General features: G+C 38.4%; 1 protein-coding gene across 2 annotated transcripts; it reads left to right on the top strand.

Moving 5' to 3' along the window:
- The first annotated feature begins 29,201 nt into the window (after nucleotides 1-29,201).
- Nucleotides 29,202-69,268, top strand: HSF2 (heat shock transcription factor 2). Of its 2 annotated transcripts, XM_005890111.2 has the most exons (13): nucleotides 29,202-29,386; nucleotides 48,527-48,635; nucleotides 48,800-48,927; nucleotides 49,774-49,898; nucleotides 52,100-52,175; nucleotides 55,559-55,620; nucleotides 56,544-56,631; nucleotides 58,363-58,511; nucleotides 58,937-59,176; nucleotides 59,828-59,933; nucleotides 64,053-64,106; nucleotides 67,500-67,581; nucleotides 68,008-69,268. In XM_005890111.2, exons 1-13 carry the CDS (start codon nucleotides 29,294-29,296, stop codon nucleotides 68,298-68,300), a joined length of 1,605 nt encoding a protein of 534 aa, XP_005890173.1. In that variant the 5' UTR covers nucleotides 29,202-29,293; the 3' UTR covers nucleotides 68,301-69,268. The 2 variants fall into 2 exon arrangements, with proteins under 2 accessions (XP_005890173.1, XP_005890174.1); XM_005890112.3 differs by lacking the exon at nucleotides 64,053-64,106.
- Nucleotides 69,269-72,089: the final 2,821 nt, after the last annotated feature.

Raw genomic sequence — 72,089 nt, 5'->3', positions numbered from 1 at the left:
TGTCCGACTCTGTGCGACCCCATAGACGGCAGCCCACCAGGCTCCCCCGTCCCTGGGATTCTCCAAGCAAGAACACTGGAGTGGGTTGCCATTTCCTTTTCAATGCATGAAAGTGAAAAGTCAAAGTGAAGTCGCTCAGTCATGTCTGACTCTTCAAACCCCATGGTCTGCAGCCTACCAGGCTCCTCCATCCATGGGATTTTCCAGGCAAGAGTACTGGAGTGGGTGCCATTGCCTTCTCCATATTTAATATATAGATATATTTAATTAGTTAAATATATATTATATAATATTTATATAATATTTTATAAAACAAATTATTTAATTATAAATTAAAAATTTATTGTAAATTAAATAATAAATTAAAATTAATTAATGTTATATTACTTTCTATGAGTAAACATTTTAAATATTCAACTGTGTCTTTCTGGCATATATTCAATTTATTTTTTAGGAAAAATTAATATTACTTTTAAACACAATTTTTTAATGAGAAAATGCTCCTTACTCTTACTATGCTATACTGAAAACACTTTATCAAGACTAAAACTCTATGTCTTCATCTCTTCTCACTATATACTCTCTCCCTAATTAGTCTCATTCAAAACTAAAGTCTCAGTTAATAGTTATATGCCACTCACTTCAGATTAATATCTGTAATATAGATCTTGGGCTTCCCTGGTGGTTCAGACAATAAAGAATCTGCCTGCAGTGTGGGACACCCCAGTTCAATCTCTGGGTCAGGAAAATCCCTTGGAGAAGGAAATGTTAACCATTCCAATATTCTTGCCTGGAGATTTCCATGGACAGAGGAGTCTGGCAAGCTACAGTTCACGGGGTCGCAAAGAGTTGGACACGACTGAGCAACTAACACTTTCACCTTTCCTTTCAGTACAGATCTTATATAACACATCTGCTGCTGCTAAGTCACTTCAGTCGTGTCCGACTCTGTGCGACCCCAGAGACAGCAGCCCACCAGGCTCCCCCGTCCCTGGGATTCTCTAGGTAATAACACTTGAGTAGGTTGCCATTTCCTTATCCAATGCGTGAAAGTGAAAAGTAAAAGTGAAGTTGCTCAGTCGTGTCCGACCCTCAGCGATCCCATGGACTGCAGCCTTCCAGGCTCCTCCACCCATGGGATTTTCCAGACAAGAGTACTGGAGTGGGGTGCCATTGCCTTCTCTGATATAATACATCTCATACTCAAAAACCAACTTAGTGATATTCCATTGTATAAATGTACCACATCTTTATCCATTCCACTGTGGATGGCTGCTTCCACGTCCTAGCTATTGAAACTAGTGCTGCAGTGAACACTGAGGTGCATTTGTCTTTTTGAACTATCATGTTCTTTGGATATATGCCTAGGAGTGGATTGTTGGATCACGTTAGCTCTATTTTTAGTTTTGTAGGGAACATCCATCCTGTTCTCCACAGTGACTGTGCAAGAGAGTTCCCTTTTCTCCACCCCCTCCCCAGCAGTTATTGTTTGCACACAGCCAGTAGGGACCTGTTGCATAGCGCAGGGAACTCAGCTCAGGGCTCTGTAGTGACCTAGATGGCAGGGAGTGGGGGAGGGGAGGGGCCACGAGGGAGGAGATATATGTATACATATAGATGATTCACCTTGTTGTACAGCAGAAAGTAACACAACATTGTAAAGCAACTATACCCCAATTAAAAAAAAAAAAAGCCAACTCATCATCTCTCTTTGTATATCTCAAGGACACTTCAACTCAACATGTTCGGAACCGTCATGTTCTCTCCCTGCAAGTCTGATTCTTTCGCAGATCCCATTTATTTAGGCTACGACATCCTGAAACTTGAAAGTCATCCTTTAAAACTGCCTCTTCCCTGCTCTTCAAGTCTACTCCGTTGTCCAGATCACTAAATAACTCTCAACTGTCCATTTCCACTTCTGCAGTCCTAGTTCAAACAACCAACACTTCTGAACTGGTCGACTGTCCTAACATCCAAATTTATCTCCCTTTGTAAATACTTTTGCTTCTTCTAGAATATATTTCCTCCTACTCCATTTTAATCTAATCACCTCATTCTCAGCTATTCTTCAGAATTTAACTCAAATTCACTTTCTCAGGGAACATGCCCTTTAAGATTAGGCCACATCCTGGCTCTTATCTGCCCACTTTGGCATCCTTACCAGCATAGAAAAACTCTGGTTCTGCTTATCATTATATTTTCAGTGCATGGAATAGAGTTAGTAAGCACTCAATAATATTTCTTCAATGAACAAAGAGACAAATGACAAAGGCCACTTTTGTCTTCAGTCCAAAAAAAGAATCAAGATGAAAGATAAGAGTACCTACAATTATCTCTTCTTTTTCCCAAGACTCAGTAAAAATAACACAGAAGTGAAGAGGAACTAAAAAGCCTCTTGATGAAAGTGAAAGTGGAGAGTGAAGAAGTTGGCTTAAAGCTCAACATTCAGAAAACAAAGATCATGGCATCCGGTCCCATCACTTCATGGCAAATAGATGGGGAAACAGTGGAAATAGTGTCAGATTTTATTTTGGGGGGCTCCAAAATCACTGCAGATGGTGACTGCAGCCATGAAATTAAAAGACACTTACTCCTTGGAAGGAAAGTTATGACCAAACTAGATAGCATATTCAAAAGCAGAGACATTACTTTGCCAACAAAGGTTCGTCTAGTCAAGGCTATGGTTTTTCCTGTGGTTATGTATGGATGTGAGAGTTGGACTGTGAAGAAGCCTGAGCACCGAAGAACTGATGCTTTTGAACTGTGGTGTTGGAGAAGACTCTTGAGAGTCCCTTGGACTGCAAGGAGATCCAACCAGTCCATTCTGAAGGAGATCAGCCCTGGGATTTCTTTGGAAGGAATGATGCTAAAGCTGAAACTCCAGTACTTTGGCCACCTCATGTGAAGAGTTGACTTGGAAAAGACTCTGATGCTGGGAGGGATTGGGGGCAGGAGGAAAAGGGGACGACAGAGGATGAGATGGCTGGATGGCATCACTGACTTGATGGACTTGAGTCTGGGTGAACTCCGGGGGTTGGTGATGGACAGGGAGGCCTGGCGTGCTGTGATTCATGGAGTCGCAAAGAGTCCGACATGACTGAGTGACTGATCTGATCTGATACTTAAAAATGATATACATGAACAATGAAAAAGAAGGTCGAAAGCAGTGCACTCAACAAATGATTGCAACAAATTCTGGGGGAGAAGCAAATGGTGATGAGCTAGTGAGTAATAAAGCAAATGAAGATGCTATAAGTATGCACACACAGCGGGCTGCAGTAGAAAGCTAATCTGCCCAGTGGAATCTAGACGACTGAGTACACTGTATCAACTACAGTGGAAAGTAAAAGTGAGGCCTAGCCAAAAAATGAAGCGATTCATTGAAAGTCTTTAGGGAAAACACGTTGTGTCCCCGCACACCCTCCTCTCTCATCAAGAATCTTTCTCAAAGGGTCCAATGACCTAGCATTCACACTCATCCCAAAGGTGGGTAAAAGAGAGAGAGAGAAAGAAAGGAAGAAAAGAATAAAAGAAAGGAGGGAAGAAAGGTAAAGAGAGGGAGGGAGGGAGGAAAAGAGAAACAATGAAAAGGAAGTAAAGAGTAGAGAGGGAGGGTGAGCAGACAAGAAAGGAAGGAGTAAAGTAATCACTCCTCTCCATAAAAATTGAATACAATGCTTGAGAAGAAGTAGGGCAGCTTGTGTGGGAGTTGCAACTCTGTCATTTGAGTCCCAGATTATAACCTGCAGCTCCCCACCCACACACCTTAAAACAAGGCTTGTCAGAGCAGTAACCGCCTTGGACAAAAACTCACTAAGCTGGTATAAATGAACAAGCAAGAACCACCAAATATCTGAAGGAAAAAAACCCTGTACTATGAATGAGAAAGATCAAAATAAGCAAAAAATGATTCTAGGAAAAACAGAGGCAATTCATCAACAAGTGGATTAAAAAAAACACAACTTCTTATTGCATCCTAAGAAACATTCAATAAGATATCATATCTATTGCATTTTTAACAAATAAAAAACAAGGACAGAATGCTATTAAAACTCAAATATCAGAAAGCAAATGTGTTACAATATATGTCAAATTAAAATACAAATGCTAAAACTCTCCCAGTGTAGTAGAACTAAAAGACAAAAAATCAAAAGATGTAAAACAAAACAGATAATTATTCCCAAATGCCCAACATTAGAAAGAAAGAACAGAGATTATAGAAGAGATGTGATAATAATAATAAACACTAACAATCATCCTAGAAGAAATCTCCTACAGCTAAAGTATTTCAGTGGAAGTCTGCAGAAAGAAATACCCCATAATAGGGCTTCCCTGGTGCTTCAAATGGTAAAGACTCTTCCTCCAATGCAGAAGACCTGGATTTGATCATTGGGTTGGGAAAATCCCCTGGAGGAGGGCATGGCAATTCACTTCAGTATTCTTGCCTGAATCCCCATGGACAGAGGAGCCTGTGGGCTACAGTCCATGGGGTCACAAAGAGTCAGACACAACTGAGCGACAAAGCACATAATATGTCTGTCTCAATGACTAAAAGGAAGACATTCAGAGTCATTTCATTTTAAAACCTCAGAACAATAAAAGAAGAGAATATACTTAAAACTCCCAGTGTGGAAATAAAAATAAGTTCCTTAAAAAAGGAACAAAACACAGACTGTCATCGATATTTTCAGCCATACTAGATGATAGAAAACAGTAGGTGAATGTTTAAAATTCTGACGGAACATGATTTTCCACCTAGAAGTTTATGTACAGCTAAATCACCCATGATATGTGAGGGCGGGAACAAGAAACACTTTCAGACGTGTATGCAATCAGAAAGGTTAGCCACCATGGTACTTTCTGATGAAATTCTTTTTAGGATGTACATCAAAATAAAGAAGGGATAAGCCAAGAAAAAGTAAAATGCCAGCAAAAGCAGCTCCTACTCAGAAGAGCAATGACAGTAAACTGCAAGGCAACAGTGGGGGATCAGAACAGCAAGTCATACTAGCTAGGCCCGGGAAATCTCCAAGCAGGAGAATTTGGTGGGGGAATAAAGCCCGCAGTATCATAGAAAACATGATGGGCAGTCTGAACAGAATGTAAAATGTAATAAAGGCAAATGATTCAAGGGAAAAAAACATAATCAACTAGAAACTCTACAAGAAAGAAACAACTGTAAAAGGCAATCTAAACACAAGGCACTTCTTGACTCTTCAGTCAACAATATTTATATTTTACACAATCATTAATAACATTGTCTACTGGCTGGATGGCATCACTGACTCGATGGACGTGAGTCTCAGTGAACTCCTGGGAGTTGGTGATGGACAGGGAGGCCTGGCGTGCTGCGATTCGTGGGGTCGCAAAGAGTCAGACACGACTGATCGACTGATCTGATCTGATCTGACTGACTTTTCTATTTTAGAATCAACTTATGGACAAAGTAGGAAAATACTGTGGTTATAGAGTAGAATGTAAGGGGTGTGAACCTTGAAAAAAAATATAAGTTCAGTATCAAAAAGTGAAGGTGGAAGAGAAAGTAGAAAAACTGAAAGACATCGGGGCTACTGTCCATGTTTACTGAGAGGAGTCAGAAGATACTTGGTATATACCTTGTAGATACTCTATATAGTAAGACAAACAAGAAATCAAGGTAGTAAAAAATCATACTACCTAACAAAACTAAGACCTTCCCAGGTGGCACCAAGGCAGAACCTGCCTGCCAGTGCAGAAGATGTAAGAGATTCAGGTTCAATCCCTGGGTTGGGAAGATCCCCTGGAGGAGGGCATGGCAACCCACTCCAGTATTCTTGCTTAGAGAATTCCATGGACAGAGGAGCCTGGAGGACTACATACAGTCCATAGGGTCGCAAAGAGTCAGACACAACTGAAGTGACTTAGCATGCATGCACACAAACTAAACTAAATACAACACAGTAAATTAGGCTTTTTTGAGAAAAATATATTGAGAAGCAGAGGAATACTGGAAAGCCTGCTAAAAACAAGCTAAATCCTAATGTATCATAGCAAGAAGTCAGTAAAGAATAAGATGGATAAATCTAGCAGATATATAAGCAGATTTTAGACATATTTTAGAGAAGATGTATTAACTTTGTGAGAGCTAAAACAACCGCAATACCTATTTCCTCATCTGTAAAATAAGAACAATAATAGTACATACTATTGTGAGGTGTTTATTGTGAAGATTAAATGAGTTAATACACATAAATCTCTTATCATCCCTTGGTGTCTTCAAGGTATTAGTTCTATAGCCTCCTCAGATACCCAAGTCCCAATCTGTGGATACCCAAGTCCCTTATGTAAAATAATGTGATTTTTGCATATAACCTACCTCATCCTCATGTACACTTTAACTCAACTCTGCTGCTGCTAAGTCACTTCAGTCGTGTCCGACCCTCAGCGACCCCATGGACTGCAGCCCATCAGGCTCCTCTGTCCATGGGATTTTCCAGGCAAGAACACTGGAGTGGGTTGCCATTTCCTTCTCCAGTGCATGCAAGTGAAAAGTGAAAGTGAAGTTGCTCAGTCGTAGCCAACTCTCAGTGACCCCATGGACTGTAGCCTACCAGGCTCCTCCGTCCATGGGATTTTCCAGGCAAGAGTACCAGAGTGGGTTGCTAGTGCCTGCTCCGTAACAGTAGTAAAGATCTCTATAAAGTCAAATCAAATTAAAGGATCAACATGAGTGCAATTAACCCAAATTCTCATCCTTCTATGTATGATCTCCATGTAAAAATGTTTAGGTGCTCTATTCCTCATTGCTATGCACATGGATTGTTTCTTTCTTTCTCCCCTTCATTTCCTTTCATTCCTCCCCACCCCAACCCCTCCACCCCCGCAACCTACCCACCCCTTTTTCTCTTTCATTGTCTTTATTCTGTCTCTACTGGTGGCCCTGCCTCAGTTTTAGGATGTTAATGGCCTGTCTTATGGTGCTTACTTATTCCTCTTGGGATTATTTAATACTCAGTGTATCGGTGACCATGGAAATAGTTATTTCAGAAATTAAAATGTATCCATCTCTATAATATAGTTATTGTAATACCTATTATAAATGCAATTTATTCTATAACTCTGGAATGGTTTCTTGGCATCTCAGAAATGACCACACTTTTAAAATTTAAGAAAATAGCTTTTAAAAAGTGCTTAAATAAATATGAACCACACTTTAAGAGTATTACAAAATTCTGTGAGTCATTGAAATATTCAGAGAAAGCATGTGACTTTAACATCATCTAGACACTTTAAAAAAATACCTACAAATAGAACCACTTGCTATGTATTCATGTTTTACCACTAGTTAATATAAAACTGATACTAACCAAGGGGAGAAAAATCTGATCCTAAGGAACACAACTCTCTGAAACACTATATTCAGAGATGTAGTTTTTTTAAGAATGGGCAATTCTAGTGCTGTGATTGTGGAATTTAGGAAATTAATCATATTAAACACCATTTGGAGCTTTTGAAAATGAGATTCCGCTTTCTTTAATAGACAATTTTTCTTACAAGTAGTTTTTTTATGCTATATGTATATTTTTAACTGAAAAACGAACAGGTGCATTTCCCGGTCTCAGCAGTAACGCATTGTGAACAGCAGAGGGAGCCGAGAGCACAGGCGAGGCTGTGAGGGTCGGTGAGTGTAGTATCTCACCACCACAGCTGAACCACACTGGAACTCTTGACAGGCATGCATAGGCAAAGCTCCTCACTGTGAGGGCGGATAAAGTATACTGACGGAAATAATTGAGAGATTTCTTTATTCTTAAAAATAGTATGAGAAATTCTAACTACTTTTAATGAAGTGCGTTTTGCCAAATATTATTTCTTGGTAAAATATAATTAGGAAAATATTTTGTCAATTTATTTTTTTAAATGTTTTGGAAACATCACTTGCAAATTTCTCACCACCTCAATGACAGTCATCATGTCATCAACCAGTGCAGAGTCTGAAATCCTCATATGAAGTCTTGCAACCCTTGGTGGGAAGTTCAGTTCAGTTCAGTCACTCAGCCAGGTCCGACTCTTTGCAAACCCATAGACTGCAGGACTTGAGGCCTCCCTGTCCATCACCAACTCCTGAAGTTTATTCAAACTCATGACCATTGAGTTGGTGATGCCATCCAACCATCTCATCCTCTGCCTTTCCTTTCTCCTCCTGCCTTCAATTTTTCCCAGCATCAGGGTCTTTTCAAGTGAGTCAGTTCTTCACCTCAGATGACCAAAGTACTGGAGATTCAGCTTCAGCATCAGTCCTTCCAATGAATATTCAGGACTGATTTCCTTCAGAATGGACTGGTTGGATCTCCTTGCAGTCCAAGGGACTCTCAAGAGTCTTCTCCAACACCACAGTTCAAAATCATCAGTTCTTCAGCACTCAACTCTCTTTAGAGTCCAACTCTCACATCCATACACGACCACTGGAAAAACCATAGCTTTGACTAGATGGACCTTTGTTGGCAAAGTAATGTCTCTGCTTTTTAATATGCTGTCTAGGTTGGTCATAATTTTTCTTTCAAGAAGCAAGTGTCTTTTAATTTCATGGCTGCAATCACCATCTGCAGTGATCTCGGAGCCCCAAAAATAAAGTCTGTCACTGTTTCCACTGTTTCCCCATCTATTTGCCATGAACTGATGGGATCAGATGCCATGATCTTAGTTTTCTGAATGTTGAGTTTTAAACCAACATTTTCACTCTTCTCTTTCACTTTCATTAAGAGGCCCTTTAGTTCTTCTTCACTTTCTGCCAGAAGGGTGGTGTCATCTGCATATCTGAGGTTATTGATATTTCTCCCAGCAATCTTGATTCCAGTTTGTGCTTCATCCGGCCCAGAGTTTCTCATGATGTCCTCTGCATATAAGTTAAATAAGCAGGGTGACAATATACAGCCTTGATGTACTCCTTTCCCAATTTGGAACCAATCTGTTGTTCCATGTCCAGTTCTAACTGTTGCTTCCTGACCTGCATACAAATTTCTCAGGAGGCAGGTCAGGCAGTCTGGTATTCCCATCTCTTTCAGAATTTTCCACAGTTTGTTGTGATCCACACAGTCAAAGGCTTTGCCATAGTCAACAAAGCAGAAATAGATTTTTTCTGGAACTCTCTTGCTTTTTCGATGACCCAATAGATGTTGGCAATTTGATCTCTGGTTCCTCTGCCTTTTCTAAAACCACCTTGAACATCTGTAAGCTCATGGTTCACATATTGCTGAAGCCTAGCTTGGAGAATTTTCAGCATTACGTTTCTAGTGTGTGAGATGAGTGCGATTGCGTGGTAGTTTGAGCATTCTTTGGCATTGCCTTTCTTTGGGATTGGAATGAAAATTGACCTTTTCCAGTCCTGTGGCCACTGCTGAGTTTTCCAAATTTGCTGGCATGTTGAGTGTAGCACTTTCAAAGCATCATCTTTCAGGATTTGAAATAGCTCAACTGGAATTCCATCACCTCCACTAGCTTTGCTCCTAGTGATGCTTCCTAAGGCCCACTTGACTTCACATTCCAGGACATCTGGCTCTAGGTGAGTGATCACACCATCATGATTGTCTGGATCGTGAAGATCTTTTTTTGTATAGTTCTTTTATGTATTCTTGCCATCTCTTCTTAATATCTTTTGCTTCTGTTAGGTCCATACCACTTCTGTCCTTTATTGAGCCCATCTTTGCATGAAATGGTCCCTTGGTATCTCTGATTTTCTTGAGGAAATCTCTAGTCTTTCCCATTCTATTGTTTTCCTCTATTTTTTTTGCATTGATCACTGAGGAAGTCTTTCTTATCTCTCCTTGCTATTCTTTGGAACTCTGCATTCAAATGGGTATAGCTTTCCTATTCTCCTTTGCCTTTCACTTCTCTTCTTTTCACAGCTATTTGTCAGGCCTCCTCAGACAACCATTTTGTCTTTTTGCATTTCTTTTTCTTGGGGATGGTCTTGATCCCTGCCTACTATACAATGTCACGAACCTCCATCCATAGTTCATCAGGCACTCTGTCTATTGGATCTAATCCCTTGAATCTATTTCTCACTTCCACTGTATAATCATAAGGGATTTGATTTAGGTCACACCTGAATGGTCTAGTGGTTTTGGCCTACTTTCTTCAATTTAAGTCTGAATTTGGCAATAAGGAGTTCATGCTCCTGGTCTTGTTTTTGCTCTCTGTGTACAGCTTCTCCATCTTTGGCTGCAAAGAATATAATCAATCTGATTTCAGTATTGACCTTCTGGTGATGTCCATGTGTAGAGTCTTCTCTTGTGTTGTTGGAAGAGGGTGTTTGCTATGATCGGTGTGTTCTCTTGGCAAAACTCTATTAGCCTTTGTGGTTTCATTCTGTACTCCAGGCCAAATTTGCCTGTTACTCCAGGTATTTCTTGACTTCCTACTTTTGCATTCCAGTCCCCTATAATGAAAAGGACATCTTTTGGAGGTGTTAGTTCTAGAAGGTCTTATAGGTCTTCATAGAACTGTTCAACTTCAGTTTCTTCAGCATTGCGGGTCGGGGCATAGACTTGGATTACCATGATATTGAATGGTTTGCCTTGGAAACAAACAGAGATCATTCTGTCATTTTTGAGATTGCATCCAAGTACTGCCTTTTGGACTTCTGTTGACTATGAGGGCTACTTCATTTCTTCTAAGGGATTCTTGCCCATAGTAGTAGATATAATGGTCATCTGGGTTAAATTCACCCATTTCAGTCCATTTTAGTTTACTGATCCCTAAAGTGTTGATATTTACTCTTGCCATCTCCTGTTTGACCACTTCCAATTTGCCTTGATTCATGGGACCTACATTCCAGGTTCCTATGCAATATCGCTCTTTACAGCCTCAGACTTTACTTCCATCACCAGTCACATCCACAACTGGGTGTTGTTGTTGCTTTGGCTCCTTCTCTTCATTCTGGAGTTCTTTCTTTCTTTCTTTTTTTTCAGTTGGGCCCCGGTGGGGGATCAGGGTGCAGGGCCTGCCCCTCAGCAGGACCAGGCGCTGGCTGTGCTCCTGTGCTCACTGTCGCGCTGGCCTCTCCAGGCGCTCGACTCCTTTCTCTTCTGGAGTTATTTCTCCACTGATCTCCAGTAGCATATTGGGCACCTACCAACCTGGGGAGTTAATCTTTCAGTGTCCTATCATTTTGCCTTTTCATCCTGTGCATGGGGTTCTCAAGGTAAGAATACTGAAGTGGTTTGCCATTCCCTTCTCCAGTGGACCACATTTTGTCAGAACTCTCCACCATGACCCGTCTGTCTTGGGTGGCCCTACATGTCATGGCTCATAGTTTCACTGAGTTAAACAAGGCTATAGTCATGTGGGCTACTTCCCTGGTGGCTTAGACAGTAAAGCGTCTGTCTACAATGCAGGAGACCTGGGTTTGATCCCTGTGTCGGGAAGATCCCCTGGAGAAGGAAATGGCAATCCACTCCCGTACTATTGCTTGGAAAATCCCATGAACAGAGGAGCCTGGTAGGCTACAGTCCATGGGGTCGCAAAAAGTCGGACACGACTGAGCGACTTCACTTTCCTTTTCCTGTAGTCCATGTGATTAGATTGTTTTCTGTGATTGTGGTTTTCAGTCTGTCTGCCCTCTGATGTCGGAGAAGGCAACGGCACCCCACTCCAGTACTCTTGCCTGCAAAATCCCATGGGACGAGGAGCCTGGTAGGCTGCAGTCCATGGGGTCACTAAGAGTTGGACACGACTGAGCAACTTCACTTTCACTTTTCACTTTCATGAATTGGAGAAAGAAATGGCAACCCACTCCACTGTTCTTGCCTGGAGAATCCCAGGGACGGGGGAGCCTGGTTGGCTGCCGTCTATGCAGTCGCATAGAGTCAGACACAATTGAAGCAACTTCGCAGCAGCAGCAACAGCCCTCTAATGGAGAAGGATAAGAGGCTTATGGAAGCTTCCTAATGGAAGAGACTGACTGAGGGAGAAATAGTCTTGTTCTGATGAGAGGGGCCATGCTCAGTAAATCTTTAATCCAACTTTTTGTTGAAGGGTGGGGCTGTGTTCCTTCCCTGTTATTTGACCTCAGGCCAAACTATGGTGGAGGTAATGAAGACAATGGGGACCTCCTTCGAAAGGTCCCATGCACACACTGCTACATTCAGTGTCCCCAACCCTGCAGCAGGCCACCGCTGACACAGGCCTCTGCCAGAGACTCCTGGCACTCATGGGCAAGTCTCCCTGACCCTTGTGGGGCCATTGCTCCTTTCTCCTGGGTCCTGGTGCGCACAAGGTTCTGTTTGTGCCCTCCAAGAGTCTGTTTCCCCAGTCCTGTGTAAGTTCTGGCAGCTCTACGGTGGGTTAATGGTGACATCCTCCAAGAGGGCTTATGCCATACCCAGGTCTGCTGCACCCAAAGCCCCTGCCCCTGCAGCAGTCCACTGCTGACCTGTACCTCCGCGGGAGATGCTCAAACACAGTTCTGGCTCAGTCTCTGTGGGGTCTCTGGGTCCTGGTGTGCACAAGCTTTGTTTGAGCCCTCTGAGCATCTCTGGCAGGTATGCGGTTTGATTCTAAATGTTATTTGCCCCTCCTACCATCTTGCTGGTAGGAAGTTAAGCCAAATCAAATTATCTAACTCAGGACTTCTATTAAGAAAGACTTGTGAGGGTACAAACTTATTCCCACAATTGAGACATTTTAAAATTCCTGTTCACTTCTCTTTTCTCTATTGTCTCATGTTTTTCTCACATTCTTTTTATGTATTTCTTTTCCTTTGTATTTTACTTTTAATTTTTCTTTCATTTCCACAACTTTTTCTCCAAATGATGCCTACGTGCTCTTTTCTATTTCTATCTTTTCTTCCAGTCACATTTTATTTCAACCTTTGTTTTTTATTGCTCTTTAATTTATTTTTTCATAATTTATTCCTTTTTTCATTCATCATATTCTTCTATCTGTAAGTTTCTTCTTTTATAATTAGTGATTTTTTTTAATAATTAGCAATTGTTCAGATTTTTTCCCTCTTTTCTCTTTTCACGTTTATTTGAAATGCTACCTCTTTTCCACTTTTGTGAAGTGGAAAGAACAAAATCAGCTGCTATAATCACTAATTTACTTATTTTTATAAATGCTTAAGGCATGTCTACAGTACAAAAAATAGGTACCAGGCAACAGGGTTGGGGGTAGCAACAAGGGATGAATGAAGAAAAGAAAAAATAAAAAGACAGTATTCATTTCCTCTGTTGTTTATAATATAGTAAGAAATAGACACAAATAGAGAAAGCAATGGCACCCCACTCCAGTACTCTTGCCTGGAAAATCCCAGAGATGGAGGAGGCTGGTAGGCTGCAGTCCATGGGGTCGCTACAATTCGGACAGGACTGAGCGACTTCACTTTCACTTTTCACTTTCATGCATTGGAGAAGGCAATGGCAACCCACTCCAGAATTCTTGCCTGGAGAATCCCAGGGACAGGGGAGCCTGGTGGGCTGCCGTCTATGGGGTCGCATAGAGTCGGACACGACTGAAGCAACTTAGCAGCAGTAGCAGCAGCAGCAGGGCTTCCCTGGTGTGGTTCAGAGGTTAAATAACTCTCCTTTTCCACTGCTGAGGGCATGGGTTCGATGCTTGGTTGGGGAAGTTCCACATGCCATGATGTGATTAAAAAAAAAAAAATAGACATAAATAAGGCAAAAAACATGCAAATAAATATCAAGGTGGTTTAATATCAGTACTATCAGAAAAATATAATATCTTTCTGTGGGATATTGAGGATTAACATGAAAACTGTTTCTAAAGACACAACCTTTGTGAAGAATTTTGAGGGATGGAGGAATATGGATGAGTGTAAATAGAAAGCAAAGTGAACAATGCTGCTGCTGCTGCTAAGTTGCTTCAGTCTCGTCCGACTCTGTGTGACCCCATAGACGGCAGCCCACCAGGCTCCCCCATCCCTGGGATTCTCCAGGCAAGAACACTGGAGTGGGTTGCCATTTCCTTCTCCAATGCGTGAAAGTGAAAAGTGAAAGTGAAATTGCTCAGTCATGTCTGACTCTTTGCAACCCCATGGCTGTGAACAATATCATGAAGTAAAAGAGGGGAAAATGTAATCGTGTTAAAGTATGGGGTTCAGGTGGAAGAATACCAGGGGAAGTTGTATGTTTTGTCAAACAATGAGGATGCTGCTGCTGCTGCTGCTAAGTCGCTTCAGTCGTGTCCGACTCTGTGTGACCCCATAGATGGCAGCCCACCAGGCTCCCCCATCCCTGGGATGGGCCATCTGCAATACTTACAATAGACTCTGCCTTTCAGTTAACCTCTTCCACTTCTGTAGATTTGGTAGGAAAGACTGAGTATCACAACCACTAATTCTCATCCTTCCTTTGCCTCTTTACCTCTTTGGAAAATGGAATAAATAGTACTTAATTCATAAGGGTTCTTTGAGAATTAAGTGAGTTAATAAAGTGCTGTTCCCAGAGGGTTTCCCTTGTGGCTCAGGGGTAAAGAATACTCCTGCCAATGCAGAAGACTCAGGTACGATCCCTGGGTCAGGAAGATCCCGTGGAGAAGAAAATGGCAACCCACTCCAGTATTCTTGCCTAGAAAATTCCTCTGACTAGAAGAATCTGGTGAGCTACAGTCCATGGGGTCACAAAGAAATCAGACACAACTTAGCAACTAAGCAACAACTGTCCCCAGAACATATTAAGAGCTATAATACTATTTCTTATTGCTGGTGTTTTTGTTATATTAAGGGTTAATTGAGGCCAATTCAAATAGTGCTCTACACTCTTTCCATGAAGTTTTTTCTAATCCCACCCATTCTGACTTTTAATTTCACTGTGCTGCTAGACAGTGATACCTAGTTAATATTTATTCTCTTAATTATGTATTTTCATTTTGTATCTTCATTGGATCACATATTCCTTTTGGCACATCCCACAAAGTATTGTATACTTGCCTGATTTGTCCATGAAACTAATATAATTGAGGACACTTGAGAAACACTGGAAGAAACATCAGCTAAACTGATCAATGGACGTGAGTCTCAGTGAACTCTGGGAGTTGGTGATGGACAGGGAGGCCTGGCATGCTGCGATTCATGGGGTCGCAAAGAGTCGGACACGACTGAGTGACTGATCTGATCTGATCAATGTATTCCACATCTTAGAAATGAGTAAATGACTAGTATGACATGTAAGTCTGCACACTTATTAGTGGAAACTGAAAATTATAAATAAGCTCTGAAGAAATCTGCTGCTGCTACTGCTGCTAAGTCGCTTCAGTCGCGTCCGACTCTGTGCGACCCCATAGACAGCAGCCGACCAGGCTCCCCCATCCCTGGGATTCTCCAGGCTCTAACACTGGAGTGGGTTGCCATTTCCTTCTCCAACTGAAGAAATCTGAGAACTGCTCAAATAAATAAATAGCTATCTCAGGGTTATTTGACAGTATCTAGGAACATTTGTCAGATATTTACTGTTACATATCTATCCACAATGAATTCATTATTTAATTGAAATTTTCACAACAACCTTATGAGATTTTGTGAGTGAGGCTCAGACAGTCACTCTGTCATTAATAACGACAAAGCTGGGGTTCAAATCCGTGTCTACCAAACTTCTAATATATGCTCTTCTATAGAATCTTCCATTAATAGAAGTAAGATGAATTGAAGAAATAATTTTTTGGACTAAACATTTATATTACCCAGGCAAAATGATTATGGAAATACAAATAAAGGGGAAATAAAAATCAAAATGCATATATCTAGAGTTATCCAACGAAATTTAGCAAGAATTATCAAATGTCAAAAATTAACTAATATAAAATATTAGAACTCTGTAGGTTTATTATAAAGTCTCAAATCATTACACTGAAATTTTTCAAATGTGAAATTAATGATTTTTTTAATGGGTGGTGTGGAAAATCTTAGACACATGTTTATTGAGGGAACAAATATTAACAATAAAGTTCTTTGATTTTTAAAGGTCAACCTAAACTTTTTATTGACTCATTCGTGGATCATTTCTTTGATAACTTGGAGTAGGGTTAATAAAATGTTTTCTTTTTACATACCAAGTACTGCTTATTCATTAAACCTTTCCAAGCTAATGACAAATATCACAGAGTAAATTTTAATTTTGATATCAAGAAATAATTTTCTATTCACCTAGGCTTACAACAATGCCATAATATGTCACCATAAGCCTTTGGCTACTGAAATGAAAATATTAACAGCCATTGACCAGAACACCTGATCTGCCTCCTGGGAAATCTGTATGCAGGTCAGGAAGCAACAGTTAGAACTGGACATGGAACAACAGACTGGTTCCAAATTGGGAAAGGAGTACATCAAGGCTGTATATTGTCACCCTGCTTATTTAACTTCTATGCAGAGTACATCATGAGAAACGCTGGGCTGGATGAAGCACAAGCTGGAATCAAGATTGCCAGTAGAAATATCAATAACCTCAGATATGCAGATGACACCACCCTTATGGCAGAAAGCGAAGAACTAAAGAGCCTCTTGATGAAAGTGAAAGTGGAGAGTGAAAAAGTTGGCTTAAAACTCAACATTCAAAAAACGAAGATCATGGCATCTGGTCCCATCACTTCATGGCAAATAGATGGGGAAACAGTGACAGACTTTATTTTGGGGGGCTCCAAAATCACTGCAGATCGTGACTGCAGCCATGAAATTAAAAGACATTTGCTCTTTGGAAGAAAAGTTATGACCAACCTAGACAGCATATTAAAAAGCAGACACATTACTTCGCCAACAAAGGTCTGTCTAGTCAAAGCTATGGTTTTTCCAGTAGTCACGTATGAATGTGAGAGTTGGACTACAAAGAAGGCTGAGTGCCAAAGAATTGATGCTTTTGAACTGTGGTGTTGGAGAAGACTCTTGAGAGTCCCTTGGACAGCAAGGAGATTCAACCAGTCCATCCTAAAGGAAATCAGTCCTGAATGTTCATTGGAAAGACTGATGCTGAAGCTGAATCTCCAATACTTTGGCCACCTGATGAGAACTGACTCATTTGAAAAGACCCTGATGCTGGGAAAGATTGAAGGCAGGAGAAGGGGATGACAGAGGATGAGACGGTCGGATGGCATCACTGACTCAATGGACATGAGTTTGAATAAACTCCAGGAGTTGGTGATGGACAGGGAAGCCTGGCATGCTGCAGTCCATGGGGTCTCAAAGAGTTGAACACAACTGAGCGACTGAACTGAACTGATAATGCGTTTATCAGTTTGTCCAATCATTATAAATCAACTAGGTTAGTAAATATTTTGATTAAAGTTGCTTTGATATAAGTTGTTGGACTTTTGGGGAGAGCTCAGGTTTTGGTGTAGTTGAAGGTCACAGACTTGCTGCAGAAAATAGATTAGCACTCTCAGAAGCAGGGCTTCCAGCAGTAACAGTACGCAGGGGAGGAAGAGTGAATAGAAAGAACCAAAGGAGGAGAGGGAGCTGGTTGCAGACCTGATGGGAGTGGATGGCCAGTAGATCCATCGCAGTGTTCAGTGGGTGGAGTGAACTTCTTCCTTACAGGGGCCAGTACTGTTGCCCAAGAAAGGGAACCCAGCAAGTAGTTGGGCTGCTGTAATGCTCACCTAAGGTATAGCCTGCTAAAACTGCAATAACGAAATATTTATTAATAATAAGATTAATAAAGGTTTAATAATAACCCAACTATCACAAAATAGTTATCTTCAACAACAGAACTTTTTTATCTCATTCTTCTGGAAGCTAGAAGTCCAAGATCAATGTGTTGGCTGTTTCGGTTTCTTCCAAGGCCTCTCTCCTTGGGTTGCAGATGGTCACTTTCTCATTATGTCCTCTCATGCTCGTGCCTTGGTCAGTGTGTTGTCTGTGTCCTAATCTCCTCTTCTTATAAGGATACCAGTTATACTGGATCAGGGTCCATCCATCTGACCTCATTAATTAGCTCTTTAAGTGCCCTGCCTCTTAACAGTCACTTTCTGATGTCCTAATAATTAGAATTTCAACAGAGAAATCTGGGGAGGCAGGGGACACAATCCAGCCCCTAACACCTAGTAGCAAGATCTGAATCATCTATCTGGTTGAAGCAAAACTCAAAATGCAGCATCCAGTTACCTAACTGAGCACCATGCAAAACAGGAGAATCAAAACATGATTTTGTTTGTGTTTGGGGTTTGTTTGTTTTTGCATATTTTGATATTTTCAGAAAGCATCAAAGCAGTCATCACGGAAAAAGCAGAAATTTCTTTTATTTATTATACTAGTCCCATTAATTATCCTCTGAGGGTCTAAACCAGTCTGACGTCATCCTGGCTAAGGACTAAGGGAGCAGCCCAGATAAGTGGGTGGGTAGCCAAGGCAGGGCTCTGGCCCAACATGGGAATTAGAACACAAGTCATAAGACTATCAGTGAATTTCAGTTATAGGGTCCAGATGAGTAAAGAGAGTTGAAAGAGAAGATTACCACTGTGGACAGGGAAAACCACACACTCACTCCTGGTACAACAGATAGGAGACCTGGGACACCAGGCTTGGTTTGCATTCCTGTAGAGTTCTCGAATGGTAGATCCTAAGCAAAGTGGTGGAAACACATCAGCTTTAAAGTGAAAAAGTTCTGAATCAAAACACTAAATAGGTGTCATACTGACTGTGAAACTGTCAGAATATGATCACACCTCTTTGGGTCTCAGATTCAGTAAGTGAAAAAAGTGAAAGCATTAGTCATTCAGTGGTGTTCAACTATTTGTGACCCCATGGACTGTAGCCTGCCAGGCTCCTTTGTCCATGGGGTTTTCCAGGCAAGAATATTGGAGTGGGTTTTCATGCCCTCCTCCAGGGGCTCCTCCCCATCCAGGGATCAAACCCGGGTTTCCTGCATTGCAGGCAGATTCTTTACCATCTGAACCACCAGGAAAGCCCTCAAATTCAGTAAACATCTCTGTAAACATTAATTCTTTCTCTTTACTCTTTTTGCATAGCTGAGTTGGACTGGAGGAGATAATTACCAATTGTAAATTTAATCTAGTGAAAAATAAACCAGAATTAAACAGGGCCAGTAGCAACATGGAATGTATCTTCAGCCACCCGTGCTCACAAAATCACATGTAATAAATCTACATTTTCCTGGCTTTGCATTAATATATTATGCAAATATCTAAGAACAAAGGTATCTCCTTTAATTTCTATCTAATAGTCAAAACTTCCCTGAACACCACATATTAGAGTATTCTCTGTCAAGCTTAAACATTTGCTTATTGCCATAGAAACGTGGTGTTGATATTTCTGGTTGCTAGGAGCGTCATAGCATTGCGTACGTATACAATAGCATTCTGTCAGCTTAGATGTGGGGCTTTTTAATCAGCAGGACTTTCTTTTTCTATGCCAGTACAATAATAGGACGTATAGATTTGCCATGCAAATTTTACATGGATATCTGAACTCACTAATCCAGAGAAATAAAAGCACGAGTATTTAATAACTTATGTTTAGGGTTTTTTTTTTTTTTTTTTTTTTGCAGCGGCAGCAGAAGCTTCCAGAGTGAATAAATAGATAAAAGCCTTGAAACAAAGCAGATGCCCACCAGTAACAGAATGGCTGAATATATTGTGCTGCACACATATCACAGATACCACGGAGTCATTAAAAGAAGTACATTACAACTATGCCAGATGACAAAAGAATTTCCACCCTGTGTTGTCAAGCGAGAAAAGCAAAATGCATAAAACTATGTTTCTATAGCAATGTTCATAGCAACATTATTCACAATAGCCAAAAGGTAGAAGCATTTAAAATTCAATTACATAACTCGTAATATTTTGTAACTTAAAAACATTAACATAATCTTAATTTTAAATCTTTTACATTTACTTAAGAATACATTTTATAAAATATGTTCAAATTTGGATTTTAAATGCAATCATGCTTGGAATACAATTACTTTTTTAAATTCTTTCACCATTATCGTTAGAACACAGATTATGTAAAAATCTTGATAACAACCTAATGATTTTTCTGAAATAAAGGCAAGAAAGAAAGTTCGTAGAATAAACACATAATGATTCATGAATTATATATACTTTTATTTTATTAGTCATCTAAAACACTTCCTATTCAACAGTCACCAGACAATAATAATTAAATTTGGTCTTTTGGATATTTTGCCAACTTAGTGACTTTATAAAACTATAGTTTTACAGTTATCTTTCAAATGTCATTATGAAGCTATATTTGTCAGGGTAGGAAGAATTCTACCTTGGTTTTATAGTTTGTTAATTTGATTTGTGATCTTCAAAGGTTTTAAAATATTTATGTGGGCCTCTCTTCCTTTTGATCTAGGCTACAGGAATATTCTGAACAAGTCTGAAAAGTACCCCGAATACATGATTTAGGAGAGTCCTAAGGTTAGAGCCCCTACCCAAGGGCAGAGGCTGCTGGCTCACTATACCTTGTTGCCCAGTATAGTTCAAAGCAGAGAGCCTACTGGCTTTCTGTTTCTGGTTGACACCTGAAGTTCAGTCATTTCATCAAGGAAAAATCATTTCCACATCCATTTTTCTAATTAACAAAACTTTCGGTGTTGGTTAATTTTTTTTTTTAATAAAGTTAGGATACAGCCTTTGGAGAGTGAGCTTTGCTTAATCTTTCAAGTGCTAACTAACCACCCCTGATGTCTGCATACCTAATTAGGGTAATTCAAATGTTAACTAACTGCCCTTCAGTTCACTTCAGTCACTCAGTGGTATCTGACTCTTTGTGACCCCATGAAGCACGCCAGGCCTCCCTGTCCATCACCAACTCCCGGAGTTCGCTCAGACTCACGTCCATCGAGTCAGTGATGCCATCCAGCCATCTCATCCTCTGTCGTCCCCTTCTCCTCCTGCCCCTAATCCCTCCCAGCATCAGAGTCTTTCCCAATGAGTCAACTCTTCGCATGAGGTGGCCAAAGTACTGGAGATTCAGCTTTAGTATCAGTCCTTCCAATGAACACCCAAGACTGATCTCCTTTAGACTGGTTGGGTCTCCTTGCAGTCCAAGGGACTCTCAAGAGTCTTCTCCAACACCACAGTTCAAACTGCCCTTAGGTTGTAAATTACACCAAACTATCATACTATATATCATTGTTCAAACAGCAGTATTTTAAAGTAAATTATGGCACCCCACTCCAGTATTCTTGCTTGGAAAATCCCATGGACGGAGGACCCTGGTGGGCTGCAGTTCGTGGGGTCACAAAGAGTCAGACACGACTGAGCTACTTCACTTTCACTTTTCACTTTCATGCATTGGAGAGGAAATGGCAACACACTCCAGTGTTCTTGCCTGGAGAATCCCAGGGATGGTGGAGCCTGGTGGGCTTTCGTCTCTGGGGTTGCACAGAGTCAGACACGACTGAAGCGACTTAGCAGCAGCATAGCCAAGTCTAACAATAACCATATATAAGGGCTTTCTAGTTATGAATTCTGCCACTAATTAACGTGATCCTGCATACAAACATTACAAAACTTTTCTCTGAAAGGTCAGAAGTCATTCAACTCTATCCTCAGTTTGGTTCAGTTCAGTTGGTCAGTCGTGTCCAACTCTTTGCAACTCCATGGACTGCAGCACGCCAGGCCTCCCTGTCCATCACCAACTCCAGGAGCCTATTCAAACTCTTGTCCATTGAGTCAGTGATGCCATCCAACCATCTCATCCTCTGTCATCCCCTTCTCCTCCTGCCTTCAATCTTTCCCAGCATCAGGGTCTTTTCAAATGAGTCAGTTCTTCGCATCAGGTGGCCAAAGTACTGGAGTTTTAGCTTCAGCATAGTCCTTCCAATGAATATTCAGGACTGATCTCTTTTAGAATGGACTGGTTGGATCTCCTTGTAGTCCAAGGGACTCTCAAGAGTCTTCTCCAACACCACAGTTTAAAAGCATCAATTCTTCAGCGCTCAGCTTTCTTCACAGTCCAACTCTCACATCCATACCTGACTACTGGAAAAACCATAGCCTTGACTAGACGGACCTTTGTTGACAAAGTAATGTCTCTGCTTTTTAATATGCTGTCTAGGTTGGTCATAACTTTTCTTCCAAGGAGTAAGTGTCTTTTAATTTCATGGCTGCAGTCACCATCTGCAGTGATTTTGGAGCCCCCCCAAATAAAGTCAGCCACTGTTTCCACGGTTTCCCCATCTATTTGCCATGAAGTGATGGGACCAGATGTCATGATCTTCGTTTTCTGAATGTTGAGCTTTAAGCCAACTTTTTCACTCTCCTCTTTCACTTTCATCAAGAGGCTCTTTAGTTCTTTGCTTTCTGCCATAAGGGTGGTGTCATCTACATATCTGAGGTTCTTGATATTTCTGCTGGCAATCTTGATTCCAGTTTGATTCAACTCTATCCTAATAGGCCTCAATTTGATCTCTGCTGTTCGGAACCTGCACTGGGAGCCCAGAGACTAGAAAGGACATTTCCCTTTCCACTTGGTCCCTCGATGCTGTTCATTGTACTCAGCTTCAAATTAAGCAGATAACAAACATTTGCTACCTCTTCCTACACACCCTTCAGATCACCACACACATCTCTGACAGTGGCTACCTCCTCACTGAAACAGATTTCTCCCATTCAGTCTTATGTTCAAGGTATGGGTACATTTCTGTACACAAGCCATATGTGTGTGCTTAGTCGCTCAGTCGTGTCCAACTCTTTGTGACCCTATAGACTGTTGTAGCTTGCCAGGCTCCTCTGTCCATGGGAATTCTCCAGCCAAGAATACTGGAGTGGGTTGCCATGCCTTCCTCCAGGGGATCTTCCCAACCCAGGGATTCAAGCCAGATCTCCCGCATTGCAGGCGGATTCTTTACCATCTGAACCACCAGGGAAGCCCAAGGATACTGAAATGGGTAGCTTATCCCTTCTCCAGGGGATTTTTCCAACCCAGGAATTGAACCAGGGTCTCCTGCATTGCAGGCAGATTCTTTACGAGATGAGCTACTAGGGAAGCCCCCACAAGCCATAAAACCCAACTCATTTAATCATTGAAGGGGCTCAGATCCCCACCAGCAAATAATTTGAATAAAATGAATAAAACCCCACTGTCTAAAAGGATCTAGAAAGATGAAGTCAAAACACCTTCTATCCTGGCTACCACTTACACTGGGAGCAAAATCAGTCCCAGGTGAACGGAAACTAGAACGTTAGTGGAAGACCTGAGTCACAGGTCATGACCCAGGCTACTATATTTTTTTTTTCTCTGTATTTTTTCTACTGCTTGCACTCCTTTTATATTCTCTTTCTTATCATCATCTTTCAGCATGGGTTTGGGCCTCCACCAGGATATTGGCTTGTGGGGTTCATATATTCCTTCTATTTATCAGCTGCCTATTGGGTTTCTGGGGAAAAGTAACTTGCATCCAGAAAGGCTAAGAAATGCATTAAAGTTGCAGATCTTTCATTTGTTCTAGCTGCTACATGGGCTTCCCAGGTAGCACTACTGGTAAAGAACCTGCCTGGCAATTCAGGAGATGTCAGAGATGCAGGTTCAATCCTTGGGTGGGGAAGATCCCTCGAGGAGGGCCTGGCAACCCATTCCTATACTCGTGCCTGGAGAATCCCAAGGACAGAGGAGCCTGGCAGGCTACGGTCCATAGGATCACACAGAGTCAGACCCAACTGAAGTGACTTAGCACACAGCACACACCAGCTGCTATACAAGTCACCTGGTTTAGTTTGATGAGTCCCTGCTTCCTGTATAGCATCAGTAGCTTGAAGAGGCTGGAGTTAGGGTGATCCACCATCCAGGTTTGCCTCGGGGTGAAGTAGTACCTGGGGCATAGGATTTGCAGTACTTAAATGGTCAAGTCCTGGGCAAATCTGGGCCAGTTTGTCACTGTTGTTGGGTGACTGGTTAGATTCTATCATAGGTGGCATACAGTGGAAGTTTCATGTGGAGTGGCGCCAGCACAAGGCTGGTACCTACACATCTCCGACTTAAAAAATTCCTCCAGACAGTCCCGTTTACATTCAAGCTGCAGTCCTAGGAAAAAAAAAAAAAAAAAAAGCCTCTTCTTTGACCTTCTTGAAAATTTTAAGAAATTAACTTTCATAGTGTGCCGGCTCTATACTTATTCGAAAACCTACTAAAGGGTCTTTAAGCACTTTGCCACTATCACCAAAGGTTTGCTTGTTTCAAAGACAGATGACCTGAAGCCTGGGACTCTATGACATTCCATTTCATTCTGACATTTCCAAGATTCTGATATTTACTCCACTAATTGCTCCTCAATCACATGTCTTTCAGCTTAGCTATCCTTAAGTTCTTCTTCTCTTCATTCTCTTCTCCTAAAAACTAAAATTTTGTATAGACTGAGCCCTACTAAGTTGTAGGGTGTTTCTTTATTATTGGGTAGAGTATATTTTATGCAAAAGGTATCAGAAACTAAAATTATTCATTAACAAATATTTATTGAGCTGTTCCTGTACTATAGCACTGTGTTTACTACTAAAGATATAAGACTGAACAATGTAAGCACAATCTATCAACCTAGCAAGGGTTGCTGGGAAATATATACCATGAAGGTCAAGCTCCTCATGCTATGCGGGCACAGCAGAGGAACAAGTCATCCAAATCTGGGGGTCATGGAAGATTAAAAGGAGGGTTAGCACTCATCTGTTGATGCATTCATTGATTAATCCAACAAATACTTGCTGAGAGTTTTATGTGTACCAGCACTGTGATAGCCATTGTAGATGAGAATGAATGTAATCTTTTAGTCTTTATGTTGGAAATGTTTCTAGTTTAGTATGACAAAAGTACATGTAACTAAATAACTACAATATGCTGTAATCAGGAGAGTTTGACTGAGAAAGGCAACTTCTCTGTGGAATTGTACTTGACCTTGAAGGTTAGGAATAAGAGGGAAGAAGAAGACTCTGCACACAGAGGCAACAGCTCATGGAAATATTGGGTTGGCTAAGAAATTCATTTGGGTTTTTCCATAAGATGTTACAGAAAAATTCGGATGAACTTCTTGACCAACCCAATATGCGGAGGTGTGAAAGCACATGATCAGTAAGGTAACTACAAGAACCGGGTGTGGTTAAGGGTAAGATGTTTGTGAAGACTGGTAGATAATGCCTGGAATAGTAGGTGGCACCAGATCACAGAAGGTCATTTTATGCCTTCTCAAGGGATTTGGATTTATTCTGAAAATTATAAGAAACCATGGAACAGTTTTAAGTCAGAAAGTGACCTTTTTAGATTTGTGTCTTAGAAAGATGAGGGTGGACTAGAGGAAGAAGTAGTTTATCTGATTCGCAAAACTACCCTGTGAAGTGAGTATAACAGGTATTTTTACTCACATTTTATATATAAGAATCTAAGACTTAGAGGTGTCGAGTAATTTGTTTAGGGCCCATAGGCCATTTCAAAATTGATAAAAAATAAACAATTTCAGACAGGATTGTAGATGGAAACCTCTATGTAGTTTACCTTTGGCTTCTATCTTGCTTTTCTTGAAAATAATAATTGCAAGCTAGTTCTGGTTGCACTGCTGACTCCAACTGGTTTTCTGTAATGAATTAGATAGAATTTTTACAATTTGAATCAGACACTTTGAAGCTTCAAATATGACACAATATGTTTTTCTATTTCCTAGGCAAAGGCCTGGGTCACTCATATTTTCTAATGTTATCCTATATCTTCTAAATCTTACACTCCAGGTTGCAAATGAACCACGGGAAATTTCCAACTTCTCTAATTTTTAGTCAACAGGAGGCAATTCACTTTAAGAAAGTGACATTTTTATCCTCTAATATTGTAAACATCTCAAAACTGTTGACACTGGTTCAAATATGTTTCTTCTGCTATCTGTGGGATGTTGTAGGTGTCAAATAATTGTGGTTTGGTTTTCTTCTCTTCTCAGTTTTACATTTAAGTGAAATTAAGCCAATAATGATTTTCTTTTCCCCCAAGTATCTCTAAAGTTTTCAGAGTTTATTAATTACAATAAATATTAAGGATTATGTTCATAGAAAAAGAAAACATATTAGTTAAAACTATTCCTGGGAAGTCTGGATTTCATTGGGGTGAAGGGTGAATAGCAATAAATCTGTAATATTGGCAAGGGAAAGTCAGTTTCCTTATTTTTCCTCTGTAACACTGGTTCTCAAACTGTGATCCCATGGCCAACGCCATGTGCATTACCTAGGAACTTGTTAGAAATACAGATTCTTACCCTGAACCCCAGATCTACTGAGCTGAGCAAGGTGTGGAGTAGAGCAGGGGAACAAGAGAAGAGGCAGTCATTTTTTTTCAGATGCCCTCAGTGATTTTGATGTAGGCTGAAGTATGAGGTACATTGGTATAAAAGAAAAAAAGCATGTATGTCTCAGACTATAAAATACATGGTTTCCATTCAAACTCCAGACATTTGATTTTAAGACACATTATCTATTTCCTGGTGCTCTCATCACATTATCTGGTTAATAACTTAATCCCATAGCTGGCCTCATGAACATTATGTGATGCTTGATTATTTGCTCTATTGACAATCTCCCACCTCCAAGTGATTTGGATACATGCTTAAGTTTGAGAACCACTGGTCTATAAGTGTAATATATTGGAGGCAGACCAGTTAACGTAATTTGAGAGGCCCGATGCAGCTTGAAAATGCAGGGTCCTTGTTCAAAATATAAGAATTTCAAGATGGTGACAGGAGGAGCCTTACATCAAGTATGAAGTCCTATTAAACATAGGCCTACAACTACACAGGTGGAACACCCAAAGAGGAGTCTTTGCTTGTGTCTAACCATACCATTGTATTTTCGAATGGAAGTGTACAGTGCTATGAAAGAGGGCCACATTTCCTACTCAGACATTACCTCCTGTGCTGTCAATCTCCACAGACAGACCATACTGTGGCTTCCCATCTTCTCTCAGTGTTGTCTTCTTTTTAGCAGGCCCAATGCATTTGTACTTCAAGACCCAATTTAAGGTCCCCATCCTCTGAGAAGTCTTCCCTTATGACCTTAACTCACTCAACTCTGTCTTTCTAAACTTGTCTTTAATGGTTTGATTACAAATGTAGCTCTTTTTAAAATGTTAATGATGATCATTGTGTTCCTCTTGTTTCTTATATCAGAATATAAACATCTTGAGTTGTGAGATGGTGTCATCATCATACAATGGAAAGAACATGGGATTTCAAACTCTATAAAGCCTGGGTGTAAATACCCTCTCTTGTTCACTAGCTGTGATACCGGTAAATTTGCTTTTGAGTCTCAGAATCTTCATTGGAAAAATGGGATAATAAGACCTACTGCACTGGGTTGTTGTGAGGACTAAATGATATATGTAAATCCCTGGGCATATATGTGCTGTGCTAAGTTGCTTCAGTCATGTGTGACTCTTTGCAACCTATGGACACGAGCCTGCCAGGCTCTTCTGTCCATGGGATTCTCCTGGCAAGGATACTGGAGTGGGTTGCCATTCCCTCCTCGAGGGATCCTAACAACCTAGGGATGGAATCCGAATCAGTTATGTCTCCTGCATTGGCAGGCAGGTTCCTTACGTTGGTGCCACCTAGAAAGTTCTCTTATATAAATGCTCATAAAATATTATTTCATTTATTGGATATCTCCCTCCACACATCTGATTTTGTTTTAGCGAACAGTTGCTAAACACAAAAACAAATTTCAATAAATATATGCTTGTTGGAAAGTATATGTATTTTTTTCTTGTATTAAATTACATGTACCCAGGAAGAAAAACAATTTTACATTGAATTACTTATAAAATGTTCATTATCTCCAACTTGTTTGTACATTCTTATATTCAAATTTTGACTTTTATAAAAAATTTTTAAAACTCTGTACAATCCTTTATATTTTCAAAGTATTTTCACACCTATTATGAACTCTGAGAGTTGGTGATGGACAGGGAGGCCTGGCTTGCTGCGATTCATGGGGTGGCAAAGAGTAGGACACGACTGAGCGACTGAACTGAACTGAACTGATTATGTTATTGATATTAACTTACAGGGTTGAACTGCTACTGCTAAGTCACTTCAGTCGTGTCTGACTCTGTGTGACCCCATAGACATCAGCCCACCAGGCTCTCCTGCCCCTGGGATTCTCCAGGCAAGAACATTGGAGTGGGTTGCCATTTCCTTCTCCAATGCATGAAAGTGAAAAAGTGAAAGTGAAGTCGCTCAGTGGAGTCTGACTCTGTGCGACCCTATGGACTGCAGCCTACCAGGCTCCTCCATCCATGGGATTTTCCAGGCAAGAGTACTCGAGTGGGGTGCCATTGCCTTCTCCTACAGGGGTGAAAAGAGTTTTATTTCCAATGAGAATAAGGGAAAGATTGGAACAGACAGAGTAAGAGATTGCCTAAATTACACACACTACCAGTGTAATTAAATATCCACTAATGTGTCCTTGAAACTGGGTCTAAACTCATATGCTGACTCTTTGCCTAATATTTTTTCCATCATACCAAATCTGTAAAGGACATACAGGAACAATTATTTTAAATGATTAAAAGAGAATAAATGATACTATTTCTTTTTACGTTGGGCATATACTGGGCATTCTATTTCTGCTGAATTAAACACGTAAGTTGCCTATTACAGTTCTTGGATCACTGCAGTACATGCTCAGTAAAGAGTGTGTTATTTAAATTCCTATTTTTGATAAACTTATTTTAAAGGAATGTTTTTTTTCCCGATGAGAATTTAAGGAAAAGGGTCATTATTTTTAAGACAGTTTCAATTTGGGGCCTAGCAAGTCATGCTTGAAAGCTGTTTTTTTCCCCACGTGAATTATTACACTTCCTCCTGCCTGACTAGCGCAGCCTACAACCTTGCCTACCAAACTTACGACTCAAAGGCCCCAGAGGACTTTCTGTAGCCTTCCAGCCATAGCCCAAACACCCAAAGGTTCTCCCACGTGAAACCACCAAACACAATCTCCCAAGCCCAAGGTCCGCTAAGGCGAGAGCTCCCATATAAAGGGCGAATGAGAGGGCAGCGCCCCCGCTTTGCTCCCACCCCTCCCCGTCTGCAGCATCCAATCGCTTTTCTCTGTTGCGCGGTCGGCTCCTGGCATTGGCCGAGAACGGGACCCGCGCGGGACCAGTGCGCACGGGCCGAACTGGAGACTTGTCCGTCACGTGCGGCTGCCCGGCCACCCCGCCTCACAGCGCGCCTGGCTGGGCCGGGGAGGGGGCGGGGCCCGGGAGCTGCTGCGCCTGCGTTGTGGGCGTTCTCGGGCAGCAGCTGCCGCCGCCGCCGCCGCCGCCGCGTTTGGGTGTAGAATCTGGAATTCCTGCGCCTCGTTAACAATGAAGCAGAGTTCGAATGTGCCGGCTTTCCTCAGCAAGCTGTGGACGCTTGTGGAGGAAACGCACACCAACGAGTTTATCACCTGGAGTCAGGTAAGGGTGAGGGCACCGCGGCCTCCGAACCCCCTGACTAACGTCCTCCGCTCACGCTCTCTCCCGCGGGGCTGTCTCTCGCGGCCTGCGGCTCGACGCCCTCTGCGAGGGCCCGCGGCGCGGGGGCGGCGGGGTGGCGCGGGCCTCGGCGTGCGGCCTCGCGGGGGACCCCGGTATTGTTCGCGCGGGGAGCCGCGGGGGTCCCGGCCGGCGCAGAGGGCTCAGGCCGCGGTGGGGGAGGGGCGGCCCGCGCGGGGCTCCGCGGCCCGGGAGACCCCGTAACGGTCCGACAGGGGCGGCGTTCGGAACCGGCCCGGCGGAGCCAGGGCGGCCGACGAGCCCAGGGCGCGGGAGCCACGTTACTGCACACTCATCCTTCGTCCTCCCGCCCGGCTCGCGGGCTGCGGCTCGCTGGGGGCCGGGCAGCCCGGCCGGGATCTTCGACGCGGGGTTTCTGCAAGGCAGTCTTCACCTCCGCGACCTGATTCTCGTCCCTGAATACAGACACACAGCCCGCCTCGCATCTGAGATCATTGTGAGGACGGCATTGCTTATCCGTAGGTTTTAAAAATACCGTGTTATAGAAAATGACACGTTATTCTTTGACGATTCTGAGCCATTTGTGTAAACGGATTTTTTAAATGATTCTTTTAATAAAAGTGCGAATGGACAGGTGCTGAATAACATAGTGAAGAGCAAAAACGAATCACTAAATTTCACTAAACTGTTGCCGGCAGGGTAGTATATAGATGCCTTGATAAGTGGTTTGATCCCAGTTCTGCCGCTAAACAGGCTTCTTATCTCATTTGGCCCAAGTGTCTGATGGTTTACGTAGTTACTTCAAGACCCCCCTGTAGTTCCATATACTGATTCTGATTAGAATGATTATTATATAAACAGAGCGTTTGCGTTAGAATATTAAGCTATGGAATCATTTTGTGAAGGGGGGTGGAGTTCTCTTATCGTAGATACTCATCTGTTTTGGATATTATCTTGTTTTAGAGGTCTGGAAAAGAGTAAGTGAAAACTGCCTGCACAGTGCCTGACACCTGTTAGGTGCTGAGTAAATGTTGTCTTACCTCTTGCTCCCTTCTTTATTTCTTTCCTCTATTTTCAGTTTTATTAGTTACTTTCATATTGACAGAGGGCAGTATATTGAGTTTTGGCTACTCAATATACCGTATTCATGCTGTCATTTGTTCATTTTCTTTATCTCTCTCTATGACTTAATTTTCCTCAAGGTCAGTATCATGAACTGGATGTTGTATTTAAAACATTTGATGAATTCTGTGCAATTGTACAAAGAAGGGGTGAAAACAGGAAGCCAGCCACCAGTATACACTTAAAAATAAACATATGTCTCATGCTTTTCATCAGTCATAAGGATTAAAAGTTGACAAGGATGGATCAGCACGGACTGCTGTTACTCAGCCTTGTGCATGGAAGACTGAACTGAGAGTCTGCCCACTCCCTGCTGACTTTATCACACCTATTTGTTTTTTTTTTTTTTTTTTTGATGGGATTTGGAGATGGGACTTTGGGGAGGTAATTAAGTCATGAGAGTAGAGCCTATCACACCTATTTGTCTTGGATGTGCTTTGTTTTTATTGCCAAGAAATAGTACCTAAATATATTGGTAATTGGTCTTAATTAAGGCATACGTCAGTGGCAGGTCTAATAGATTTTCATTAGTCAGAATATTTTAATAATGTTTTTTGGGGGCAGTATCAAATATGTAGAGTTTAATGCTGCTGGTACTCAGTCGCTCAGTCATGTCCGACTGTTTGTGACCCCATGGACTGCAGCCCTTCAGGCTCCTCTGTCCACTGGAATTTTCCAGGCAAGAATACTGAATCGGGTTGCCATTTCCTACTCCAGCGGATCTTCCTGATTCGACCCAGAGATCAAATCCACGTCTCCTACATTGGCAGGCAGATTCTTTACCACTACTCCACCTGGGAAGCCCCCGTAGAGTTTCATACTAATCCATGAAAGCATCATTTTATGAATTCTAAGCCAGATAAACAAGCCACTTAGAAATCATTCTTAGTTTTTCCTTTAAGTCAAAGCTTCTTTTTTAGCTACTCATTTTTTAATACATGGTGGGACAGTTAAAACAAATTCAGTGAGGGAAGGGAACAGTATCTTTGCCAAGGGACACAGTAGGTACTTAATGTTTGATGAAGCAGTGAAATCCATGGACTATGTAGTGGAAGTGGTAGGAAAGAATAAGGTAGAATGATGCTTGAAAAGAATCTTAAAAGATCATCTGGTTTAGTCTCATCATTATATAGATGAGGATTGAGACTTAGGCAGGTTAGATTATCTGTAAATACAAGGCCAACCATTATTGGAGGTAGGGTTCTAATATAAATTTCTGATCTCCCAGATCATTTTCCATCAATAGCACTGCAGGTAATACAAGTTGTTAGAATAGTTAGTCTTATATCAAAATGTTACTTCCACAAGTCAGTGGACAATTCTGGATTAATGCTGTCTAGGGCTAAGCTTAGGAAAGCTGTCTTACGCTCCCACAGATTTTTTAAAAACACTGTTAACAATGAAAGGTAAAACTTTAATTGAACAATGATGCTAGATGGAAAAACCAAAATAATTTACTCTCATCTTTTAAAAGTTGCTATTTATGGTTGTTTCTGGTTTCCTTCAAACTTGTTTTGCTGGACTTCTGTTGAGGTAATTTAGCATTTGTACTATCTGAGTGAAAATCATATTAAGACTTTTTAGAAATAGCAGATGTTTTGGAAACCAGGCAGTCTTTTATGTAATTGTTTTCACTTGTGGAAAATAATTTACTCCTGTAGCTTGAGTATAAGGCAAGGGGAGAAAACTCTTACCAACTGCAGTTTGAAAAGTTTGGCTTAATATTCCTGAAGACTTACATAGCTTTAATTTTCCTTGAAGTTTGTAATATAACAAAAATGAAATATCCCCATTCATGTCATTAATTAAAAAATATAATATCCTCACCAATCAAAATTTTATACTGTTACAGACTCAGTAGAAGTTGTACATCCCCCAAAGTTCCTCATTGATACTTCTTTTTCCTTTCTTTTTTGTTCTTACATTTCCTATAACTTCAGAGTTTTATGTAGCTGTTTTGGCTCTGATAGGAAGTCTGTTATCAGAATCAAGGACAGAGATAGTACTGTTGGACAAATTAAAACTGTTTTAAATGTAACAGAGCCCTAAACAGAAAGCACAGGTTTAGCTTGGTAGCAACTGGGGAAACTTGATATTCAGGGACAAGAGGTTGTGGAAGCTTAATGGAAGTTCTTGCCATTGATAGTGAGGAACAGCCTTTACTGTTACTGATACATGATACTCAGTGTGTGTTGAAATGAAGCAGTATTAGAAAAGGACAGAACTGGAGGTCATTGTTTTACCAGAGTTGTTAGCTTTGTCTCAGTTCTTCAGGTTGCTTGAGACTACCAAGAAGTGATTTCCACCAAAGACTTCTTACTCATTTGTTTCCCCTTTTTGTGCCCTATGGCAGTTTCTATTTCCCTATCCATCTCAAGTCAGCAGAAACAAATCAAGGAAATAGGAGGGAAATGAAACAAAACTAAAATTTGTCCAGTGTCTCCTACTTGTTTCGGATGAATTTGAACAATAGATCCCTAGATTTACCAATGTTATGGTATTGTTTTGACCTTCCCAGCAAACATTGTATTATTACAGTATTCTCCAGTGAAAACAAGAAAGGCCACAAATATGGCAAAATAGAGGTTAAATCCACTTTAGATGAGCCTACAGAAAAGTTGACCGATTCATTGGCAAGTACTTTTTTATAAGACAGAATGGGACTTCCCAGGTGATGCTAGTGGTGCAGAACCTGCCTGCCAATGCAGGAGAAAAAAAAGACATGGGTTCAATCGCTGGGGTTCGGGGAGATCCCCTGGAGAAGGGCATGGCAACCCACTCCAGTATTCTTGCCTAGAGAATCCCATTGTCAGAGGAGCCTGGCAGGCTGCAGCCCATATGATCACAGAGTCGGACACAACTGAAGCAACTTAGCATGCACGCACACGAGAGAATGAGCTAGAGGCTCACAAGGAATGATTGGTAAACATTAAGAAATTATAGACTGGTTGTTTAAAAAATAATACCAATTTCTGTTTTGAAAACCATTTTAAAATAATGGAGCTGAAGTATTATTATTAAAATTATTTTGGACATTTTAAACCAAGAGTACCAATCTTAGTAGAAACCGTTATTACTACTCTTTGGAAACTTTAGGTAAGGCCTGAAGAGAGGCTACCATCCTTCCCACCCTTCTGAGATACAAGGTAAAATGTATCAGGAGAGTTCTGTGTTACAGTACTTAAACTTCACAAGTTTAAACAGCAGTAAGGTAGAATTTTTATGTACAAAGAGCTTATTTACTAATTTTGAAGCAGAGACTGAAGGAATACCATAAACAGAGACCCAGAACAATATGAGTGAGTTAGGGTTGTGTGTGTTTGAGAGAGAGAGCAGATATAAACAAGAGGCATTCATTTTTTCATTTGTTATATATAATCCAAGAGTTGAAATTATAAAAATATAATTTAGTCCACTGTGACCAAAGACTCATCATTCAGTCACTCCCAAGTAGTAGTTGTGAATCTGTTATGACAAGACAGTGTGCCTAGGTAATAGGAATTCATTCAGTAGTGAAAAAACTAGCAGTCTTTATGGAGCTTACATTTTAATGAAGGACACTAGTAATTAAAAAGTAAGCAAACACAAATAATAATATAATTTCAGTTAGTGATAAGTAACAAAATAAAGCAGCGTAAGGAGAATGTATCAGTTTAATCAGGAGACAGAAGACACAAGTATTTTGAACAGAGGAAAGTTTAATAGGATTAACTAACTATATCAGGAGAATTAGACTAAAGAAAACTCTAAAGAATATAAGAATAGTAGTTTTAAGAAGCAGCCATCACTGGTAGGCTTAAGATCCAGTGCCCAAGTAAGAGCCCTTCCCCCCGTGTTCTGAGACCTTGTTGGAGAGAGACTGTCTCCATACAATGTCTCACTAAATGGCAGAGAAGTCACTGATACCACACTCATGGAACTTACTAGAAATCCATCCTTCAGAACTTGTGGGAAATATGCCTTTTAGGGCAGGGGTTGGCAGATTATGGTCTGTGAGCCAACCATCTGTTTTATAAGTGAAGTTTATTTGGAATACAGCCAAGCTCCCTGGATTTACTTATTGACCGTAGTTGCTTTCTTGTTACAGGGGCAGAGTTCTGACTTTATGACCTGCAAGCCTAAAATATTTATTACTTGAACCTTTAGGAATACGTTTATCTGTCTGTGCTCTAGAGTACCAAGGAAAGGTGTTCATGGGGAGATGTCTGGCCAGAGCTACTCCAGTTTGAAGCCTCCGGAAGGAAAGGGAGTGTTGGGGGAAGCTGGCCTTAGGGTGCTTCTGCCGCCCATGCACTGCGAGAGCTATGTGCTGGAGAACCTACACAGCAGGAACATAAGTTCACACTGGAACCAGGAGGGGAAGCCCCTTCCTCTTATAATATCTGTATAGTATCTTCTATGACAAAGCTTAACATCTTGACAAAAAATAAAGATACTTAAGACTCAGCTCCATGTTTGCAGAGCAGACACTAAAGAATGAATTTGGAGCAGTAAATTCATGACTAACCTGTAAAATGACTGGAATTTATTATATTTTAAATAGAGTGATGAGGAAAGCCTCTTTGGGGAGGTGACATTTGAGCAGAGATCTGAATGATTAGAAAGGATAGGCCAGATAGACAAAAGGGAATGGCAAATGTAAAGACCTTGGGCATGGCGTGTTCGTACAGTTGCAGAAGGCACATGTGGTTGGATTATCTTTAGATATCATGGAGAGAGAGGTAGGTAGAAGCAGATGTTATAGGGCCTTAGGGCATGGTAAGGAGATTGGAAATGAAGGAACTAGATAGAAAACATAGGTTTCCTCTAAGGTATCAAAAATAGTGTGGCTGAGACTAGGATAATAGCAGTGGAGGTGGTGAGAAACTTTTGGATATAATATCTATGTTGAAAGCAAAGTCACAGAACTTACTGATAAATTTGTCTGGAGTTGAGGGATAGAAAAGAATTAAAATGAGTCATATATATGGTCTGAGCAAAGGATAGATGATGGTACCATTTGCTGGGATGTGGAGATTCAGAGAAGTACAGGTGGGATTCTCTTTGGCCACAGTAACTTTGAGATTACAAATAGATTACTAGTATTACTTTAAGAGAGTTCTGTTTTGCTTGCATTTTACTGACCATACTCAGTCATATGGTCACACCTTATTTCAAAGTAGGTAGGGAACTGCAGTGTTGGAAAGGAGAACAACATGAATGACGTCTATACTCCAGGACCTTTGAGTGGCAGTGTTGAATAGGTTATTTCGATAATATAAAACTCTGGCAATTCCAGGTGGAGTTTGGAGGATGCGGGTGGTAAAGCCATGGGACTGGATGAGATCATTCAGCAAGATAGATGAAGATCGAAGGACCTGAAAGATAGGGTATTCCAATATTTAGAGAGTATAAAAGACAAAAGAAAAAAAAAAAACAACAGCAAAAGAGATTGAGAAGGAATGGTAAGAAAGGAGGAAACACAAGGGAGTGAGGTCATATCAGTTAATGGAAGAAAATAGTTTCAAGAAAGAGGTGATCAACGATTTCAAATGCTGTTATGAATAGTCTTATGTATCTCTTCTGGTATATATAAGCAAACATTTCTCTAAGGTAGTTTGAAGAGTGGAATTTATGGAAAATAAGATATGAAATGTTCAACTTCAAGATCAAATTATTTTCCAAAGTCAAATCATCTTGTACTCCTATGAGCCATGCATGAGATTTTCCATTAATTTGTCCCTTCAAAACTTGATATTCTCATTTTTCTGAATTTTTATCTGTCTAGTGAGTATAAAATACTATTTCAGTGAGGTTGTATTTCCCTGATAATTAATGTGTTCAAACATCTTTTCATATTTATTGGCCATCTGTGTGTCCTATTGTATGAAATGTTTGACTATTTTTCTATTGGGTGGTTTATCTATTATTATTTATAGAAATTTCTTATAATTCTGTGTGTTTTTTGAATGTATGTGTTGCCTATGCCTTCTCCTGGTTGTGGCTTGTCTTTTTTTTTTTTCCCTTTATTTTGATGAATATAAGTTCTTAATTTTAGTATGATATATCTGCCTTTTTGTGGTTCACAGTTTTCATTTTTTCAAGATGTTTTTGCTTACTTACCCCGAAGAGAGAGAGATACTTTTCCATCTCTCTTTTTTTTCCTTCTGAAAGTTTTAAAGGTTTGCATTTTGTACCTAAATCTTTAATTTACCTGGAATTGATTTTTGTTTGATCCATTTCATTGCTCTCCACATAAATATTTAGTAGTTTTAACCCCCTTATTGAATAGTTTCTTCTTCCTCTAGTGATTTGTGTTGCTACCTGTCTTACAAGCAAAATTATATGTAGATAAATTGTGTTTTTGGGGTCTAGGTTCTCTATTTTGTCCATTGGAATGTTCCAATTTATCCTTTTTCCCATGTCATATGTCTTATTTACTGTAGCTCTGTAAAAAGTCTTGCTTTTGGGAGGGCAGCCTAGTCTTAGGAGTGTCTTGACTACTCTTGCTCTTCCATATATGTTTTAAAATCATGTTCTATTGAAAAAAATCTATTAGGAGTTTTAATTGAAATTATACTGAGAAGTATAGATCAGATTAGGGAAAATAGATATATTTATGATATTGAGTATTCCCACGAACAGGGCGTATTTCTAAATTCATTTATTGCTTAATAAAGTTTTATGTTTTTTTTGCAGTTAGGTCTTGTACATCTTTGTTAGACTTTATAGATGTTTTATACTCAATAAAATACAGATATTTTATAATATATAATTATATATACTACTAGGTATAGATAATATATAACATAGGTAATATATAATAGATATCTTATAATATCATATAATATAAATAAAGCTAAAATAAAATATAGGTATTTTATATTCAATTTATTTAAAATAAATTGAACAATTGCTGGTAATTAGAAATACAGGTAACATTTGTATATTGATAATAAACCAGTGAGCTAATCGTTTTATGATTTTGGATTCTGTAAGTGTACATCCATAGGCATCTGGATATGACAGTTTTGCTCTTTAAATTATTAGCTGCTAGAATTGAGGGGTTTTAATTTACCATATTGGTATTGATAACAAAATTAATTGGGTAATTTAGAGGGCACAGGGCATGCCAGGATGGAAACTACAGGAAAAAGTTGATGTTGGGGGAGTAGGATGATAGGTTTGAAATAGACAATAGGTTGAGAAGATTGTCTCAATTTTAAAGAACATCAAGTTCTGTAACTCAGTAAATTAAAGAACATGGTGTATAAATGTTAACGATTGATAATTCAAGGGGGAAATTTGATATGGTTCAGGGGCAGAGGCATAGATGTGATAATTATTATATGTAATAAGGTTAGTAATTAGATACACTGGTGTGGCTGAGATTGCCTAAGGAAAGAGTATAAAGGTATCATGATAAAGGATAGAAACCTAAAAAACAAACTTCCTCTTGATAGGTGGAAGACAAATGAAATACGAGAGATAGGAGACCCAATGTATAGTTTCAAAGCCATAAGAGCAGAGCATTTAAGGAGGGGAGTGTCTGTAGTCCCAAATGAAATGCTACAGAGAGGTGTAGGAAGTTGAGAACTGAAAAGAAGGTATTGAACTTGATGTTTGACGTTTTAGAAAAAAGTTTGAGTAAACTGAGAAAAACTGAAAGCAGTTTTTAGTGAGAGTAAGTAGCTGGGCCTGAATTGGAGAAGGAAGTTTTATGTAATGAATAAAAAGACAGATAGGGTGTGTAAGAAGAAGTCAAAGGTAGAGAGAAAGTCCTTTTAAGATAGAGAGAGATGTATGCACTTTTAAATTTTAATAACCACTTCCTAATAACAGTGGTTATTGCTAAACTTAAAATTTTGCCAGTCTAATAAGTGAAAATCATTATTTGTTTTGTTGTACATTCTATCATGTATGAGACTCTACCTTCTTCCCTTGCTTATATTGTATTTGCCAGATATGTTATTTGGCCACCTCTATATGTAAGAAGGACTGAGAATTGTAGCATCAAACAAAACTGTGTTGTTAGTATGAAATTAGAGCATCATCCATGTTGTTGCAGGTGGCAGGATCACTTTCATTTTTTAAGGCTGAGCAGTTTCATTGTGGATAAATACGTATATGTGTGTGTACATATATATATACACACACATATATATATCACAGTTTCTTTATCCATTCTTCCTTTGATGGACACTTAGGTTGTTTTTGTGAGGTTATTGTGAATAATGCTGCAGTGAACACAGGAGCACACATACCTCTTAAATGTACTGATTTCATTTCCTTTGGGTGTATACTCAGAAGGGCCCCTGGATCATATAGTAGTTCTGGTACTATGAAATATATAGTACCATTTTCCATAATGACATTACCAATTTACATTCCCACCAACAGTGCACAAGGGCTCTCTTTTCACTGCATTTCTCGCCAACACTTATTATTTTCTAAAAAAAATCTTTTTTTAGTAGTAGCCATCCTGACAAGTGTACATCACAACAAACTGTGGAAAATTCTTAGAGATGGGGCTACCAGACCACCTGACCTGCCTCCTGAAAACCTGTATGCAGGTCAAGAAGGAACAGTTAAACCGGACACGAAACAATGGACTGGTTCCAAATTGAGAAAGGAATACATCAAGGCTGTATGTATGTTGTCACCTTGCTTAATTAACATATATGCAGAGTACATCATGTGAAATGCTGTACATATTTCACATGATGGTGGGGTGGTTGAAGCACAAGCTAGAATCAAGATTGTGGAGAGAAATATCAATAACCTCAGATATGCAAATACCACCTTTATGGCAGAAAGCAAAGAGGAATTAAAGAGCCTGTTGATGAAGGTGAAAGAAGAGAGTGAAAAAACTGGCTTAAAACTCAACATTCAAAAGACGAAGATCATGACATCTGGTCCCATCGCTTCATGGCAAATAGATGGGGAAACAATGGAAACAGTGACAAACTTTATTTTCTTGGACTCCAAAATTACTGTGGATGGTGACTGCAGCCTTGAAATTAAAAGACGCTTGCTCCATGGAAGAAAAACAATGACAAACCTAGACAGCATATTTAAAAGCAGAGGTATTACTTTGCTTTCAAAGGTCTGTATAGTGAAAGCTATGGTTTTTCCGGTAGTCATGTATGGGTGTGAGTGCTCGACAGTGAAAAAGGCTGAGCGCTGAAGAATTGATGCCTTCAGACTGTGGTTCTGGAGAAGACTCTGGAGAGTCCCTTGGACTGCAAGGAGATCAAACCAGTTAGTCCTAAAGGAAATCAACCCTGAATATTCACTGGAAGGACTGATGCTGAAGCTCCGCTAGTTTGACTGTCTGATGAGAAGGGCCAACTCACTGGAAAAGACGCTGCTGCTGAGAAAGATTGAGGGTGGGAGGATAAGGGGGTGACAGAAGATGAGGTGGTTGGATGGTGTCACTGACTCATTGGACATGAGTTTGAGCAAGCTCTGGGAGATGGTGATGTACAGGGAGGCCTGGCATGCTGCAGTCCATGAGGTTGCAAAGAGTTGGACGTGACTGAGCGACTGAACAACATCAACAACAACAATCCTGAGAAGTATAGGATAATACCTCATTGTGGTTTTGATTTGCATTTCCCTGATAATCAGTGCATGCTAAGTCGCTTCGGTCATGTCCGACTCTTTGTGAGTCTGTGGACTGTAACCCATCAGGCTTCTCTGTCCATGGGATTCTCTAGGCAAGAATACTGGAGTGGGTTGTCATACCCTCCTCCAGGGGATTTCCCTGTCCCAGGGATCAAACCCATGTTATTTATATCTCCTGCATTGGCAGGTGGGTTCTTTACCACTAACCTGGGGAGCCTGCTCATCAGTGATTTTGAGTATCCCACATACTTGCTGCTCTTTTGTATGTCTTCTTTGGGAAAATGTATGATCAAAATCTTTGCCTGTTTTTTAATTGGGTGTGTCTTTTTAGCATTGCAAGAGTTCTTTTTTATGTTTTATATATTATCCTTTTATCAATGTATTTGTATTTGTAAATATTTGTACAATGGCACCCCACTCCAGTACTCTTGCCTGGAAAATCCCATGGACGGAGGAGCCTGGTGGGCTGCAGTCCATGGGGTCGATAAGAGTCAGACATGACTGAGTGACTTGACTTTCACTTTTCACTTTCATGCATTGGAGAAGGAAATGGCAACCCACTCCAGTGTTCTTGCCTGGAGAATCCCAGGGATGGGGAGCCTGGTAGGCTGCCATCTCTGGGGTCGCACAGAGTCGGACACAACTGAAGTAGCAGTACTTGTAAATATTTCCACTCATTCCATTAAGTTGCCATCTTATTCTGTTGATTATTCTTTGCTGTGCAGAAGCTTTTTAGGTTGGTGAATTAGCTTGGCTGTAATAGTTATTTCACCGTGTGTGAGAATATATGTCAAATCATCATATACACCTTGTTGTTTAGTTGCTAAATCATGCCTGACTCTTTTGCGATCCCGTGAAGTATAGCCTGCCAGGCTTCTCTATCCATGGGATTCTCCAGGCAAGAGTACTGGAGTTGGTTGCCATTTCCTACTTCAGGGGATCTTCCTAACCCAGGGATTTAACCCATGTCTCCTGCATTGGCAGGTGGATTCTTTTCCATTGAGCCACCAGGGAAGCCCACTGATGTACACCTTAAATATATACAATTTTAGTTTTAAAAATAAGAAAGTAGAGAAATCTGAAGATAGGGTAGGCAGCTAGCAGTCCCCGTGAATAAATTTTTTAATTTTTACCTTTATGACTTCTTTTTCTTTTTTTTTTTATGGTGCTTTCAGAAGCTTGGTTATAAAAAGTGAGGTGGCTTTCAGTTATCAGTGAGCTTCTGTTTTTTCCTTCCAAATGGAAAGTTTATTAACTAATCCTTTTCCTCATGGTTTGAATGCTACCCTTAATTATTACTTATCAAATTCTCAGATAGATTCGTTGCTGCTTCTGTTCTCTCTAGTCTGTCCATTCAGCTATTCCAACTTTAGTATCCATCTTTAGTATCAAATTTTGTAAACACTATAATTCTATTACCTGTAAAGAATAGGATTAACATCTCTCTCTCCATTGTTTTCAGTATTTTCTTGCCTATTTGTTACATAATTGTCTTTATGAAATGAACTTTAGTGCCTAGTATTTGGTCATGGTAGCACCTCTTCATCTTGTCTCCAAAACTTTTTTTTAAATTGAGACAGAATTTACTATATTGGTTAACTTAAGGAGACTTGACATCTTTATAACACTATTTGAACCTCTGTAATTTTTTCTTAAAGGTCCTTTTTTTTTTTTTTTGAAGTATTTATTTATTTGGCTGTGTTGGGTCTTAGTTGCAGCCTTGGGATCTCTCTTTGTGGTACAGATTCTGTAGTTGTGGCATGAGGGCCCAGTAGTTGACACATGCGGGCTTAGTTGCTCCTTGGCATGTGGGATCTTAGGTCCCTGTCTTGGGATCCATCCCCTGAATCGCAAGGTGAATTCCTAATCACTGGACCACCGCAGAAGTCCCAATCTTGTGTATTTTTATAATTTATTTTTAAATTCTTGAATTTTTATACTATTGGAATCTTGATTCCATTTTAGTTTAAAATTAACCATTTTTACCATTTTAACCATTTTTAAATGTACAGTTCAGTGACATTAAGTACATTCACTGGTTATGTGATCACTACCATCCATTTCCAGAATGTTTTTCGTTTTCCCAGAATGAAACTTTGTACTCATTGGATAATAATTTCCAATACCCTCCTTCTTAGCCCCTGGTAACCATTCTTCTTTCTGTCTCTATGAAATTGAGTACTCCAGATACCTAAGGTAAATGGAATGATACAGTATTTGTCCTCTTGTGACCAGTTTAACTCAGCATAATGTCTTCAAGTTTCATTCATACTGTGGCATGTGTCCTTCCTTTTTAAAGATGAATAATAGTCAATTGTACAATGTATGTGTGTACCACATTTTGTTAATCTGTTCGTCTCTCAGTGGACATTTGAGTTTCTTCCACCTTTTGACCATTGTGAATAATGCTACTATAAACATATGTGTACCTTTTTTGAGTCCCTGTTTTCAATTCTTTTGGATATATTGGTCATTACCAATACCAACAAAAAATGTTTAATTTTTTTGAGGAACCACCATACTGTTTTCCACAGTGGGTGCACTATTTTATATTCCCACTAGAAGTACACAAGGGTTCCAGTTTCTCCACATCCTTACCAACAATTATTTTCTAGGTTTTTGTATTTTTTTTTTTTTTAAGAGCCATTCTGATGAGTGAAATGGTATTTCATTGTGGCTTTGGTTTGTATTTCCCTGATGATTAGTGATACGAGGCATCTTTTCTGTGTTTATTGGCCATTTGTATATATTTTTTGGGAACAGTGTCTATTCAAGTCATTTGTTGTTGTTTGGTGGCTAAGTCATGTCCAACTCATCGTGTCTATGGACTATAGCCCACCAGGCTCTTCTGGTTCATGGGATTTCCCAGGCAGAAATATTGGAGTGGATTGCATTTCCTTCTCCAGGGGGTCTTCCTGACTCAAGGATCAAACCCAAGTCTCTTGCATTGGCAGATGGATTCTTTACCACTGAGCCACCAGGGAAGCCCATTCAAGTTCTTGCCCATTCCTAATCAGGTAGTTTATTTTTTGTTGTTGAGTTATAGGAGTTTTAAAAAAGTAATTGTTACGGATATTAAACCCTTGTCAGATATATGATCTGCAAATCATTTTTCTGATTTTGTGGGTTGTCCTTTCACTCTCTTAATAGTGTTCTTTACGTAGAAGTTTGTATGTTTGAAATAGCCCCATTTGTCTGTTTTTGCTTTTGGTCCCTGTGCTTTTGGTGTTACCTAAGAAATTATTGCCAGATACATTGTCATGAAGCTTTTCCCTCTTGTGTTCTCTTGTGTTTTTTCTTAAGATTTTTGTAGTTTTAGCTGTCGTGTTTAAGCCTTTGATCTGTTTTGAGTTGATTTCTATATGTGGTATAAGGTGTCAGCTTCATTGTTTTGCATGTGAGGATCTAGTTTTACTGATGTTGTTTGTTGAAAAGGCTGTTCTTTCTCTGTTGAATTATCTTGGCACCCTTGTCAGAAATTCTTGGGCTGTATATATGAGGGTTTATTTCTAGGCTCTTTATTCTCTTTCATTGGTCAGTCTCTCTTTATGCCAGTACCATACTGTTTTTGGTTATTGAGGAGCAAGCTTCAAATGATTTATTTTTATATAGAAAAATACTAGTGATTTTATTTTTTTAATTTTTATTTTAAATTAGAACATAGTTGATTAACAATGTCCTGTTAGTTTCAGGTGTACAGAAAGTGATTCAGTCATACACGTATTTATTGTTCAGATTTTTTTCCCATTTAGATTGTTGCATTGACTCAGATGGTAAAGATCTGCCTGCAGTGCATAAAGACCCGCATTTGATCCCTGGGTGGGGAAGATCCTTTGGAGAAGGGAATGGCAACCCACTCCAGGATTCTTGCCTGGAGAATGCCATGGACAGGGGAGCCTGGTGGGCTACAGTCTATGGGGTTTCAAAGAGTTGGACACAACTGATCAACTAAGCACACACATGCATTCTTCTTCAGATTCTTTTCCCATTTAGGTTGTAATGTAATATTGAGTATAGTTCCCTGCACTATACAGTAAGTTCTTGTTGGTTATCTATTTTAAATATAGTAGTGTGTACATGTCAATCACCAAATCCCAATCTGCGCCCCCCTTACCCCTTAACCGTAAATTCATTCTCTTAAGTCTGTGAGTTTGCTTCTGTTTTAAAAGTAAGTTCATTGTACCATTTTTTTTTTAGATTCCTCATATAAGTGGTATCATATAGTATTTGTCTTTCCTTGTCTGACTTAGTATAGTAATCTCCAGGTCCATCCATGTTGCCGCAAATGGTCTTATCTCATTGTTTCAATGGCTAAGTAACAGCCATTTTATATAGGTACCACATCTTTATCCATTCATTTGTTATGGACATTTAGGTTGTTTCCATATCTTAGCTATTGTAAATAGTGCTGCAGTGAATATTACTTGCTGTTTATTTTATGTTTATTTTAGACTCTAGAAATGCTGTTAGACAAAAAGCAAATATGAGCTATTTTTTTATTCAAGTTCAGAATGGGTCATAAAGCAGCAGAGACAGCTTGCAACTCAACAACACATTTGGCCTGGGCACTGCTAACAAAGGAAATGGCATCCCACTCCAGTACTCTTGCCTGGAAAATTCCATGGATGGGGGAACCTGGTAGGCTACAGTCGATGGGGTTGCAAAGAGTCGGACATGACTGAGCGACTTCACTTTCTTTATATAGTTCTTTTGGAGAAGGAAATGGCAGCCCACTCCAGTGTTCTTGCCTGGAGAATCCCATGGACTGAGGGGCCTGATGGGCTGTGGTCTGTGGGGTTGCAGAATCGGACATGGCTAAGCAACTAACACACGCACATACAGTGCAGTGGTGGTTCAAGAACTTTTGTAAAGGAGACGAGAGCTTTGAAGGTGAGGAGCGTAGTGGCTGGCCATTCGAAGTTGACAGTGACCAATTGAGAGCCATCATCAAAGTTGATCCTCTTACAGCCACACAAGAAATTGTCAAAGGACTCCACACAGGATCATCTGTGTGGTCGTTCGGCATTTGAAGCAAATTGGAACGGTGAGAAAGCTTGATAAGTGGGTGCTTCATGAGCTGACCACAAATCAAAAAAATCATTTTAAAGTATTGTTTTCTTTTATCCTAAGCAACAGGAGTGAACCATTTCTTGATCAGATTATGAGGTGCAACAAAAAGTGGTTTTTATACAACAACCAGTGATGACCAGCTCAGTGGTTGGACTGAGAAGAAGCTCCAAAGTCCTTCCCAAAGCCAAACTTGCCCCTAAAAAAGGTCATGGTTACTGTTTGGTGGTCTACTGCCCATCTAATCCACTACAGCTTTTTGGATCCTGGCGAAACCATTACATCTGAGAAGTGTGCTCAGAAAATTGATGCAATCATGGAACACTGCAATGCCTGCAGCTGGCATTGGTCAACAGAATGGGCCCAGTTCTTCTCCAGGACCACACCTGACCACACGTCGCACAACCAGCACTTCAGAGTTGACAAATTGGGCTACGAAGTTTTGCCTCATCCTCCATATTTACCTGACCTCTTGCCAACTGACTATTACTTCTTCAAGCATCTCAACAACTTTTTGCTGGGAAAACGCTTCCACAGCCAGCAGGAGGCAAAAAATGCCAGTTGTGAAGCATGATTTTTTTATGCTACAGGAATAAACTTATTTCTTGTTGGCAAAAATGTGTTGATTTTAATGTTGTAATGGTTAATATTTTGATTAAAGATATGTTTGAGTCTCGTTATAATGATTTAAAATTCATAGTCTGAAACTGCAGTTAGCTTTTTCATCAACTTAATATTTCCATTACTCTAGGAGAGGGCTCAAAAAATATATTGTTGTGATTTATGTCAAAGAGTTGTATAGTATCCAGCCTTATATTTATGTCTATAATCCATTTTGAATTTATTCTGTATATGATATTAAAGAATGTTTGTTTGATTTTTTTACATGTAGCTGTCCAGTTTTTCCAGCATCATTGAAGAAACCGTCTTTTCTCTACTGTATAATCTTGCTTCCTGTGTTGTAGATTAATTGACTGTAGGTTCATGGGTTTATTTCTGGGGTTTTTATTTTGTCCATTGATCTATATTTCTGTTTTGTGCCAGTACCATGCTGTTTTGATGACTATAGCTTTGTAATATGGCCTGAAATCAGAGAGCCTGATGTCCTCTAGCTCTGTTTTTCTTTCTCAGTATTGCTTTGGCTTTCAGGGTCTTCAGTGTCTCCATATAACTTAAGATTTTGTTTTGATTCTGTGACTGACACCATTGGTGATTAGATAGGGATTGCATTGACTCTGTAGATTGCCTTGAATCCTATGGTCATTTTGACAGTATTGATTCTTTGAATCCAAGAACGTGGTATATCTTTTCATCTGTGCCATCTTCGATTTCTTTCATCATTGTCTTACAGCTTTTGGAGTGCAGGCTTTTTGTTTCCTTAGATAAATTCATTCCTTGATGTTTAATTCTTTTTGATACAAAGGTGAATGAGATTGTTTCTATAATTTCTCATCTGACCCTTTTTTTTGTTAATGTATTAATTAGTAGCCAGATATCCTGCTGAATTCTCCTTTGGTTTTTCATTTGATTGTACAAAGATATAATTATGTTTAATCAATAAAATATGGCTTCTTTTCAAATTTATCTCATTTTTGTCTTAATTCCATTGACTTTAAAACAGTGTTAAGTAATTATACTGGCTACATAATGTATTTCTTTTTGTTTTTGTGTAGATGGAGGAAGTCTTTTTTTTTTTTTTTTGTATAAGACACATTTATTGGAAAATCATGAAACATTAAGAAAGGATATAATAAACACTAAGAAATAAATGCCAAGTTCATGGACAAAAGACAATATTATCAAGATGTTAATTCTACCCAAATCTATAAATTGAATATAATTTCAGTCAATATTCTAATACAATTTTTTGTGAATTTGATAAGCAGATGTTAAGTTTATATAATGAACAGAGGATCACAAATAAATAAATACAAATCTATAGTAATTAAAAGAAATATTGCCTTAGGATTACACACACTCACAAGTGTATACACACAGATAGTTGTCCGTTTAGAGTCCAAAAACAGACTCATACAACCTAGGAAGCTCGATATACAATGGAGGTGGCATTAGGCCACCTAACAAATAAAGACCTGGAGGTGGCATTAGGCCACCTGAATGAAGACCTAACAAAAGGTGATATCATTTGGAAAATAGATACACTTTATTCTCCACACAAAACAATCAATTCTAAATGTGTAAAATCAAAGAGGTTAAGCTTTTAGAAGGCAACACAGGAAATCTTTATGATTTCCCACACAAAAAAAAAAAAAATAATAATAATAATAAGGAAAATGTTGATAAATTTGACCCCATTAAAAGTTAAAATTTGGTATTCCAGTACTCTTGCCTGGAAAATCCCATGGATGGAGGAGCCTGGTAGGCTGCGGTCCATGGGGTCGCTAAGAGTCGGACACGACTGAGTGACTTCACTTTTCACTTTCATGCATTGGAGAAGGAAATGGCAACCCACTCCAGTGTTCTTGCCTGGAGAATCCCAGGGACAGGGGAGCCTGTTGGGCTGCCATCTATGGGGTCACACAGAGTCGGACACGACTGAAGCAACTTAGCAGCAGCAGCAGTAATTAACTACCATATGTGATAGCTCCCTTTGCTCCCTTTTATTGCTGACACTTATTTGCAAACTTTTGCGATATGATAACTGTGAAATAACTATTCACTATTGTTTAGTTTTAATTCCTTTGTTACTGGTGAGTTTAAGTATTCTTCTTCTGTATAAAACAAATTTATTTATTTATGGCCACACCACACGGTTTGTGGGATCTTAGTTCCCTGACCCGAACTGAACCCAGGCCCACAGCAGTGAAAGCTGGAGTCCTAACCCCTGGATTGCCAGGCAACTCCCTTCTTGTATCTGTTAACTGTATTTTCTCTTCTCTAAATCGCCTGCTCATATGTTTTACTCATTATTCTATGGTAATTTCTTCTCTTTAGAAATTGTATTTGTGACTTCTTTAAAAATGCAGATTTTAATTCTTCGTTAGCTTTATGCATCAAAAACACCAAATTTTAACTTTTAATGGGAAGTCTTTTTAATATTTAGCCATAGAGTCTGATGCATTTTTTGTTTTGAGATATACTTCTAACTTTTGAGATTGACATCAAAATGCTTGATTGCAGTTTGGAGCTTAATTGAAATTTAGAACTTAATTTCATTTTGTTTCTCTTGCTATTAACAGGAACAAAATGGTCTGAGGTGTTACGGAAGGACTGCCAAGTTTTGAGGTTCATATGTGTCACCTGCTGTTGGAGGATCTTAACACTGATATTTTCCATTTTTTTCAGAATGGCCAGAGTTTTCTGGTTTTGGATGAACAAAGATTTGCAAAAGAAATTCTTCCCAAATACTTCAAGCACAATAACATGGCAAGCTTTGTGAGGCAATTGAATATGTGTAAGTAAGAACAACAGTTTAATTGGAGTACTGTCATCAGTCACTGATTAAACCATTTTCCTCCCATTAGGATGATAAAGGAAAATATATTCATAGAAGCACCATTAATTTTTAAGTTTTTTACTTTGTCTATTTAACTTACTTGAATTTTGAATGTGTTTCAGATGGTTTTCGTAAAGTAGTACATATTGATTCTGGAATTGTGAAGCAGGAACGAGATGGTCCTGTTGAATTTCAACATCCTTACTTCAAACAAGGCCAGGATGATTTACTTGAGAACATTAAAAGGAAGGTGAGTTATTGTTAACATGATTTAATTAGGGCATTAACATGTAGTATACTTGGTCAAGACATATTTCATTTGTTGAAAGTAAAAATGTACTGAAATAGACAGATTTTGCTGGGGACAATTTAGACTAATAATGCTTTAAGTATGCCCTCTATGGATTTTCTGATTTTTCCTCTGTGTTCAGCTAGCTGTACAGGGCTCAGTCTTTAAATACTTTTTTAGAGGGAAGGAAATATTTACATTCTGACTTAGGATAAGGAGTCAACTGTATTATGATGGCTCACTCCTTATAACTTAGCTTAAAAAACATACGCTCCTACTAGAAAGTCAGCTGCTTAGAGGGCCTGTTTCTGTAATTCACTGCTGAATATCCTGTGCCCAAGGTTAAGTCCCATATATATAGTAGGTATTTAATAATAACATTTTTGAACGTATGATATCTTTTGCTGAAATGAGCTATTTTGACTAAGTCCGCAAAGGGAGGTGGGGATAAAAGGGTAGTGAACCATGACAGAACATGGCCTTAGTGTGCAGCTATTCTGTATAAATTTAATTAAAAGTGGAATGTGATAATAAAGAGGCTTGGGGGAATTACAGGAAATTTGGCAGAAGGAAATTAAAAAAAGCCCTTAAGTTGCTTCTGTTCGTGGAAACTTTTCCACAGTGAAAATAAATAAATAGATTATTCCTCATCCTCTCTTTGAGCCATGAATTCTGTTATTTTCCTGGGCTTTTGGAACTGGATCTTACCTTCTTGACAGGCTACAAAACCATTTATAACAAGAAAACTTTGAGTTATAACCACAGTGTTTAGTATTTGTTTAATTTCCTACATTTACTTTTTGAAAGGTTTCATCTTCAAAACCAGAAGAAAATAAAATTCGTCAGGAAGATTTAACAAAAATTATAAGTAGTGCTCAAAAGGTTCAAATAAAACAAGAAACAATTGAGTCCAGGCTTTCTGAATTAAAAAGGTAAAGTATTTCCAGATATAATCATCATAACAGGGGTTGGTGTTTGAGTGTGTGTGTGTGTGTGTGTTGAGGTTTGGAGGTTGGTGCTTTAGGTAACTAGATTATGTTGGAGCCAAGATCAAAAACCATTTTTTTAAAGTATTAATTCCCTCTATTTTTATTGGTAGCCATAGACTTTACCCCAATATTATGTTTTCATGATGGTGGTGAAAAGAATATATGTAAACTTGGGCAATCAAAACAATTGATGCACAGTCTTACTGATGATAGATCATTAAGTTGGTGTCGGAAATTATGACTCTGTTTAGGTTGACTTTGATTTGTTCACACACATGTGAGGACCACAAGCCATAAAAACTACATATGTCACCTGTCCTTTTCTTCTATAGAAATTTCTTAAGACATTTTCTATGTGGCCTATCTTTTAGGAAAAAGTAGGACACAAAAAATAGGGGGAAAAGGTCACAAGAGACTTGCCCTACTTGGTACTTTACATAGACTTGAGAAGGTCATAGTCATACTTCTTATCTACAGAAAAATGTGTTTTTTTTAAAGTGGAATTTTTGGCACCATTATTCTAATGCCACATTAACTTGTATATAAAGTAGACCTATATTTCTGTTCTTAGTAAGTAGCTAGAATTCTTAATGTAAATAGGCACCAAGGTCTTAAAGGGCAGTTATTTTATGTATTGTCTCTCCCATTTGTAACATAGGTCATTAGTTTAGTTATTCTTAAGTATTTTCATTGAGAGTAACCTTGAACTTTGAGTCCCTTTGTGAATAAGCATTAATTTTAAGCTTACTCATTCTGCATGTTTTATTTAAACTCTTATGTTGGTTTACTGTGTGTATCTTGTGTCTACTGAAGTGTCCTTTGACCCAGTTCCTTGAATCTCAGGTTTAGCTTTTAAGGCTTGGGATCCCAAATTTATCCTGTAAATCTTCATGGTAACCATTCTCCTACTTATCTTTAGTAGGCAAATGACAGTATATTTATATTTTTGAGAGAAAGTACACTTATTATTCAGTAAGTATTAAAATCTTATTTTCTATACTTCTGTATTTAAATTCAGTAGTTTGGATTGAGGAAGATAGCTTTTGTGGAAGTTAATTAACAAAAGAACAAAAATTAAAGCATTTAATAGATGAATTCTTTCATGTCTTACTCAAAATTATCGTTGCTATTAACATTTAATAACTGCAGTTTCCATAGAAGATGATGAGTGAGGGGAAAAATAAAGCTATTGCTACTGGACATGTAATTGGTTTGTCATGTATTTGTGTGTTTGTGTGTGTGCTTGATTGTATCTGACACTTTGCGACCCCCTGGGAGTAGCCCACCAGGCTCCTCTGTCCATGGAATTTTCCAAGCGAGAATACTGGAGTGGGTTGCCATTTCCTTCTCCTGGGGATCTTCCTGACCCAGGGATTGAACCTCTGTCTCTTGCGTCTCCTGGATTGCAGGCAGATGCTTTACCACAGCGCCACCTGGAAAGTCCCTGTCATGTATTCGGGTATGCCTTAAAACAAAACAGAACACATTTTTAATATGCTTTAAAAAAAACCCAGACATTTATATGATTTTATTTGAGACAGATCTTTAGACTGTTTATAGTCTTGATAGTCTTTAGTTCTGCATCAACACTTACCAAATTGTCTGTATGATCTTGAGTAAGTCTTCTCAATTAGCTGAGTCTCAGTCTTCTCATCTATAAAAAAAAAGAGATGATTCTTTTCTTGACAGATTTTAGAAAAGTTTAAGTAATACACATAAAATGTTTAGAATAGTGCCTGGCATAACAAGTGTTGAGTAAATGTCACTTTGTTTTAAGAATTGTTTTCTAAGCACAAGTCCAGAATTCACATGGTAACCATATTTGAAAAGTTAATTTTTTAAACAAGAAATAATGAACCAGATTGTCAGAGGAGTAAATGGCCTACTATTTTATGGATGTAGGTGTGTGTCTTAGTTTTTGAATATATGTATTGCCATGAGTACAGGGTACTACTGTTAACGAAGTAAAGATTCTGCGTTGTGTCAAGGTTAGTTGCCCTTCTGTGTAATTGAACCAAAATTTTCTGTTCTCATGAAGATACATAGTAAAAACTAGTTTATTTCTCTGGTGTTCTTAATTAAAGATATTGAGATCTGGCTTTTCTGACTGAATTTTTAAAATTTTTATTTTTGATAAATAACAGTGAGAATGAGTCCCTTTGGAAGGAGGTGTCTGAATTACGAGCAAAACATGCACAACAGCAACAAGTGATTCGAAAGGTGAGTTTTTTTCTCTATGACTGTAATCTGAATTTAATGAGTATCATTTGTGACCCTCAAAAAAACCTCTGTTGAATAGTCAGTGATTGATCTTAGTTTCTTATATATATTGGGTACACAGAAGTAAAAATGTGAAATCAAGCCAAGTGTTACATATTCTTTTGAATAAAAAAAAATTTCTCATTAGCTAAATATCATCATACTATACTTCCAGCTAATGTTTCTTTAGCTTTTAGTAAGATCTTTTGCCTGATATAACAGCTTTAATATGCTTCATTCTTAGGAACATAGTTAATACACTACTAATTTTTTAACATGTAAAAGACATTTATACTGAGTCAAATTTTTTGATTTTGTTTTACTGTTTTTTACTCTAAAAGGCAAAGATATGGTCATGAAAGATAAATGACTAATATTTTGAAAGCAACTAAACAAAAAAATTAGTTATCAAAGTATGTCATTATTAGCCTGTGCAGAAAGGCAGTTAAGGAAGTGGTGTACTATAAATCCTAAATTAGTATCTGAGCTGAAAATTACTGGGGGAACTGAAAATCTCCTTGCTGCATTGTGTCCTTGTGATTTAATCTTCTCATATCAGCTTTCATATGTTAATAAGAGGTGAAACATAAAAGTAATTAAGGCAGCTATTTTTTGCTCATGAGTAAACTGTACTCTTAAGTTTAAGCAACAGGTTTTATAGGGGAGGGAGGGTGGGAGAGCTTCAGTTTGTTCCTATTCAGAGGCCATTAGCTAAAAATAGGAGTATGACTGAAAGGATCTGGATGTAGTGGAGAGGTTTAGAATACAGAGATGAATGGTAGCTGCACCCTTCGGCCTATAGTCAAAACAGATACACTGATTTTTTTAAAAATAAGTTTCAGGGGAAGGTTGAATGTAAGATTCAGTTTTTATTGTTTAGTCCAAGTATATGTATTTTTAAAATTTCCATAGTTGATTCCAACCTGAAGTCCTGTTTAGGAATACCTAATTTTAAATGATAGATGTATCTTAACCTGTGCTTTATTTTTAAAAAATTTGTGTATCTTTTTCAGATACACAATGCAAAACAATGTTTTGGTTAAATGTTAACTCATAATACTTCATAATTTGTTGTTGTCTTTTCCTTGAAAGCAAGGATAGTTGGTAAAATACTTAATATTTCATTTTTTTCATGAAAGCAAACATTCTGTCTCCTCAAATTTGAGTTTGAACCTATGTGTTTTAGTAGAGTTAGGAAGTTTCCATAATGCATGATAGATTGCTGATAATTTTTTCCCTATTCCTGGAATTTGTTTCTAACTCTGCCATTTCCTCTTTGGCCTTGGATTAACTGGAATAATATATTGGAGGTATCTGTTAGAGAACTTTTCAGGTACAGAAGTCCAGTGATATAAATGTTAAATGCCTCATCTTCAGGAAACAGACTCTGTACAACATAGTGCCAAAGTGTCGAAAGAGAGCTGAAGCTTGCAACAGATTTCAGGAGAAATTTAACCAGCATTTCATGTTCTTATAAATTCTGCTAACTAATGTTTTTAGAATTTTCCCTAACAGTTTTTTATAAATTAACAAAAATAATTAAACTGTTTCATATGTATCTTTAAGGTTAAATGTTGTCTTTTCATCAGCTGTCAGCATTTCCTTTTAAACAAGTAAATTTAGTGGCTAACCTCCTTTGCATAGACTCTTGTTTCGCTACTAAGTCGTGTCCCATTCTTCGTGACCCCCATGCCAGGGGGACATCATGCCAGGCCCCCCTGTGCCTCACTGTCTCCCGGAATTTACCCAGGTTTGTGTCCATTGAATTGGTGATGCTGTCCAACCGTCTCATCCTCTGTCGCCCCCTTCTCTTCCTGCCTTCAATCTTTCCAGTGTCAGAGCCTTCCCATTGAGTCTGCTCTTCACATCAGGTGGCTAGAGTATTGGAGCTTTAGCTTCAGCATCAGTCCTTCCAATAAATACTCATTTTGACTTATCTGTAGACACCACGGTTCAAAAGCATCATAGACTAATGCTGTCTAACTCTTCAATTAAAATATTTTTATTTTCTCTGTGGAAAAGTTAATATTGATTGTAAGGCAAGCCATTTAGTAGCCTCATTTGGGGGAGAGTGTTCAATAGTAAAGCTATACATTATGTATTTTCAGTTGTCAATTCTCTTTATTTATGTAATTATATTTTATAAGCTTGTGCAAGGAACTCTTCTGCAAAGATTCTAGATAGTTGTCAGTCACTTGGCCTTTGTTCATAGCATCTCAGTGATATACTGATTTTCATAGTTTACTTCTTTAACTCCTTTAGGCAGTACAATTTCAAGGCATACCCTGAACCAGTGATTCTCACATTCACATCAGTATCACCTGGAGCTCTTGCTAGTGAACAGCACACTTTGCTGGACCCTATCCTCAGAATGTTAGAGCATTTCTGGAGTGGGGTAGATAATTTGAATGTCTAAAAAGCTCTTAGGCCAATACTGCTGGTCCATGGACCATATTTTAAGAAACACTGTCATAAAATATAAAGAATTGATTGCATATCTGGATCTGTTTAATAGTTTTTTCTAAATTTAATGAGACTGAAAATCAGCTTCCTGTGATTGTCATCTGGAAGCTTTGACAGATGTTCAGTGTCTCAATAATTTTCTAGAATTAGCCAATAACTTTTATAATTTGAAAACATTATGATCTGAGAGAGTTGGCAATCTCTTTTGTTTCTAATTATGTTTCTGGTATAAAAAAAAAATTTGTCAAACATCAGTTTTCTTTTTTGCATCATAATCTTCTTGAAATAATTTTAAAAGTAAGGATCTATATCCAGGCCAAGGATCTATATCCAGGTGATATATTTATCACACCAAGACAAATAATTGAATTGAATATTGGAGAGATAAATAGGTGGATGGCAGGGGAGGAAGCTAGATATAGATATATGGGAAGATGGATGTCCTAAAAGTGATAGTGAAGTCGCTCAGTCGTGTCCGACTCTTAGTGACCCCATGGACTGTATCCTACCAGGCCCTTCCGTCCATGGGATTTTCCAGGCAAGAATACTGGAGTGGGTTGCCATTTCCTTCTCCAGGAGATCTTCCCGACCCAGAGACTGAACCCTGGTCTCCCGCATTGTAGGCAGACGCTTTACCATCTGAGCCACCAGGGGTACCTCTATATTTTAAGTAGCAGCAACTTTATCACAGGTTATTCTGCCTGGAAGCTGGTATGTTTTTTTAAATATTATAAGATGCATCCAAATTTAAAGTGTTATTAAATGTGAAAGCTTATGTGACTAAGAATAGAGGACATATAGTACCTGAATTAATTTTATAAGACTTGTAGACGGAAGAATTAGGAATCTATGATGGGATATTTCCTGTATTTTCCTTTTAGATTGTCCAGTTTATTGTTACATTGGTTCAGAATAACCAACTTGTGAGTTTAAAACGTAAAAGGTAAGTTTTTATGATAATTCATTTTCACCTATCTGTAGACAACCAAACATGTTAGAGTTTAATCATGAATGGCCTTCATTTGCTTAATATGCCTGTTGTCCCAGATGAACGGTCCTCCCTTGTTTATTATCTTCCAACATTTCAAGAGTGGTATTGTTTCTACCGTTGTCATCTTGCTGTTTTTGAGAGATCAGTATAGCCTGAATGGTCATTTTACATACATATGGTTGATAAAGAATTCATTTTTCATTTACATTAGCAAATTATTGTGGTATTAGAAGACCTTATGAGAGAAACTGTTAAAAGAGGATACATGCTGAAGAAAACAAAAAATTTTTAGTTGTTTAAATTTTTATCTCATATTTAATCCATTCATAAGGTTCTTTAAAAACCTGTGTATTGACGATGGGTTGTAATACCCATAAATGTGAATAACTACGTTTGTCACAATTAAAACAAGAAAAACAGTGACAAAGGAATAGGAGAAGGAGAAAAAGATTAAAAAGATTATCTTGTAAGGCTGAGGATTTTAGCAGACCTTGTTTATCCTTACAGCTTATGCTGTGAAAATAACTCTGCTTCTACTAATTCTTTGTGATACTACCTTTTTTTTTTTTTTTAAACTATGTACCATAAAGAGTTATATAGTTCAATCACAATAAACTGTATTTGGGGAGAATAATTTATTATGTTTATTAGAACAGATAGTACAGAAGAATGGAGAAATAAAAGTCCTAGACACACTCATCCCCCAGTTTCTATTCCTAAGATGTAATCTTTTTTAAGAGTTTCTTTGACCCTTACTGAAATGTTTTATTCATTGTTAAAGTGAGTGTGTTTATATGTGGGTAAATTATTAGAAGCAACCTAAACTCCTTGTGTGTTTGCTTCACCAAACTTCATATATATCCTCTGATTTTCAGGCCTCTACTTCTGAACACTAATGGAGCCCAAAAGAAGAATTTGTTTCAGCACATAGTAAAAGAACCAGCTGATAATCACCATCATAAAGTAATTTTTCAAATTGTGTTTTCTATTTATTATCTCAAACTAAGTTTTATACAGCTGTCTCTCATGCATTTAAAAAAGTTTACTGAATAATCTTAACTGCTCATCCTCCTGCTTTTAAAAATCGTGACTTTTTTATTATTTAATTTAGATTATTTTAAGAAAGAAACTATTACACATACAGTTGTCTCAGTTGGCTGTTTCCAAGTTCGTTTTTCTTTCCCTCTCACTCTCACCTCTCATCCAGAGATAAATCACTATCTTGAATTAGTATTTATTCCCATGACTATTTGATGTATGAATCCATGAACAGTATTTGGTATTACTTTGTATACCTCTGTTGTGAAAGTCTGCTCAGTCGTGTCCAACTCTTGTGACCCAGTGGACCGTAGTTCTCTAGGCTCCTCTGTCCCAGACAAGAATACTGGCATACGTTGCCATTTCCTTCTCCAGGGGATCTTCCTGACCCGGGGACCAAACCTGAGTCTCCTACATTGTAGTTGCAGGCATATTCTTTACCATCTGAGCCACCAAGGAAAGCCTGTATATGTCTAAACTTTATACAAATATTATTTTGTACATATCCATTTGCAGTGTGGCTTTTTTCACTTGGTCTTTTGTGATTTATTAAACATAGAGATTTAGTTCATCTTAACTACTCTGTGGGGTTAATTGAATATTATGATAATGCAATTATGTACTTGTCCATTGATTAAGTTTTTTCCAGCTTTTACTATAAATGTACACAGACTAGACTCCTGTAGTATAGCAACTGCAAAAAATATTTTTGTTTACTTTAATTTTTATTACAAGCTCTCTGGATAAATTGTCAAACTTATACCCAGTTGAAGATTAGTTGAATCCAGACTTATTAATATCTGATTATCATAACTTTAAAGTAAAGTAAAGTTACTTTAAAAAGTAACTTTAAAGTCCTAGAATTCTGAATACTGTTTTAGATTTATTATTAGGGTGTTGAGATTTTTGTTCTCAGGCAAGTTAGAGTCACCCAAACATCTGGTTTCTTTTCCCAGCGTTTCTAAATAGTCAATGATATCTGTTTTTAGGATTGAAGATTCATGTAAATGGTGAAGATTTCATAATTTAATTTGATTTCTGTCTTATGCTTCTATATTATCTAGTGTTGAAATTGATATAATTTTGCATTGTAATAATTACTGAAGTTTGCTCTGAAGAATGCTTTTTTATTAATGTACCTATGGTCTGAATATATTTATAGCTGAATTTAAAACAAAAAAATCATTGCTAAAAAGCCAAACTGACATCTAGTGTAGGATAGTTGAAGTGTTTTTTTTTTCCCCCCTGTTAAAGAAACCATCTAATGAGTCAGAATAAAACGTGTCTAACAAGAGTAGCTGAAGTTGAAATAATCTCCACCAGCCCAGTGGCCGTCTGGTTATGCTTGAGATTTCTGAAGTCCTAAGCTTTTTAACTCTTTGGGTATAAGAAATACTTTAAAACATTCTGAGGTATGTCATCTTTACTGTCCCTTACAGTGAAAGAAATAGTTAAGTAGCATGCAGATAATACACCTTATACCTTTGTGAATTGGTACTTCTAATACCAGTTTAGTGTATAAGTCCCATAAGGGCAGAGAAAATATGTTTTGCTTACCATTGTATCTCAAAGCCCAGTTACCATTTTTTAAATGCTGTGTTGTTTGGTAGTCAAAATAATTTGTTTTCTGATACATTTTCTACCTGATTTTTTTAGGTTCCACACAGTAGAACTGAAGGTTTAAAGTCAAGGGAGCGGATTTCAGATGACATCATTATTTATGATGTTACTGATGATAATGCAGATGAAGAAAATATCCCAGTTATTCCAGAAACTAATGAGGATGTTATATCTGATCCCTCCAAGTAAGGAGATTATGAAGTAACATTTATGAAAATAATGCTTTTCTTAACAGATCTAAATTTAAAGCTACTTTATTCATTGATGAACTAATATCTCACCCATATTTTAATTGTTGAACTGAAAAATTAAGCCAAATTATTCAACCAAGTACCTCCCTCCTTCCAGTGAAAAGACTGTCAGCAAAAAGCAATGAGAATTAATTCTCATTTTTAAGGTTTGGAGTTTAAGACCTTTAATTGGGTCTTTGTTCTCTTACATTGTATGAAGTATCATATTTGTCATTAAACCTCACACAAGAAAATTAAACGTTTTGTCAGGTGCTTTGCGGGGGACAGGGGGACAGTTTCCCTGGAGAATGACTGGATAGGGTGAATTTATTGACTTAGTCTGAAAATGTAATTGGTTATTTCTCACATTGCTAATCTAGCTGTAGCCAGTACCCTGATATTGTCATTGTTGAAGATGACAATGAAGATGAATATGCACCTGTCATCCAAAGTGGAGATCAGAGTGAACCAGCCAGAGAATCCCTGAGTTCAGGCAGTGACGGCTCCAGCCCTCTCATGTCTAGTGCCGTCCAGCTGAATGGCTCATCTAGTCTGACCACAGAAGATCCCGTGACCATGATGGATTCCATTTTAAATGATAACATCAATCTTTTAGGAAAGTGAGTACTCATCTGGATGCTGTTTAAATTTATTTGCATTCTTTTTTACTTCACATGTTCTTTTTCTCTGTGAATGATTTTACTTTCAGGTTATGAACCCAGGTAGTCAACCTTCTATTTTGGTCCGGACTGAACTCTGCAAATGTTATTTTGAGAAAGCTTTGATTATTCCAAGAGCAGTCTTGGGATTTTCTTGTCATTTCCTTAGATTTATTTAATGAAATACTTGTTTTTGAATGTCTTCAAAGTGTGTGTGTTTTTGTGTATTTATGTTTTTGTCAGGACTACAGAATAACACAATCTCTATTAAGGAGCTTATTTATAGTATAAGAAAACATGAAGTTAGTAGCAAAGACCGGTAATAAGAGGTGAAACATTTATAATTTATAATACAGAGGAAAAAGATAAAGTCAGACTGTGTTATTGCAGAATTTTTTTCTTTAAAAACTAAAGTTTTATATAAAGGCTGTAGGTTCTCAAGTAACTGAATTTTTGAATCCTAAGTTCTAAATAGGATCTCTTAAGGTTAAAAATTGGTAAGGATTCAGCAGTTGCTAGGAATATTTTGCCTAGCAAGTTTGCAGTGTGATTATAAACATAAAAGCCAGGAAACCTATATTTGATTTTTTTTTTAATATCTTTTTTCCTTAGGGTTGAGCTGTTGGATTATCTTGACAGTATTGATTGCAGTTTAGAGGACTTCCAAGCCATGCTGTCAGGAAGACAGTTTAGCATAGACCCAGATCTCCTGGTTGATGTAGGTACTTTGAATATTCTTTGTTGTACTACCAGTTTGTGTATATGTGAATATTGTTTATAAATCAGTGCATCATTTTATTGAATTCTACACTGTTTTTGCATTTCATTTATTTTAAATGAAATGGTTTTGTTAGAATGGACAGATGGTTTCAGGACAGTGAAGGAGGGTGATCACTATTTGTCTCTGAGTAGAAGTTCAGTTAATCCCTCTGCAACAACATATCAACTCTTTTCAAAAGTACTGTTAAATCCAGGTCTTGTCTGGACTTGTTGTTGTGTTACATTTTGCTCTGGAATAAATTGTCATTGAATAGAAATTAGTAGAAGTTTGTAAAAAAGATCATGGAGACACTTCTCAATTTTTGGGAATTAATTTTTCAGTCAAATGTACTATATGTTGTCATATTTGCTGTTTTTAAACATTTTTTATATTTTGAGTCCCAAGATTCCCCTATTCCAGTCCTCACCAGCACCTGTATGAACTTGATTCCAGTGTTGTCTGGACTTTGAATCCTTGTCTATCATTTTTGGCACTAACCACCTTCCTTGCTTTCTTTTCTCTTGTTCCTACCATTCCTGTCTCCCTTAGCTAAAGCTTCCTATGTGGCCTGGTCTTATTCAGAAGAATCTTGTTCTTTCCTCTATTTCCATTTTCTGTTGTGTTTTTTTCTTGAAAACTTGTGTTCCTTTTTTTTTTTTTTTTTTTTTGGTATGTTTTCCCCTTAAAATGCAGCTTCTTTCACATCAGAAGATTCTGTACCTCTGAGCCACCTGGAAAGCCTTGTCAGTGTTAGATGGCTATTATTCTTCCTAAATCATTAGTGCCTCACAGGATGGATTTCACCTTCTTAGAAGATTCCCTTTCCATGTTGCTCTCTAGTAAATTTAACATCCATACTAATGACCTACTTCGACTTGTTAACAATAACTTGACAGCCCTTCTTGATTCTGCAGTCTTTGTTCCCAGTCTGAATTTAGAGACCTTTTAGAGTATCTGTCCCTTACATCACATAGAAGGAAATAAAATCCTGTAATTCTTACTGTCTACAAATCCTCTGTCTTCAACTAGGTCATTTAACTTTGGAACAGTTAGCACATTCTTTTGTCCTCACGACCTTATCTAGCCAATTCTTCCCTATTCACAGAGCATAATTCACCATAATTCACCATCGGTCCTCTCATCAGTTGTACAGTCTCATATACTTTCTTCTTAGAAAGTAAGTACCTGTTTGCTCTTTCAAGACAGTTTGTACACCTGCCCTCTGCCGCTCTTATTTTTCTATCTCTAGCCTTGATCTTTCCCAGCTGCCTTCAGTAGGTACAGGTAATCTCCATCTTATAAAACATTTTGATGTATTGCTCTGCTTGTTTACATTCTGCTTCTCTAATCCTTATACTCCAAAACTGTAGAAATGAGTGGCTGTGTTTGTTATTTTTTTTATTCCATATTTTCTTTTGAAGTTCTGGATTATCTTGACAGATATGTATCTGTCAAGTAAATCTGACAGTAAATATCTTTATTTACTCAAATCCTATGCTGCCTTGGTTTACCTATTGTAAATAGACTGCAACTTTTTTCTCCCTAAATTAGGCCACTGGGCTAGTGGAAGAAGGTTTGTTTTGAATCAGACAGATTTGGGTTCCATTTTTGGCTCATGTTAATTACTAGCTATGTTATTAATCTTGGAAAAATTAACCTCCCTTGCTCAGTTTCCCCATCTATTAAATATGGCTAATGCCTGACATGAAGGGCTTTTGTAAAGATTATAAATAATTGACACTATTATTAACACTAATGATTTTCTTCCATAGAACTTTTTATGTTGATTTTAAAGGCACTGGACCTCTTTGTTCTCTTCCTGTGTCCCTAACCATTCTGTTTCTTCTAAGAGCTTTTCTTTGTCTTGCTGTCTTACACTTGTGGTTATTCCCCAAAGTACCCAGTCTTTTATCCTATTTTTTTTCTGCCTCTTCTTTTTCCTGTCTTGCCTCTCAAGGGATTTTGGCTTGTAGGATTGCTCTCAAAAGTGTATCTCCAGCTCTTAATATTTTTTAAAGTAAACTTGGCTTGAATTCCAATTCCATGCCTTTGGGATCATCAGTTAGATCTTGCCTTAAATTATTTGTGTTTAACACCAAACTTTTGTTTATTCTCTAAAGTAGCTACCTTTTAGTTTTATTTTCTGTAGTGGTATCAGACTTCTCTTTACTGACACAGGATACTAATCATCGTCATCTTGGTTTCTTTATCTCCCCATTTACCAAGTGCTGTGTATTTTCCAAAATAGCATTCACAAATCGCTCCTCCTTTCTGTTTCCACTGTTGCCTTTCTCATCTAAGACCTTCATTGTTTCATTCTTGAATTATGCAGTATTGTTATAAATGAAAAATTACTCATAAGCTGCATTGTTTTCTGAATGGAAAAAATAAGTATATGTGTGAATAAGTATGCTGAGAAGTTCATGGGTTCTTGCTGCAGAGTTCAGTACTAAGTGACACAATGTGGAATCAGTAGGAGAGACTTGACCTTGGAATTGAACCGTGTCAGTTCCTCATATATGATCTACTTTTTCCTACTTGAGACCATGCGTCTGCTAGGAATACATGAAGGTGTCCCTAGTCAGCGTATGGGGGGTTGGGGCAAAGGAGGAGAGAGCAGTTTATACTGCAGGTCCTCCTCAGATGCTACTCTTCAGTAGGGACAAAATCTGGTCAGGCCTCCAAGGCATGTGTAAGCTGAACTGGTAGAGATTGGCAGTGATGTGTATAGTTACCTACCTATAGTTAAGAAACTGAGTTTCTTCTTTTTCCTGGAACAGTAGGTGGTATAAAAGTAGGAAAAGGAAAGGAAGAGCTGAGGATATTTTTAGGGCTATGGTGAATGTGGAACTTTAAAGGAGAGAAATGAGTGTCTAGAGTGTGAAGGAGCCTCTGCATTTCATTCTGTCCTGCAAACCATTTGGTGTGCTCATTCTCTTAAAATGCTTTAGTCAGTATATTTCATTACTCAGGCCACTCCCAAGATGCTCATTGTGGACAGAATGTCCTGTCCATTCATTGGCCTTGCCTTATTTTTAAAAACCTCACATATACAACTTAACTATTCAGGTCAGAACTTCTGTGTCCTTTGGACCAGTCATTTCATTTGTAGAACTTACTTCACAACCATTTCCTCTCTATTGTTGCTAATGCTATGACATCCTGTCCTTTTTAGGTCCTAACCATTTTCCAGGAACGGATACATGTCACATAGTTTATTTTGTCTCATCCTGTGTGTCTGTGTTTTCTTTTCTCTTTCTCTTAGCTCCTTAGTACTTTTGAGCCCCACCATCCATTAATTATTATTATACTGGATTGTATCTGATCATATGTTGCTATTTGATTTTGTTCTTATCTTGCCTTTTAGATTGTAAGCTCCTGGAGAGCAGGTATAGTGTCATCTTGTATTCTTCATGATGTCAATTATTTCTTAGATGCTCAGTAAATCCCTGTGGAAGGGATGACTTTGAAGCTTATGACATAAACAAAAATTATGTTTGTAAAGTGGCTGGTCTCAGGAGTGCAGTAAGCAGTGGTCTTAGCATCTGTGGCTTCCCTTGCTATGTGGCTTCCCTTGCTATGTGAAATAATCAATGTGGAGTTATACCATTTGATCAGAGGACTCCACCTGAGGTGTAATTTAGGAACCATTCTCATAGAGCAGATTCTGTACAATTATCGCATAATTAGCAGGTAGTCAGTCAGTGAAGGATCATTGTAAGGGCAAGGAATTCAGCCCTGGTTGCCATTTAAGGCTGAAGGCATTTAGGGAGGAAAAACTAAATGAAGGAGAGGGGAGATGGGAAAACCACCATTTGTTTCAAGTGATTTACCCTACTATTATTATAGGGTAGAAATTCTTAAAACATCTAATGCATGGGCTAGCTTGCTCTGCTTTTGTTTGCTTTTCTTTCTGCTTTCTTGCTTTTCTCTTCCAAACTTGTTTTACTATATGGAAAATTTGTAGTGCAGGAACTACATCTCTTCACCCTACATAGCTGTATAAAATTTTGAACACACAGTTAAATTTTTTAAAATATTTTTTAAACTTATCATCTTTCTTGTTTGGTCTTTCAGCTTTTCACTAGTTCTGTGCAGATGAATCCCACAGATTACATCAATAATACAAAAGTAAGTTTTAATTCATGTTGCTCAGGACCCATAGCTGTAAGAATTTGAAAAAAAAAAGTCCAAGTAGAGAGCAGTATCACTCCCAGTTACAAAAAGCATTTTATACCCTTACCTAATACATGTAATCAAGATAATAAAATTCTAAATGAAAAATTAGCTTTTGGTTATGGGGTGATCATTGCCCAATTCTTCTGTGCCTTGTGCTGTTAAATGTGAATGTGGAATTAGCATTCAACGTGCTGGAAGATAAACTGACTAAATTAGGCATACTTAGGTATGTCGCTGAAGGAAATTATTAAAATATTATTTCTTCATGTTCTGATGTCTTCATTTTACATTCTTACTCCATCTATAAATAACACCTCAGCATTTTTGTTGAAATTTGAGGGTATTCATATTGAAAATGAGTTCCTTCATTTTATTAGCATATAGTAAAAGCACAGGAATTTGTATTATTTGTAGGGAAGGTGAGTTCAATCAGTGAAGTATGGATTTGGGACTTTTTTAAGGGGAGTTTTTATTTTCTTAAACATAGTAACTATAGTTGGGATTAGCACGAGTTAACAGATTCTTTAGAACTGGTTTTCAGTGAGTAATAAGGATATCAAGTTATTAGAGCGGACATTTAGAAATCAGTCTGTTACATTGTATGGCTTATTGTCTTGAGTAGGTGTATACTTCATTTATCTTGTATTTATACCAAATCATTTCATAATTCCTGTTTTTCATTGAATAAAAAGGTAAATCAGTTCCCCTGAAATTTGTACAAATTCTTCAGTAGAATCAAAATTTAATTTATATTTTTTTAATAAAAAATGAACATATATCTAATAAATATGAGGTATTAGAGTGAGGAGGTGGAATTTTTCTAACTATTGTCATGTTCAGTGAGGATAGCCTCACCACATTTTCAAAGTTATAGCTTGGGTAACTTAAAAGTTGAAGGTACTTGTGAATTTTTGAACTAGGAAGTTGGTTATATATTTGGTATTTGGATGGTTTATATCAGGGGTTGGCATACTTTTTCTCTGAAGACTAAATATTTTGGGCTTTGCAGGAAGCCAGATATTCTCTTTCACAACTACTCAGGTCTGCAAAATCAACCATAGATAATACATAAGAGAATAAGTGTGGTTGTGCTTCTGTAAAACTTTTTAAGAAACAGGTAGAACGCTGAATTTGGCATGTGGATTATAGTTTGCCTAGGTTTACATTATAAGAATTTATGGACCACAGTCCGATTGTGTTTTAGTAATACAGTATTACTGAATGTTAGACTTTAGGTTGGAGAAGGCAATGGCACCCCACTCCAGTACTCTTGGCTGGAAAATCCCATGGACAGAGGAGCCTGGTAGGCTGCAGTCCATGGGGTCGCGAAGAGTCGGACACGACTGAGCGACTTCACTTTCACTTTTCACTTTCATGCATTGGAGAAGGAAATGGCAACCCACTCCAGTGTTCTTGCTTGGAGAATCCCAGGGACAGGGGAGCCTGGTAGGCTGCTGTCTATGGGGTCACATAGAGTCGGACATGACTGAAGCTACTTAGCAGCAGCAGCAGACCTTAGGTTGAGTGAACAAGGATCATGCATATATATAGTGAATGTGCTGCACTGTTTGTTTATTGTTAGACATGAAGGCATTCTCTGTTCTTGGATCATCTTCTTGTTCCCAAAAGCTTTCAGAAATAACAGTTAAATGGCAAGTTTGCATATTCTCTCCAATACTGTTTGTTCAGTTGCTGAGTCATGTATGACTCTTTTTGAAACCCTATGGACCATAGCCCACCAGACTCTTCTGTCCATGTGGTTTTCCAGGCAAGAATACTGGAGAGGGTTGCCATTTCCTTCTCCAGGGATCTTCCTGACCCAGGGATCGAACCATGTCTCCTGCATTGGCAGGTAGATTCTTCACCACTGAGCCATTTGGGAAGCCCAAATTCTATAGTATTCTACAATACTACAGAAAAATTAAAATTGAGAGTGATTTTCTATCATGTTTTAGAATTTCGATTAATTTTAAATAATTGGCACATCAGCTTTCATTCCGTTGCCAGTGACAAGTATTGTACGATGTGTATTAAAGCACTTTTCCCTAATGAATCAGTATGCAATATAGCAGTCTCAGTGGCTGCTAGGAATAAGCAAAAATTTGCTTGGGAGATGAAACCCACTTGTTTTCCTGGTTCTCATATTAGAATAACAACAGTGGCATCCTTGAAAAATACATATTTAGGGCTTCCCAGGTGGCGCTAGTGGTAAAGAACCCACCTGCCAGTGCAGGAGACATAAGAGACCTGGGTTTGATCCCTGGGTCAGGAAGATGCCCTGGAGGAGGAAATGGCAACCCACTCCAGTATTCTTGCCGAAGAATCCCATTGACAGAGGAGCTTGGCAGGCTGCAGTCCATAGGGTTGCAAAGAGTCAGACACAACTGAGGCAAGTTAGCACAGGAAGTAGAAACACAAAGAAAATATTACTGCATTAATGCTTTTTTTAATTGTGAATGCTAAATGAGAAATAATGTGGGGGGAAGTTTAGTTTTTATTATGTCATGAAGTCAGTATTATCTGTGAATTCTGGAAATTTGTACTGTTTAATTTTGTGTTGATATCAGGGAAATTATAGGAATTAGTATGTTACACCATATATAATTTACAAGCATGCAGATATCTGGGACTTAACAGCTATTCAGGAAAAATTTTGAACCTCAGCACTTCAGTTTGAACATCATTGAAAAAAGCACTGAAGAACTTAATGTTAAAGATTTAATTCCCTTACAGTCAGGTGTAAGGAGAGAAGACAGTGTCAAAAGAAGTAATTTAAATGACAGAAAAGAACTGAAAGAGCCACAAAAAGGAAATGAAGAAATACCACCTCACATTTGAGGCTTCCAAATATAAATAGTTGTAAGGATGTCATCATGTCATCCTGGGCTACTGTAAATATGTTTATTTACGCTAAATATTCTGTTTGTGAGCGAAATGTGTAATACATTTTAAGCCAAAACTGTTTAAAATTGTTTAAAGAATTAGCTCATTAGCAATTTGAAACTAGCCATCTTTGATACATTACCATCTTCTACTCTTGACAGATTCTGTCTATTCTGCTGTTGAAATGCCCCTCCTTTTTTGTACTTACTGGCATCCTAGTTCAAGTTCTTTGTTTCATCCACTTGGTGACAGCAGTAGTTTTCTTAGCCAATTTGATTACATCTACTCAAATCTCTCTCTCTCTCTCTCTCTCTCGTTCATCTCTCCTGAAGCTCCCCTTTCCCATGTATTTCAGAGAACATACCAGTATTCATATACTGTACCAATTTTAAATGTTTTGCTGTTTTTCAGGAACATAAAAAATATGAGACAAGGATTTTTATACTATTTTTTCTCTTTTAGTCTGAGAATAAAGGATTAGAAACCAAGAACAATGTAGTTCAGCCAGTTTCAGAAGAGGGAAGAAAATCTAAGCCCAAAACAGGTAGGTATAAATGTAGTATTCATTTTTTAAAATTAAGGTTTCTATGTAGAAACTAATGTGAGCAAAGGAAGGTTTTGCCATGCTTAATGATTGAACATGGATATGTATTAGTCTTCATTGTATTCGTAACATATCAAGGTTCCAGCATATAAAGGAAATTGGTGTAGTGATAGTTCTTAAAGTTTGTAATTTCCCGCCCTATTTAACTTCAGAAGAACTGAAAGAACCCTCATTTCTTAATTAGTGAATATAAGACTACATTTTCTGACCTACATATTTTTAAATTTACTGACACAAAGTATCATGTTTGACTGTATATAAGGGTAATGATTGCGCATACACACATCTACTTCTGTTTTTTCCACTTTCAGCTTGAATTCTGTATAAGCTGATGGTAAAAGAGCATTTTTCTTATCTTCATTATAGATAAGCAGCTTATCCAGTACACTGCTTTTCCACTTCTTGCATTCCTCGATGGGAACCCTGCTTCTTCTGTTGAACAGGGGAGTACCACATCGTCAGAAGTTATGTCCTCTGTAGATAAACCCATAGAAGTTGATGAGCTTCTGGATAGCAGCTTGGACCCAGAACCAACCCAAAGTAAGCTTGTTCGCCTGGAGCCATTGACTGAAGCTGAAGCTAGTGAAGCCACACTGTTTTATTTATGTGAACTCGCTCCTGCACCTCTGGATAGTGACATGCCACTTTTAGATAGCTAAATCCCCAAGAAGTGGATGCTACGTGTATATATTCATCAAAATGATGAACTATTTATTTTAAAGTATCATTTGGTACTTTTTTTTGTAAATTTCTTTGTTTCATTTTATCAGATAACTGTGGAATCAAAAGCACCTTTTGCTTTTCTCACTAACCACCCACTCTTGCAAAGCTTTCAGGTGTTACTCAATTACGTAGGTACATAAAGATTTGATGTGTTAAATCACATTATTGGCATATCTTTAAGTTGGATTCAAATGGCCGTTTTCTCCAGTTACACTAAATTGGATTTCTTTTTTACATATATGTTCATTAACCCCAGTTAAACTTTTCGTTTGTTTGTTTTACTTGTTTGATGCTGTCTTGTTTGCCTTGAGTGTAAGTCACTATAACTAATGGTAGAACTCCTAAAGCTTTCTCTGTTCCAGTTGCTTTTACTGAGTATTTTCACATGACTTCTTTATAAAACTGGGAACATAAAGTGCCTGTATCTTGTAAAACTTCATTTGTCTCTCTTGGTTCAGAGAAGTTCATTCATGTTCAAAAGGAAGGCAACATATACTTGAGTGCTTGCTGTCTGATACAGTTTCAGCTGCATATATTATAGACAGAAGGGGATGGGATGGTGTCAACCCATCCAGCTCACTGGACTAGTTTTAAGTAAAAGTTTTCTGGCTTGTTTTGTGTTTTTTTGAAGCATACTATTTAGTAAAATAAATATAATGAATGTTGCGTATCTAGTGTCTGTTATGTGTCTTCTTTGGAGTGACATCCACATGTGACAGTCTTTCCTTTTCATATGAAGTAGGTAGATGTAAACTGTGAACTTTGTCTGTTGTCCATTATTCTAAACATGAATCATACCAAGCTCTTTGTGCCTCATCTCAGAGGATAGGTTGTATTGCAACAAGGAGGAAAATATAATGACTCCAAATTTAATGTGTTTTAAGTTCTTTGTTTAAAAATTATACTGGCTTACTTTCTATGTTTCTAATAAAGAATTGAGAAAAGAATGCTTCCAGTTGTCCAAATTAGGTATGAACATTATCACTGGATGCAAAGTGCCTTTAATTTTCACCTTGAGAGAAAAGAGAACCAGTTAAATCACTTTGAAACATTTGTTCAGAAGGATTAGAGAGACTTAATGCAAGGACAGAGAACCATCACCTGAAGAATTCTACCTTCAAGCAGAGAACTGGAAGCAGTGAGCTAGTATCTGAATGCTTTTTAAAATAGGGCTGTTTGATGAGAAATTACAGAGATGGCTTTCCTTATTGGCTATAGACTCTCTCTTAGTATCTTGGAATTTCTCTTACTATGATATGAAAATTCAAATAAAGCCTAGCACAGAAGGGTAAGAAACCCTTCCTTAGCAGATCCTAAAATACTTGGCTCTGACAGTGGGATCTTGGTGAACAAATTCAAGAACTCAAAACAGTGTTCTGCATAAAAGTGCCAAGAGTTAGAGAGGAGAGATAGCTTCAGAGACTTTTTCTTTTTCCCTTCCTTTCTTCACTGGGGGATATGATTAAGTTTCTTCTCCTTTAAGGATAACTCTAGAAGTATTTTAAAAATAATTTTGAAAACCTTGTATCTCCTAGTACTTTTTAAGGTGACATTTAAACTTTTTCATCCTAAGTATGGTAAAGCGTCTGCCTACAGTGCGGGAGACCTGGGTTTGATCCCTGGGTTGGGAACATCCCCTGGAGAAGGAAATGGCAACCCAGTCCAGTATTCTTGCCTGGAAAATCCCATGAATGGACGAGCGTGGTAGGTTACAGTCCATGGGGTCACAAAGAGTCGGATACGACTGAGCGGCTTCACCTTCATTTTTTCACTTTCATCTTAAGTAGCCAGGGGGAATTTAGAATACTGTTAATACTGCCATTTTTAAAAAGTTGCTGCTGCTGCTGCTAAGTCACTTCAGTCGCATCCAACTCTGTGCAACCCCATAGACGGCAGCCCACCAGGCTCCCCCGTCCCTGGGATTCTCCAGGCAAGAACACTGGAGTGGGTTGCTATTTCTTTCTCCAATGCATGAAAGTGAAAAGTGAAAGTGAAGTCGCTGTGTCGTGCCCGACTCTTAGCAACCCCATGGACTGCAGCCTTCCAGGCTCCTCCGTCCATGGGATTTTCCAGGCAAGAGTACTGGAGTGGGGTGCCATTGCCTTCTCTAACATGCTTTTAAATGTATATCTAAAATGTATATCTAAATACCATAGTGATTTGGTGTTCATCATTATCCATTCCACTTTCTCCAAAGAATTTTATACTACTTTTATTATGCATGATAGTCATACATTGACGGTAACTGTTGCACTTCTCTGCAACTAAATTTGAAATTACTTTCTGTAACTTTAAAATTCCAAGCATTAAAGTTTGTCTCCAATTATAAATACACAGTTGATCAAAACAGTATAAAGGTATGTGGCAGAGACTGTTAATTGCTGAACCATTTCATATCAAGCAGTTACATTAAATCCATCTTTGTAAACAGGGTAGCTATGGAACTGAATTCTAATAAATCAGGAAAAGCAATGTTCAGAACTTACAGGTCTGGTCTGAAAATTTCCCCCATGCAACCCTGCTCACCTTTTACTCATCTGCTAGCTTGATGCAGAGGAGTATGTGGCTTCTGAGTATATACACAAGGAGGAGGAAACTTGGTTTCCTGGATCACCGCTTAGAGGAGAGCCACCCATCAATCCTGGATATTCTTTTAGATTGCAGGTGAGGGGGGAGCAAACCTTTATTATGTTCTGCCTCTGAATTTTGGGGGATTGATCTGTTAAGAGATTTCACTGTTCACTAAGATAGTTTAAATTTTGAACTGTAACATAAAAAGTAAAATTTTATCAGAAATACATCTTTTTGTGGGGTGAACAGATCTCAGGGATTTTTTCCCCCAAATGTTTTATTATCTGGGGGTAAGTTTATAATATCAATATATTAAGAGCGTCAGTTTGTTTTTATCAAGTCCTAAGAAACTTCAACACAAAAAAAGAGATGAACATAGAAGGAATTTTGTTACAGCAATGTCACCAAATATGAAATCCTTCAGATTTCACTCAAGTATTTAAAAAATTTTATTAGCTGGTAATTTAATTAGATCATCCTGATTATTTCAGTGAAAGAAAAGAAATATAAATCAGCTGAATTGCAAAGGATTTTTTAAACGTGTCATTCTCTTACCAGTATTTAAAATTGTCTCTACTTGTGGGTATTTAGCAAGTTTATCCGAAGTGCCTTGGTATTAAGATTCAGGATGAATTACGAGGAGTAATTATTTGATTTGTTTCAAGTGTGAAGAGAGTAATTGTTAAAAGGGATGATGCCTTGTCCTGAGACATCTTTTCAAGTACATCACTTTAGGAAAATGTACACATGGAAATTGAAGACCTGGAAACTGCTTCCTTTAAAAATAACAAACTTGTGTTTATTGCAAAAAGTCTCTGTGTGTTATGTGGAAAACAGCACAGTATGGTTTACAGGTATGTACCCCTCATCTTCATACCATCTCCCAGTTTCTTTTGCCTGAGTTGGGATACAAGTAAGCCCATAAGGGAGCTAGTGACTTAGAGATAAATGTTCTTTTAGGGTGTTTCACTATGTGCTTCCGGCTCCCCTGATAGCTCAGTTGGTAAAGAATCCCCCTGCAATGCTGGCTTCGATCCCTGGGTTGGGAAGATCCCCTGGAGAAGGGAACAGCTACCCACTCCAGTATTCTGGCCTGGAGAATTCCATGGACTCCAGTATTCTGGCCTGGAGAATTCCATGGACTACATAGTCCA

The sequence above is a fragment of the Bos mutus genome, chromosome 9 (assembly GCF_027580195.1).
Source record: "Bos mutus isolate GX-2022 chromosome 9, NWIPB_WYAK_1.1, whole genome shotgun sequence".
NCBI classification, from domain to species: Eukaryota; Metazoa; Chordata; class Mammalia; order Artiodactyla; family Bovidae; genus Bos; species Bos mutus.
The sequence above is the reverse complement of the archived record's forward strand: the minus strand, read 5'-3'. Positions and strand labels throughout refer to the sequence as shown.

What these genes read in the sequence shown, in the direction of transcription:
- HSF2 (XM_005890111.2), top strand. Translation starts at nt 29,294, where the DNA reads ATGAAGCAGAGTTCGAATGTGCCGGCTTTCCTCAGCAAGCTGTGGACG. An exon ending in AGGCTTTCTGAATTAAAAAG is followed by an intron (nt 49,899 to 52,099) that starts GTAAAGTATTTC and finishes GATAAATAACAG; the next exon opens with TGAGAATGAGTCCCTTTGGA. An exon ending in ATTACATCAATAATACAAAA is followed by an intron (nt 64,107 to 67,499) that starts GTAAGTTTTAAT and finishes TTTCTCTTTTAG; the next exon opens with TCTGAGAATAAAGGATTAGA.